The sequence below is a fragment of the Plectropomus leopardus genome, chromosome 19, assembly GCF_008729295.1.
Source record: "Plectropomus leopardus isolate mb chromosome 19, YSFRI_Pleo_2.0, whole genome shotgun sequence".
In the NCBI taxonomy this organism is placed as follows: Eukaryota; Metazoa; Chordata; class Actinopteri; order Perciformes; family Serranidae; genus Plectropomus; species Plectropomus leopardus.
The window spans coordinates 16,573,229-16,645,317 of record NC_056481.1 but is presented as its reverse complement, the minus strand read 5'-3'; the positions used below and the strand labels follow the sequence as shown (position 1 = coordinate 16,645,317).

At 42.1% G+C, this 72,089-nt stretch overlaps 1 protein-coding gene across 3 annotated transcripts; it reads right to left on the bottom strand.

The window, feature by feature from the left end:
* Positions 1 to 13,739: 13,739 nt before the first annotated feature.
* Positions 13,740 to 71,389, bottom strand: ntn2 (netrin 2). 3 transcript variants are annotated; one of them, XM_042507845.1, is made up of 7 exons: positions 71,035 to 71,389; positions 53,138 to 54,392; positions 36,033 to 36,221; positions 26,974 to 27,123; positions 24,680 to 24,733; positions 19,125 to 19,199; positions 13,740 to 18,539 (listed from the first exon to the last, which is right to left on the bottom strand). In XM_042507845.1, the coding sequence occupies exons 2-7, from the start codon at positions 54,186 to 54,188 to the stop codon at positions 18,157 to 18,159; spliced, it is 1,902 nt and encodes a 633-aa protein (XP_042363779.1). In that variant the 5' UTR covers positions 54,189 to 54,392; positions 71,035 to 71,389; the 3' UTR covers positions 13,740 to 18,156. The 3 variants fall into 3 exon arrangements, with proteins under 3 accessions (XP_042363779.1, XP_042363780.1, XP_042363778.1); XM_042507846.1 differs by lacking the exon at positions 71,035 to 71,389 and adding an exon at positions 68,774 to 68,854; XM_042507844.1 differs by lacking the exon at positions 71,035 to 71,389 and adding an exon at positions 68,178 to 68,389.
* Between the last annotated feature and the right edge of the window lie 700 nt (positions 71,390 to 72,089).

Here is a 72,089-nt window from a genome sequence, read left to right as displayed (position 1 = left end):
GCTGACAGACAAATCTACAAATTTACAATCCAATTGTGAGGTGGAGAAGTTGGCCAAACATCCTAATTTAAAGGCGTACTTCACTCCCAACATGATCACTTGTATATCACTCAGTTACCCCTTGTTACATTGAACTCATAAAGAAAACTGTTTTTCTTGCTTGCCTCCATATTGAACAAAGTTTCCTAAAATGGATACAATTCTTGATTAATTGTTGTAAAGGATGTGTGTTTAACAACAGCAAAAACTATATCAAAACATTTGATTACAAACGATCACATAACTTGTGCAGCATAATCAAAGTCTCTTTTAATAACTCATATGCCCAGTAATTCACATGCATTTCACTAAAACCTTACTATTTATAACACTTCCACTTAAACTGTCTCATGCACAAATCAGTGAATATACTTGCACATGCCAGTGTGTTTGAACACTACTCAATGAAATGCAAGAGAAGAGTTCAAACATGCACTTGCCTAGGCACATTACCTGTATGCACAAGTGATTTATATATCATCACCTTATAAATTGATATGGTAGCTTGTTAGCAATTACATCTTGGAAAGAAAAACAATACACTCTCTCTGTAGTAACTCTTTTTCTCGATTGCCTTCCTGACAGGGAACTTTACCCGCCTCATTGCGTTCAACGGACTTGCATTTGTATAGCACCTTTCTAATCTCCCAACCACTCAAAGTGCTTGTACAAGGCACCACATGCTAAACAGTTACACATACAATTACAATCACAATTCAATGACACAGCCATCAGGACTAATTTGAGGTTCAGTACTTTTCCCAGGCATACTTCAACATAAGGACTGGAGGAGCCAGGGACTGGATCACTTTGGCTTTAAAACAGTATTCCAGTTGGTGGCGATCCATTCAACATCCTGAGCCACAGCTGCCCAAAACCGACTTCCTTGGATCATAAAATTACACTGCACATATTTATTACAAGAAAAAATATCAATTCCAACGTTTGCCAAAAAAGTGTGTTTTGATCAGATAGTCTCTTGTGCTATATGACCTCTTATGGAAAGGAGGTGACACGTACTGGATTATAACTTAACATGAACAGGATCCATTTTACACATCCAGCAGTTGTAAAACAACATTATCATTTCTTTGGAGTTATATTTTTGGTCACTTGACAATATATTCACCAACGAGGTAATGATTGTGGTTCTGTGTGTTTGTCAGCATGTTTATAATGTCATATTAAAATATTTCCCTCTGCAAATATGTAGGCCTAACAATCTGTTAAATGTGCACCTCTGTAACTTCATGTAAACAAACCACTGTGCCTATCAGCTGTGCGCTCATGTAAACAAACCACATAGGTTATCAGCTGTGTGCTGGAGATCTTATGCTTATGGTATAACCCTAACCACCACAGATGGTTGATTATTTGCTCTCTTTCTGTCATTTATACTTTTTAAAACAAATTGTGAATTGTGATATGTACTGGAAATAACACACATTGGAGCCAACAGCAAGTAGGTCATTACCAGAAACTTTCACCTTTGGTTCGCAGGTCTGCTGTTAGGGTTCGGGTCATTGATTAATGCATATGTGCCTGCACTGGGTTGGGTCGGGTTTAAAAAAAACAAACTCTGAACCACGCATCACTACAGGTGAACACAGGAATTCTTTTTAATTTTCTTTAACATTGGGCATTTGGGCTTTTTTGAAGTCTGTGCTCTCTGAGTGCCCTTCAGGTTTTAACTTTGGTTTATTGAATATCTGGATCTTTTGCTACTAAATGCCTTACTCAAGCTTCACCAGCTAGTTACCACGTGTCTGCTTTTTGGTGCTGAGCAGGTAGTGAACAGCTGAGATTTTAAAGCTTTTTCACTGCTTATTTTTGCTGGTTTACCAAGGTCACATGCTTTTGTGAGGGTTTAAGCTTGGCTGACTTTAACAGCTGTAGCCTGCATATCACTTTCTTAAAATCCTTATTCATTTCGATAAATTCTCCACCGTCTAGCCACCGTTCTTCTCAGAAAGAGCTCACCTCTCAGGTATACAAGTGAGCGCTGCACACATGTGTAACTTTTCCATCTTTTGGGGGAGGTGGAGCGTTGTGGTGGGGCTATCCAGATGGCCCCTTAATTAAAACCAGATGGTGGCAGTTAAAAAAAGACTGAAAAATTAAAGGATCCATGTATTACACTGAGAAATATAAAGAAAGTCACCTGGATAATGGTATGTGATTAAACAGATCATCGTTATTTTGGGGGGACGTGTGTGCCAATAAAAGACAGGAAGAAGTCATCACAAAAATATTAAAGCATGGAGTCCACTCTTCTGGGGTGCTCCTTAATTATACTAGCAGAAGTTAAGTCTTAGAAAATAATGCATGTCATTAAACAGAATTCATAGGGAATTTTCTCTTAACTATTTTACACCATAAAATATATTTACCCTTGAAAAAGGGATTTTTTCTCTCTAAACTCACAAAATGTTTGCTTTGGCTAAACCTCACAGCAAAAACAAACATGCCTGTCAGGGAGAATTTTTCAGATGACACATGTCACAAATCTGCTTCAAATTATCTACCCACAAATAACTATTTAGGTCTATATATTTCTGAGGTAAAAAGCTAATGGCAACAAGTCGACATTAATTCACTTCTAAGCGCTTGAGTCGATCAAACTCCACAGTAGGCTGCGCTAACTGCCGCTGAAAAGTCATAACCACAGTGGTTATTGTAGGGCTGGTGTTAGCCATATTGTAGCTCAACACCTTCTAATGACCGTCAGCCATTTGCAGCTCACTTTAGATGTGTAATGTGATACCGCTGTTCACACCACAAACCAACAGGTCTTCAGGGACTTTTCAAAAGGTGTCCTGTAATTGACTCCCACTGAATGTTGCCCTTTAACTGACTGACTGAGTAGTTAGATTTGTTGAAAGATAAATAAGGAATGAAGAGGAGTTCTGGTTGGAGAGGAGAGCAGGCGAGAGCTGCCAGAAACCTATGGTGTTTCTGGCGTAAAACAAACAGATTTTGTGTAATGAAAGCAAGTTTGGCTTGTGCCGTCTGCACTTAAGTCTATTATGATTACAAGCTTGGCAATTTGTGAAGGTCAAATATGGTGTTTTTGACGAGGAAGCCATAAACAAAATCCCTCTTTCTCTTGCTTGCGTTTTCTTTATTTCTATTCCCAGTCATTTTCAAGTTTTTATTTTTGCAATCAGTCGGTTGCATTCCAGCGAGCTTACGAAGCCCTCTCACCTGGTTGTTATTATGCATGCTTTTTGTGTGGTACGGCCATCCCCTCCCTTTTCCCCCAATAACCCTCTCCTCACCTCAGCCTTGAAATAATAATCATAACTTCGTCATGGCACCCTGGCACACATATAGCCCCCTGCCTCTGACCTTGGACCCCAAAGATAACTGTCATTTGTAGGTTTCTTGCGCTGCAGCAGAGAGGATATAGCTGGGTTCAGGAGTTAAGTGCTTCTTCATGATGCTGCGTTCAGGTGCGCTGTGTTTTTTATTATGCACAAAGCTGCTTTATCTCTCTGCGAAATGGACTTGCTTGTGTCAGTAGGCTATGTAAACATTGAGCCTTCATATATGAACATCAGTGTTGACTTTTCAAAGCATGTGGCATGAGAGAAAAAATATATCTAGAACCTAAAGGTCACGTGAGAGTGCATGCAGGTTCATGAAAAAAAGCGGATTATCAAGCTTTAAAGGAACAGTGTGCAGAATTAAGTAGCATCTAGTGGTGAGGATTACAGATTGCAACCAGCAAAAAATTCTCCCATGTGCCAAGCGTGAACTCATGGTTAGAAATCCTTCAGTGTTCATTGTTAAAGCGGATTTTACTGGAAGCCAAATTATCTGCAGAGGTCTCCTCCTCGCCAAAACTTACAGATCATGTTATTAAAACTGGTTGAAACAATAAATAAAGAAGTTTCGAGTCACAAATCAGGGTTTTTTCTAGTCTGTTCAGCTTGCTGCAGATAGGCCGGTAGCCCAGCACCTGCTATTGCAGCACGTTGTCTTCCCAAATTGTCACATATTGCAGCTTTGCAGTGGATTTTGACATCTAAATATCACTATTCTGCATCTGCTCTTTACATTCTGGGATGCCACAACCATGATGTCAACAAATGCACATGGTGAGATGATGCTGCACATGATTATGTTTATGCAACCACAGTATATGGCCAAAAAAAAAAAAAAACTCAGGTAGCACATCTGGCTCAGTCACAGTCACTTCGATGGGGTTTTCCCTTCCCCCATTCCTAGCTCGGGTTTCTGGGATAGCTAGGACAGGTGCACATTCAAGTGGAGCATTACTCAAAGATCCCCTCTATTGCTCCTTATTGACAGTCCCATATCTCAGAATGCCATTGCTCTAGTATTGTATGTTAAGGTTTGTACACCTGCATTTCATCTTTTTTTCAAAGTGTCAGTCTTATTACTCCATGAACTTCAAAGCAAACCTTTTCAACTCATTCTCATCCTCCTTATAAACCCTCTAGTGAGGATAAATATTGTAAGTTTTCAAGTTGAACCTCATCAAGACAAATCTATTTGTTGCACCATATGGTAAAAGTATTCAAATATGATATTTTTTACACAGTGGAGAACATGAGGTAAACATTATCATTAACCATATTTAGTGCAGAAAGTAACTCAAACAGCTTTACCGAACATTATGATGGGAATAATTTGTGTAATGTGTTGCAGTCAGGGTTCCTGGATGCGAGGCTGAAGTCTCCTGTATTAAAAAGAGGAAAGGTTTTAGGTCTGGTTATGCAGCCAGTGGTTATGACTTTCTGGCCTATGGTGCTGCTGTGGATTGTTTTTCCAGTCACTCGTGTTTGCACAATGAGGTACCTTTTCTTCCCCTGCAATGAGCTCTCGAAAGTAACAATTTACCAACACGCCGCGCCACTCCAAAGCTCGTCAACATTCTGCCAAGCATGAGTCTCTCATTATGCCTGTCAGGAGGAAAAGGAAACAGGAACGAATAGTGCCAGGATGGTCCCTCGCCTGTGTCTGGATACCCGTCGAGCATGTCGTGTGTGTTTCTGAACGCCTGGCGGTCTCAGTCGGTGTTGGTAATGCTGGCCCTAAAGTTTGGGTGCCAAAATAAATTTTGACAGCTTTCTTATTATGTGGCCTGGTTCTACTGCGTGCAACCACTGCAGCTTGTGTTGCCGTGGCCGTAGCTTGGCTCCAGCCGTTACCGCTCAAGAAACAGGAGTAGAGGACAGGAAGTGTGGTTTCCTCTGGCTTTACAGCACCATGTCAAGCCTTGGGTCCTGCACAGCCCAGCTAGCCACTGAACTGTGACACACACTCATAGGAATTTGCTTTTATTAAAAATGACTGATTGCAGTCTCAATCACTCATTGTGTGTGTATTCTGGTGTTTTGCAACTGCTAAGGTTATAGGTGGCAGTCTCTCTATGCTATATTTGCACCCCAGAACCCTCTATTCAATTAAACAGTTTTTTGGCGTCCATTTGTGCTTCAACCAGAATCTGAATACAGACACAAATTAAGCCTCTACGGCATACAAAACCAGATCTAGTCCTTTGCTCTACCATCACCCTACCGAGGTGTTTTATTGGCCTGCGGGTGTGGCTGTCGAGTGGCATCTGTCATCAGAGCGTGCCCTCGCTCTACGCCAAGGTGAGTTTATTTGGTTTGATACGTGGTGTGCTGCCCATATTTTCACAGGTGCCTGTGTTGTTGAACCAAGAGCCTGATTCCTGCTTTCCCTGGCAGACACAAGGACCTGGTTGTCCAGAACTTCCTCTGGTGGACTGGGGGGAGAGGGGAAGGGTGCCCCTCTGCTCCCTTAGGAAACATTCCCCTTCAAAATGTCCTCTCTCAAAATCTATCTCCCTTAATCAATCAGTTGAGGTTGAGTTAATGTATCTATAAATGAACATTTTGAGAAGAATTATTTGGGATGGATTGATACCAATTCTGAAATGGTGCTCTGCAGTCATAGTGTGCTCAATTTTTCAGATAGAGCAGCACAGTTTGACACTGTTTTTTAATGGTTTCCAAGTCTATAAATGACAAGACTTTATTGGGCCAGTGACTGATTGAATGTCAAGACTGTCAAAAAGCTACAGAAAAAGCACCATGGATCAAGTCCTTTGCTCTCAGACTATTTTTTATATTACATCAACATATTTAAGTGCAAATATCCATGGCCCAATGGAAGAATAATGGTTCAGGAGTCACCATTAGCTGTGATGGGTCTCTGGGTAGAGTGTCTGTCCAGCAGAACCACGTTTTTGTTGTTCTCGTAGTCAAGTCATGCTGCAGCTGGGCTGAGGCTTTGTGGGGGGAGTCAAAAGCAGGTTGCTGGGGAGAGCTTTGCTGGCTCTTTTTAAAACCCTGTGACTCTGGTGATAGTGGGCGAAAGTCCGTCAAATGCCAGTTGATGCTGATTTGGGGTCAGATATAGATGTTCGTTTGCCAATGCAATATGAGAAGATTATGTGGTTTCTTGGGTCTACTCCATTGGGCTGACTGATTCATCTGGCATAATTTCATGAATCAGTGGTTTCTCGGTTAAAAGCAATTGATCCAATCAGCCTGGGTCCAGACATTTAAATCAGCTCACTCCACTGAGTTGACTAATTACATAGATGGCATGTCTGACGTCTGACATTGAAGTTTGTGTTGAATTTTCTCAGCTCCGCTCTTAAACGCCTGGCAAAACTGTTGCCATATCTACGTATCGGTGTGGATTTAAAAGAATGTGGTTCATGCAGATACCCTGGTCTCGAGTGGCTGATTAAGGAAAATCAAATCCCCCCAGGATTTTAGGGCGTTTCCAGGATGTTAGAGCATCTGTAGTCACATTAAGCACATTCATGGGATTTTCAGGACATTTCTAGGACTTTAGGACATTTCTAGGATTTTATGATGCATCTAGAATTTTAGGATGTTTCTGTGATTTTAGCACATTTCCAGGATTTCAGGACATTTCTTGGATTTTTGGACATTTCTAGGATTTTCTGACCTTTCTAAGATTTTAGAACATTTGTTGGACTTTAGGACATTTCTAGGATTTTAGGACATTGGGGGCTCAGCTAGGACCTCTGTTGGGGGGTGCAGGGTATCCTCCATCAATCACTTTATTTTTTATCATGAATTAGAAAATGGTTAGTGGGCACTCAATCCAGGGCCAGATTTGGCCTGTGGACTGCAAATTAAGTATCACTGCTACATACTGTATTTAATCTTGTTAGTTTAAATGGCATGACAAGAAAATGTGACCTGACAGTGTTCAGCAGCAGATCTCCACTTGTCTGACTGTCACAGTCTTCAAGACCACAGTTCCCACTGGCATGGAAAAGCCTCCAGGTCCTTTTAGGTCTTAGAATAAAAACTTGTGTTTTCACAAGGGGGGGATGTGTTGGTCTGCACACTGAAGCATAAGTCCTGGTGGAATGTGAATGACATCTCAGTCTGAACTCATTGCTGTCTTAGTTATCTCTGGAGGGAAAGGCCCTTGTCTTCACAAAAAACACCAAACCACATAGATCATTTTTACACATTTCACAAGCTGTCTCAACCACTGCCCATTCTTCCCATCTTGCCCTTATCCTGTCATGTGGTCTCTGTTCTATACACGTCATTCTCTAATCACTTTCCTTTCCTCTCTCAACCTTTTTCTCCCCTAACCCTGCTTGCCCTCTGTTGTTTTGAACCCTCCCCCTGCTCCTTCTCTCCGTCCGTCTTTACAGATAAGTAGGCATCCCTCACCTTTCACATAACATCACATGGTAGCAATCAGAGTGGGCTTTGGCAGACAAATTAGGGCAGTTAATGTAGACCGGAGATCAGTGCAGAGGCGGGGAAGCTGGTGCTAAATGCCAACAGATGGGGCCTGAAGTGGATCGGCCAAGCCTAACGCAGTGCGGTACAGTATAGCCTGAGGTGTAGAGCTGAGCGAGGGCCTGAGCTGAGAGGAAAGAGGGGCATTCTTACTAAATCTAATATTTTATTAGCAAGAAATGGAAGATTCCAGAGTATGGAAAGATGAAGAGAGAAGAGATGACACATTTAAAGCTAATTTCAGCCCAAAAAGGACTGTTTTTTGATTTGCAATTGAACCCATTATCTTATCTGAAATTTAATTCTGTCCAGAACTTTTTGGAAAATGCTTAGAGGCATATTGTCAACACCACTCCATCCTGGCTCTGTAGGTAACAAAACACACTTTTCTTTGTCCATTTACAGAGAAATTTGTATATGTATTCCAGAAAATGAGTCAGATTAATTTTAAACACAGCTTGCCCCCTAGTTCACCACTGAATTATGCATATTTAATCAAATGTTTGGCTGAGACGACCGGTGGGACTCAAAGCCAATTCGGCATGGATACTCCTCAAATGGCATATTTTCACCAATCAGTCTGTCATCACTTGTAAGAAATGAATGAATAATGCTCTCTGAAATCTATTAATTCAGAGTACATTTCTCCAATAAAATGTGGGACTCATCATACACTGCTCTGTGAGTATTTTTTCTCATTTTTATATTCCAGTTAATCTGGTTTGATGAAGTGTATGTCCCGTATAAATGATTAACTGACCATTTACAGCGGTTTTAACCAGCGAGTGTAAATTCCTGTCCATCCAGTCCAACTTTTAAATGGTCCTGTGTGTAGGATTTAGGGGGATGCATTGGCAGATGGAGAATAAAATGTAATAAATATGTTTTCTGTAGTGTATAATCACCTGAAAATAAGAATTGTTGTGTTTTGTTACTTTAGAATGAGTTGTTTATTTCTATAGGGAGAGGGTCTCACATGGAGTCCGCCATGTTGATCTACAGTTGCCCAGAATGGACATATGAAACACCGGCTCTAAATAGGGCCTTTCAATCTCCCCTTTTTTGGGTCAACCACTGTAGCTAGCAGCACCTTAGCAACAAGCTGAAGGGGATTTAAAAAAAAACATCGATTTTTAATGTGAAATTGCTTTATTCAGTATTTTACCAGTTGAAATCACACAGTCCACTTTTTTTTTTACAGAGGATACCTCTGCAGATAATTCGGTTCCCAGTGAGAACCGCCTGAACATCTGGATCCTACATTTTCAGAGCAAAATGTGAGCACACATTAGCAGGTGTTGGGCTAGCAGTCTGTCTGCGACATGCTGGTCACAATCAGAAAAACACTTTTTTGTATTACAAAATTGCTTTATTCAGTGTTTTTAGTGGTTTTAATCACCTAGTCCGTTTGTCTAACAGAGGAGACCTCTGTGGATAATTTGGCTCCCACCAAAAACCTCCTGAATAATGAACAATGAGGAATCCTAACTGTGAGTTCATGCTTGGAACATGGGAGAGTTTCAGCTGGTTGCAATTTGCAGTCCTCTCCACTAGATGCCACTAAATGCTACACACTGTTCCTTTAAATAGTGAGAGGGAGAATTATCTTTTAGACATCCCTCTGTCCTCAGTCTATGGCAAATTCAAAGCCAAGATGCTCTCCAATTTCTGTATCTAACCTTTCTCCCAAACCCAAAAAAGTGTGCCCCAGGCTTGATCCCGAAGAAGCCCACCATGATCAGATAAGGCATTCTCAGCCAAATGCAACACTGCAACATATTGAAAGTTTGTTTAAAACTTTGTTTGTGCTCACATTGAACTAAAAGTTTGATAATTACTCAGCCCTAAAGCCAGGACTGTAATTCTTGAAGTAAAGCTATTAAAAAGTGCCACAATAAGTGAGATGGCTCACAAAGGGCTTATGCAAAATGTATCGGTGTAATTTCTATTTGTCCATCTGCACACAATCCGCTTTTTGTGATCACCTTAATACATGGGCAGCGCGCGCGCGCGCACACACACACATTCCTCTTATGTTACAGGCTTTGAAGAGGCGGACTCATCCCCATTTTCAACAGTACCCAATCAAACACAAAGCTGAGGGGCGGATTAGGAGCAGGCTGGTGCTGCACAATGCTCCTATCAGGGACCACACTGGTTTTAAATTACCCCCTATTCCTCACTCATTCTCAATCACTCACTGGCCCAATAAAGTTTGTTTCTCCAATAAAAAAGACCAACAAAGGAACTGAATCTCAGTTTTGTGCGACAGCAGTCCCTTACAATCCTCAACACTGTGTGTTTGTGTCTGGAAAATTGTCCATGAGTATCACTTATGCCAATTCGTCCTAAAATATCAGATTGGTTTGAAAGTGAAAGGAAGGCATTTCTTTTGGAGGCATGAAATGTGCTTTTTTTGAGTTTAAATGTAAAAATGGAAAAGATGGTGAGATTGAAGGATGACAGATGTGCAAGCGGAGGTGTGGTCATTGTCAGGCATGTTGTCAGTTCCAGAGGGAGTGGTGTCTCTTCAGTCGACAGCTGGTTTCACTCAGAGAAAAGACATGCAGCAGAGAGAGAGAGAGAGAGATCAGACCTTCACCACTGAATATTTATGATCTTGGTCCATACAGATTTCTCGCCACATTTTTTGTGGTTTTCAGTGGGGGTTAGGACTTGGTGACCCACACACGCTCGCCGACTTGCAGACAAGCATACATGAGTGTTCACAGATACATCCAGATATTCACACATGCTTTCGCTGTGTCAGAGGGGATCGAGATGGGGGAAAAAAAAGGAAATAAAGAGGGGGAAATAAGTCATAGAGGTCATTAGAATGGAAAGTCGTGAAAGTGGCTAAAAGTAAAACATTGGGAAAAAGAAGATTTACATGCACACACACACACACACACACACACACACACACACAAACACACACACACATAGATAGACCCCATGCTGGAAAATGCCGTTGTTGAGCTTTGAAGCACAGTGGTAATGAGGCTGCATTTAAAGCCAATGAAGCCGCTTTGGCAGCTTATGAAAGCACGATTGGTAAGCCCCCCTCGTCTGCTGCTGGGTGGTGTGTGTTTGTGTGGATGTGTGTGTGTCAGTGTCAGTAGGATAGGGAGGGGGAAGAATGGACAGCATTTGGCTGGGTCCACTTTGCTCTTTTCCAGCGCTCAAAGCGGCAGCTTTCTTGCAGACCAGCCGCTCTCCAGAGCTCCAGTTTTCTCTGCAGACTCTGAAGTGGTTTGCCAAACTCATTTTAAGATATCATCATTGAGTTATCATTTTACACTGTTGTAGGAAAGTGACAATAATCAGTTTCATTCTCTCTTCATCCATGTCATTATAGCTATAACTGACAATAAACACAAGGGAGAAAATCCCTTAACTCTTCTTACATCCAGCAAAATACACATCAACCAGACCTCATCTTTCAACCTAACCCTAATTTCCATATGTGACCAGTAGCTCATAAGCAAGTGAAAAGACTTGGGCTGTGTTCCAAATTGCAACTTACATTCTATTCGCACTAACTATGACATAAAATTGAGTATGCAGTGTGTTACAGTTGCACTGGAACAAGGGCTGTACCCCAGTTGTGTGATTTATTTTAAAAACTGTGACCTCTCCTCTTTCGTCCCTCCTTGCACTATCCTAGGAAACACAAATTTGCTTGCTGGTAATTAGCCTGCTTAATTTAGTAGGCAGTATACAGTACATTGGTATGCAATTTTAAACAGAGTGTCATTGCAGTGAGTGTCAGTGTAGGTCACAACATTAGAAGGGATGATGTTAAAAAGTGTAAAAAAAAAAATCTTGTTTGATTTTGATTTTGATATACTGGTGCAGAGGCATACCCCTGACCAAAACAGTAAGCTGTCTTGTAGGGTAAAAAGGGCCTGCTAAGGGATTGAAATGTGGCCTAGTGGCTTTAGAGACCAAAGCATGGAAAGACCAGACAAGATTCAGAGGTTCACAAAAAGAAGGTCGCCACTTAGGAAAAGTGGCTACAAAGCCATGTTAAAGAGTGGTAACTTGTTACGTTCCCTGATTGAGCACAGAGGGATGAGAGGAGTAACTATCCAACTAAACTGAAGAATAAAATCAAAAAGAAGCACAACATTATCAAGTCACCACTTGAAACAAAAAGTAAGCAGATCTTTAACCAGGAAACACACCTAGCCTCTCTGCTGCTGTCTGGCACAATGGAAACTACCTGCATGCCTCTTCCTTTTAACCTGCTAGTTGCTGATGAGCAGATTAAGCACAGGTGTGCTCTGCATGGTAAGGAGGGGGGAGGGTGGCACCTGGAGAGACACGAGAGAGAGAGCACCACACAAACACAGAACACAACCTCAGAGCATGCAGTACAACTACATTTACTCTATTGATCTACGTTTCTTTACACCTGCATTGAACTGGTAACAGTGTGAAACATAATGCTGCATAGAGTGTTCACATCTCCTCTCCAATGCATCCTCCATTCTGATAACTCAAGGAACAGTTTTGCAGTTTTGCAGTTTTTACAGATATATTTGGAGAATTTTTGCCACATGATTCAGGAGAGCTCTAACAGGGGTTTGCTAACACACACTGTTTCCCCTTTTCCACCTCCATGGAACGGGTTCCACTCAGGTTCCTGCACCTAAGTTTGGACAGTTCAGAGCAGTTCAACCAAAAATAAATTAATTTGGACTGAGAAAAATTGGTTATTAGCTTGAACAACAATATAGAAAAATGAAAGACAAGCAAGCTTCTTGGAGGCCGGGATGTCCACAATGGATGTGCTTGATGCAATATGCTCTGCTGTGTGTGTGTGTGTGTGTGTGTGTGTGTGTGTGTGTGTGTGTGAGTGTGCAGATCTCAGCAGCCTCTATCCTCAAACCTTGCCGGCCATGCCTGGGGAGAGCAATGATAAATGGTCGCTTTCCTGTAATTTACCTTCAGGAGGATGGATGGAGCTGGCCTGTTTGGTTAGCGGGTGGGGAGACGAGGAGAGAGGAGACTGTAGGTGAGAGGGAGGGGGGGTGGGGGGGTGGAGGGAAAAAGAGAAAGAGAGGAAGGAGTTTCCTGCTTTAGACCTGACTTGCGAGTTGGGTTTCCTCAGAGGTGAGGTGCACATTCAAGCATGTGTTTATTTACAGAGCTTTTGCTCTGTTCATACAGGAGGGGAGCCGCTCTACTCGGTACCCTCCCCTTTTAGACCCCAGTCTAGCCCCTGTGAGTGGAAACACACCGAGCAGTGCCCACTGTATGCGAGCATACTTTCCAATGGGAAAAACACACATATCAATTTGACATTATTTCCGCAGCTCAGGCTAATGACTTTAATTAAAGAGACAGATTATCAACACAACACACAGCTCATTAACTAATAATTTATTTTTTTATCATTTAGATTAAAAAGTCAGTGGTTCATTGCCTCAGAGGAAAAATGTACAAGGAAGACTTTGATATAACAGAGAAGGACTGAACTGAGGGAAGAATCCCTTTTTTGACCAAAGTAAGGTAGGTGGACAATTTGTGTATGAGTGAGCCATTATTACCGGGATATTACTGTAACAGAAAGTGGTGGGTTGTTGTGTCAGGGTCCAATCAGCCCGCTTCACATTTGTACTCTCCTCAAAGTCATTTACAATTGGGCAGTTGTTGTCTGGAAACAACGTAAAGACCAAAAAAAAAAAAAAAAAAAAGAAAAAAAGGGATACATTCTGTGTAATATTTGAACCACATCTTCTGGTCGTGATCACAAAAGCATATGTTTCTGGTTTTCCACATCCATATAACATCATCTGGTTTGTACATCCATACACGTGAGTCATCCCAGGCCAAGTGACGCTTTTACAAAAAGACAACATGAATGGAGGCAGTTCAGTTCATATTTACAACGTTTAAAAAAAATGTGTCAAGACCTATTTAACAAGGCGAGATGGAAGCAAACCAGAAAGAAATCAGGCCAGGGGAAATGTATGATCCTTCATCATAGGCTGCTCAGACTCGTCTATGCAAACATAAAAACGGTGGCAAAACTGCTGTCAAATGAGAACTCTCTCAACTCTCTGCACCTTCACGTTAATGTGCATATCACTTGTATACTCGCGTAAGGTTAATTAGACACACACAAGCACACACACACACACACACACACACACACATACACAAACACACCTGTGAATGCTATAAATGCTGCAAAGGTAGGGGAAACAAAACAAAGCAGTTATGGCCTCAGTTCCACTGCCAAGCTGCTGGGCTTGTTAATGTAAAACAACAGGACGGCTCGCCCTATGAGGCTCACTAAATAGCTTTCACAAGATTTCCACCCCCCAAACAACATCTGGCTCACTCTTACTTCTTATCTTTATTCCAACATTCAGGGTGGGCACTTAAGAAAAGGAAAAGCCGACAGTAAGAAAAGAGGGATTTTGTGCCCAGATTCAAGGCAGTTTCTCCGGGAGTGTGTTGGGCGCTTAGGAAGTTGAGCACCAGAGAGGCCTCACAGGCACGTTATTTGACCATCAATCATAACGTGTCACTACGTACTCGCATACCAGGGTGAGGAGACTGGTGCTACTGTAACACCACCTGTCTGACGGGCCACTGCGGACAGCCAACACACAAATAATCGACTGTTTGGTTCTGCATTTTTGTGGAATTCCGATCGTGGGAATTGTGCCCTGGGTGTGGTGCTGTCAAGTTTTTTGTTTTTTTTGTCCTTTTTTGCGCTTCAGTCACACACCAGAAATCACGGTGGGTGATAACCCATTTTAGGTGGGGGTTGTTTTCATAGACTGTATTTAAAGATGGACGGCATGACAGCTTCCTAAAAGTAAATCCAAAACATCGTAGTTATAGCGGTATATGTATAGGTCACAAACCCCGCCCCCCGGGTCAAACAAAAGATGAGAGCAAATGTCAAATAATTTTTTTCCTAAAGATAGTTTCTATCATTTTAGGTAGTTCTTATTACACAGGTGTATGTTCAATTGTTAATCTTTCTGATAATCTGGTTTAAACAAGTTATTTAGTGCTTTGAAAAGAGGGTTTGAAGTCATGACTGACAGTTATGTTTGCCAATTGGTGTGCTCGCAATCATTGGCGCTGCTCCCAATTGGTTTGACGGGTGTGTGGGCTGGAACTTGATACCACAGATACACACATACCATTGTATCCTCATTCAACAGTTCATATATCCTACGAATAGGTGCCCAACAAATGACATTACAAACTTAACACACAGTTATGTGCTCGACGTAAAGTTATGAAGGTAATGTTAAGCTAAGTTAAATTAAGTATGTTAGGGTTAGGAAAAAAAACAAGGTGATGATATACCATAAAATGAAAATTTACATGGTTCCAAACAGTGGACGGGTAAGTACTGTGTTTTTTGACCCATCCACCACCCCAACCTTTTCCTTCTTTACAACTGTCAGCTCACTGATAAAGTAATTGCAGCCCTCTTAAATACGTGAATTATGCATGAATTACTGGCTCATAATAATGTGGGATTTGCTCCAATTTTTTGCAGAATTGCTTTTTGTTGGGAAATGTGCATGACAACAGCAGATATTCTTATACAATGGTTTGTATAACATCCCACAAATATGCACACACAAAAGTTCATATTCTACAAATTAAGGGCCCACAAATGACATTACATCCTTCTCGTCAAGTTACATAATTAATGTAAAGTTACTTTGGTTAGGTTAGGAAACATGGTGACAATTTTCCTTAAAAAGACTCAAAGTTTATTTAAAATTTACACTGTTCTGAACACCGATCTTCCAGTGGAAAGTCCCGGGGGCAACTCCTGTGTTTCTAGACCCATCCACTGCCCCTACCTGCCTCCCTGCCTCTGGACCACTCCAGACTGCATTCCTTCTTTATTTACATCAGCGTATTTTTTACTTGATCACAGCTTTCCAAAATGCGAATTAATCGGTCATTACTTTTCCTACAAGGTGTCCAGACATTGCATGAGAACAGCATAGCGCAAGATGGAAACGGCCATATCTGGGATATTTTGGTTTAATTTTTATACAGTGGGAGAAAATGGAGACATGCTGTCCGTCTTTATATACAGTCTATGGTTGTTTTTTGGTAATCGAATATCATAACTAGACAGACAAATAAGCATAACGATCCACAATCATGCTGAACAGTATCCTGTTCGGAGTTTAAAATAGCATCAGCTTTTATGGTGTCCACATTCTTAAGCTTGGTGACATTATTTCACAAACAATTACAATCAGACCATACACCTGCGTGTGTGTGTTCTTCACAGTTTGACATACATTCTCAGAAGATGTGAAAACACAAGCTACAGTGCAGAACAGTAAACCACTGAGGAGTTTTGGCAGCCTCGTTCTGTGCTGTCACTTATCTAAGACACTGAATACACAACATGCAAAAACGGGTTAAAAAAAGAGAGTCTGGGGAGGGTGGTGGCTGACAGAGAGAAGAGAGCAGAGGAGAGACACTTTTGGAAGAATGACAAACCAAACATACGGCTGCAGCCAGAGGAGCGTAACCACTCGCTAGCATGACATGCCTGTCGGCACACTCGCTGCTACGCTGGCTTGATGTGCCCCTCAAAACTGTGTGTTTATCTTGTACTCTATTTAAATAAATTGTAATGTGCTTTACAAAATGAAATAACAGCAAAAGGCAGATAAAAAGCTTGAGAGCAAACAGACGGGTCTCTCTGTGGTTTTCGTTGGTCCTGACTTCCATAGTCTCTTAATTGAATTTAAAAACCGACTATGCTTATTTGGCAAAGGATGACAGGGACTGTGTGAGGGGAGGCAAGTGGGGGGAAGATGACTTGGGAAGTTTTCCTTTGGATCTCAATGCTCATTTTAAGTTTAGTCCTTGCTCTGCTCACTGTACGGTTTTGATGGACCAGCAAAAACCACAAACATGCAAACATAACAAAGCACATGAGGAATGAAATATGATCCTCTCATGTCATAATACAATCAGTGAGCACTAAAAACTTTCCAGCCTCATTCATTTTGTCAAAATACACCCGAGAGAAACACGACTGCGTTGTTTATCCCACTTTGTTTTCTTTTTACTGCATGAAAAGGAACTCTCGTTTCAATCTCTTATTTCGGCAAACAAAAGCCTGCCAGTCACTGGACACATCAGGAAAATGTTCAGAGATTTAAATACAAAGAAATGACATTGGCCACACAGAAACATCTGGAAGGCCACTACCCAGCGGAAGACATTATCCATAAAGCCAAAACCAAAAAAGTCTCCTTGGAAATATTGGTATTGTTCTGAAATTCCAGCCATTTGTCCACACCGCTTAATCTGTCTTCCAGAAAAAGTGACAACCAATGAGTCATGATGGTGATGCATGATTTTATAAACCGCTCATGAGAGGGGCTGGTGGTGAGGAGGCACAGCCCCGGAGGCCTGGAATGTGACTCACACATGCTAAGGGGTTTGTTCTGCTTAAAACAAAAGGATATATCTCAAAAAAAGGATACGGCTGGGATATGGATGGATGAGATAAAATGTAACCACACAAAGAATATAACCTTATGAGCAGTGGCGTCAAATACTTGCAGATATGAGAGCAGTTTATTCTGTGAGGACTGTCTGGTGGCAGCAGCAGTGGTGGTGAGACTGAGGTTTGCTGTGGAAAACGTCCCTGCAAAGGGAGCCCTTGGTTCCTCACGGGACAAAAGTTTGGTAGTTACAGTCTGTAGAAGTTGCTGCAGAGACCTAAAACAAGTAGGCCCCATTTTTATGAACATTTTAACAGCAAATGTTGAAAGGTTGTCATGTCAGGAGGTCCAGCTCGAGCTGATCCGAGTTGTTTCAACAATGAAACGTGAGGCGGCCAAGCTGAGGATGTGCAGCTTGTCTTGTTGCTGAAATCAGTCAGTGACAAACACTGTTGGGTAAAATCCTCAGAGGAGCGTGTGAAGTGCGGCATATGTCGAAAAACAGAATGGCAGGAGACAGTCAGTCTTGATGGGAAGAGGAGGCTAAGGGTCATAGGCAGGGGACGAGTGGACATGTCCGCTGTCGTCGTTAAGGGAGGGAATGGCGTCTGCTTTTGTCTACACTTCATACCCTTTTTAATGGTCCCTTTTTAAGGCAAACCAATTGGACAAAAAAGACATAAAGACAAAACTTGAAAAATAAAAAGGAAAATAATTATACAATATACACAAAACGTGGTCCTTAAAACAGGTAGGGTACATGCAGTCTTTCTAATGTGCAGTGTTTCTGTGATGGGGTAGAGAGGGGGATGGCTAGGTAAGGGTGGGACAATGGAGGGAGAGGTAACTTCGCTTTCCCATCACGCTTTGCTGCATTTCCCCTTCTTCTCTTTGCGCTGGAACTTCCTCAGGCGTCTTGTCCAAACGTCCCTCCACTGGATCACCAGGCTGTTCTTATCAGCCACCAAGCCAACGCGCTCTGCCCCGGGACTGGTGGCTCCGCCCCCAGGCCCGACTCCTGGACCCGTTCCTGGGCCCGTCCCGTCGCTGCCACCCATCACCAAGAATCGTTTGCTCATCTGGATCTTGGGACATTTGCAGGCCAGGTCCTTCATGTGCACCCACAGGATGTTGTCGCCCCGCTTCAATGGCTCGCCACGGCTCTTGTATACCGACACCAAATTAACAGAGAACTTAGCCCAGTCCCCCACCGTCTCCATGTCAAGCACATTCACTTGCACCGCTGAGGACATATTCAGAAAAAATACAACGAGGTAAATACTCCAAACAAAGTGCATTTCTAAATTGTGATTAGCTGCTAAAGTGTTGAAGGAAGAGAAGGGATCCACCTGCTAATGCAATTTAGTAGAGAGTCATGCAAGTGTAACCCAAGTGGCAAACTCCAGGGCAGAAAAATGAAGCCAAGATGCAAACTATTGCCACAAATTGCAGTTCCTCAAAATGCCACTTGTCCCCATGGACACCAATGTTATAATGTCCAACTTTACAACGGAAACAAACATGTTTTGAAATAAATAGGGAGTGAATTTTTACCAAACTAAACCAATTACATTTTATTAAGGCTTTAAGTTACTCATATTTAAGGGTGGGGCTGCTTCAGTGGCAGGTGTTTGAAAAGTGGGCTACAGTTTTTGAGTCAGATCCACTTCTATAGGGTCACTTCTGGCTCCTAAATGCCAAGATGGCAAAGGCCAAACTAGAGGCCTCAAAACCATTAGGTGATGCAATTATTCAATTATTCTGATCCTTATTGAAATATAAGGGTCCATATAAATGCACATATTGATAATTAATCGCACTCTCTTACCATAATCCTTTTTGCAATATTTCTTCATGTTGATCTTCAGGTTGCCCTTCACTGGTTTACAATACGACTCACAATCTGCAAAAAACAAGGACAACCAACATTCACTTCTGTAATGCAGGCTGGGACTTAACAATACTCACTGACACTCAGATTACACACATAATGGGGCACTTACACACTTGAAACTTGAATCGTTGTCATAAGGTTGGATTTTAGGACACACCGTTTCATAGTGCATTATGTGGTGCTTTTAAAGCAGCACCAGCCCATCTGTAATGCTTAAGTTAGAATGACAAAACACTGTTAACTGTTATGTGCTGTGAAACAGCAGATAAACACAGCCATGAACGCAGGCCAAGGTTGTTAACCATTAATATATGAATATGCACGCATTAAAACTACTTTTTTGGATTATATTTCTACTTGTATTGTTTTATTACTTTGTGGCTTCTTTGCTCATATTCACACCTCACTATATATTTTCACTGACAGGGCCGAAGGCTCCAAGAGAAACTGAAGCAGGTTGGATAATGTTGGGTTGGTTTGGTTTTTGTGTGTTAATACAACTTTCTGACAAATCCTACACCAAACTGCTACAACAGTCAGTGTCGGAACGCAAGTTGAAACAGACCAGAGTCGTAAAAGTGTTAGGTTTGACATGTTTTCGGTGGTCTTGAGGAAAGACAGAACGGGGTGGAAGCGGGTCATGGCTGGATGGATGTGAGTAGACCTTGGCTGCCAGTGTGACGACTGGGACCACACATTGGACAGATGACCTCTACTGACCATTCATAGGTGGAGTCGCCAGTGATGGGGTGTTACAATTCCGATTGTGACAGTTAAAATGTACCTCTTGGCTATGTCTCGGATCTTCTCTTTTGCGACTGACTAAAAAACCAGCCTTGGTTTGGAGATGTTGTCATATTTATATATGAGTGTCTTTTTCAGGTTGAACCTTCTTCACACAGTCAAACAAATATGAAAACTGCCCTAAATTTCTCATTCTATTGCCATGTCTCAGTCCTCAGTCTTTCATATTTACGCTTTCTATTTTGAGTGTGCAAATGTACGGTAAAAAAGCTGCAGCGGTTTTGGTTGTTCAGTCAAGCTCGCAGATACTTTGGCAGGCGACAATTGCATTCAAATGTTGGTGGTAATGCTCCGTGCGATGGAAGAAGAAAAAGTCAAATGTGATTGTTATTTTCGCTAAGTGCACAACAGCCGTAGTCGATTTGAGACAGCAATGCAATGTCTAAAGTCACGCACTACACAAGTAGTGTACACAGTGTGCTACACAAAAATGTACAAACAAAAGTATTTGAATAAAGACACAGACTTGAAGCAACAACAGTCCTTTATCTTTTTACTTTATGTCCAAAAGTTTACCTTCAGCGTGTGTAATAAAAATAGTATAGTTGAATTTCTTTGCAAACTGATGCTGAAAAATGACTGTGTACAACACTTACTATGGGCCGAGAAAGTTGACGATAAGTTTAGTCGGATAGAGCACATGCATGCAATTATTCCTCATGGTTTGTTTCTTGCGATCTTGAAATATTTATTTTGTCATCTAGACATTAAAAGCTTTGCTTTTCTCTGATCACGAAGTACGTTTTCCTTGAGCTGAGAGCAGAGGCAATGGAGAAAGAAGACCACTGGCCAAATTTAACGAACTTAGAAAAACAGAAGAAAGTGCTCACGTTAGAAATCATTAACGAGAACCTTTGATAAAAATTTATAGCACTGCATTGTGTTTTTAAAAATTGTACTCATGGTAACTACTGCTGCTGGAGCTGTGACAAGAAAGGAGGAGACACTGTTGATCATTAGCGTGGCTCTACTGTACTTGACTTGATGCCACTGGATTTTATGAACCGTAGAATTTTGGATCCACTTATTTCAATTACAAAACTATGAGGAGGACACATCAAAACGATGGACTGAAAATGTGGAGAATGCCAAGAGGGTCATATTCCAACATGGTTCCAGTCAGCTTCAGGGAGGGGGACACGAATAGCTGACCATGCTGCTCGTTTGGAATGTCAGGGCATGAAACTGAAAAACCACATGCTGCTAACTGGACTGGTATCCGCGGTCGAGCCTTTCATTGCCTTCAAAAGGAAAATCATTCAGTCATATTGCTTCCCAAAGCAAACCAAATAAAATTGCTGGACGTTAAATACCCCAATTTAAAAAAAGAAAGAAAAAAGGCCGTGAGAGAGAGAAATTACGCTTCCTGGGGTTGCATGAGAGTAGGGGTGTTGCATCGTTCATTTTTTGGGGAAGGACGGATGGAGCAATGGAAGGAGTGCAGGAGGAGGAAGAAACAAGGGACCAAGGAGCCCATAAAAATGTCCAGGAGGCTTGGCTGTATATCAGAGCGCTGGAGATTTTATTAGCCAGAGAGTGGAGAGACAAGGAAAGAAAGGGAGAAAGAGAGAGCAGATGGCAGCTTCCAATAACCTAGAGACGGGATGACTTTAAAAACATGATGAGTGGAGGTGTAGATGTGGACGGGTGCAGAGGTGGTTGTGTGGATAGATTTGTGTGTGTGTGTGTGTATTGGACTTGTGCTTATACAGTAGATGACGTTAACTCTTTGAAACCTAAACAAATGGGCTTTATTTCCTTGCAAAACATGGAAAGAAGAGAATCAACATAACAAGAAATGACCCAAAAAAATATCCTTTTTTTTTTTAAAAGAACAAAATCAGGAAATAAACTTTAAAAGTACTAAAATAAACTAGTACTAAAATAAAAAAAATATCATAATGAAAATTACGAGAATGATTTTTTAATGTAACATAATTTAAAATATACAATTACAATCATTATATATCTTTCTTGATATTTTTCCCTCATTATTTAATCATTTTCTCATGATTTTTTCTTTCTCCCTCTTTTTTTTTTTTTTTTGTAGATGATCCAGGTCTCGAGGGGTTAAATATCATTACTTGCTTACGGTCTTTTTCATTATAAGTGGGCGTGTGGTTTCATGTGCAGATCATTATCATGTAAGTGTGCATGCAACTGTTACAGGCATGCATTAATATGAGATGTGCATGGATTTCATTAAACTTCTGCCATTGTGTGTGTGTGTGTGTGTGTGTATGTGTGTGTGTGGTATACAGTGGCTGGCCTAAAGGTATCAGTGGCTGGCTGGGAGACAGTGTGTGTTTTCCCATGAAGACTCACTTACTGCTGGCTGTTCACCTGGAAAAGCTCTCAGTGAAATCGCCCACTGACCCAGAAGACCGGCCCACTGAAAAACGCTCGCAATTGGCTCCGGGGCTCTCGATGCCCTCGTTCCCTTGAGCCCCTCTCACTGTGCCGTGACAAGGACAAATTGCACCCACCGCCCCTTACACAAAAACTTTTGGGGGGCTGAGGGTTTTCTGATGGCGGAGCTCGTTCTATGGGAGTTTAGGAAGGAGAAAGATGGAGGGGAAGTGCTCTGGTGTGTTTGGTAGAGCCTGAGGTGAATTGGCGATCAACAACTCTTGTGTTCTAAGACCCCGTAACATTTTCCCAGGGAAGTAGTAAACACAAGAAAGGACTGGACTGTGCATTTTTTGTTTTGTTTTTCAAAAAGGTTTCAAGACCCAAGTAATGAGAGGAGACAGGATAAGTCACAAAGAGGACATGCAGTAAATGCTACTAAAAAGTATTATTATTGGTTATACATATCTTTAGAAGAATATTTAGACTGATTTCTTGTGAAATTGACGAGATGATAAATACTGCTTTTATGTCTGTGTTATAAAGATACAGCTGGAGTCAGCGGCTGATTAGCTTAGCGTAGAAGCTAGCCTTGCTGTGCCCAAAGGCAACAGAATCTTTGTTTAACTGGAGAAAAAGTGTACAAAAACATGCGGTTTTACAGGGTTTGACATGGATAATTTCTTGGAGTTTTTCTGTTTTCAGTCTTTGTGCTAAGCTAATTTAACTTAGCCAATTTATAATATCTACCACACAAACATGAGAGGTATCAATCTTCTTATCTAACTCTTGGCAATAAAGCAAACGAGTGTATTTTCCAAAGTGTTACAAATAACCATTTTTATTTCAATCACTGATCCAGTCGTGTTATGTTAGATTTATGAAGAAAATTTGCTTTTCTCACATGCCTCCATAGGAAATGAGGAATCCAAAAACTGAGACTCCGTTGACAAAAATAGTGATTTTACCTCACAGAAAACAGGAGCTACTGGTCTTCTAGTTTGTTTGGATTCACAGATGTCACACAATAACAAACAAACTACCAATCAGGGCAGTGTCAGATCAACGACTCCCGACTCCCTGTTTTTGTCAGAGGAATCTGGCTTTGGAGAGAGCATTTTATAACCATTATTACTTTCCTTCAATTCTCTGTTGGAAATGCCTGTATGTTTTGGAAATATGAGCATATGTGTGGATAAAGGAGACTTGAATTATACTACACAAGTTGTAAGAGTTTGTGAATGGATGTTTTGATACAGTTTTGCTGTTATTAAACATGGACCCCTATGACTTGAATTCACCAAGAATCTTCTCAGTTTTTGGATTCTTCGTTCACCATGGAGGCATGCAAGAAAAACAATGTTTTCTTGACAAATGCAAAGTAACACAGGGTGTGTAATCAATATACAAGTTGCCATTTGGGGGGAAGAAGTATTCATTTATAAACCAGCGTATTTATTCTTTAGCATCAGATGTAATAGAAGTTTGTTTTTTGTTTTTTTTTCCAATAATTACTGCATGCAGTAGGCATGTTAAGTTAACTAAGACTAAGTTTGGCCTTCGGCTTTACTATTTTACTTTGAAGTCAATATCCGTCATTATACATCTTTAACTGTGTAACTCATGCCCTCAAAATGTATTTGAAATGTCAGAAGTCCATTAGTCAAAAGTGTAATTCGCAGAGATAAAATATATGGAATTTTTATTAGCAGAGAAAAGATATAAAATAATAAAATGATACGCTTTAAACAGTATGGTAAGAATCTGTGGCAAAAAGTGGGGTGTATTCAGCAGCCTGAGTGATGATATATGTTACAAACCCACTAATGAATCAACATTTCCAAATCAACACCACCATTCAAATCAAACAGCCGCAGAGTGAAAAATAAGGGCAGAGTAATTGACCGGAGCGTAAATTGGACAGTTAGAGGGAGAGACTGAACAAATTTCCCCCCAGACACTTGCCAACACTCTTTTCACGCCTCAAAACTCTCCCTTCCACTATATCTCCCAGCTAAAGTTTAACTAATCACCTCTGCTATGTATCTGCTGGCCTTGGCTTTAAGCTGCAGCTAGCACAGCGAGGCTCTACTAACTTGAGGTTAGTGGTTAGGGGAAACTGTGCCAAGGACATAGGTTTTTAAGACAATGGAAAAGTTCTGCAGGGTCCCAGTGTGCTCGTTCTCTCTGCTGAACTTCAAAAGAGTGGACCCCGCCCTTCATTAATATTTATTCCACACCTTAAAACTCAAGTCCAGAAATATTAAAAAATATGTTTTTGTTCCTCTCATAAAGCGGTGGTGCTTATGGGCGAGGTGCAGAGGGCGAATACTAACCTGCTGGTTCCTCTGTGCTGCTCACCACAGCTGTGGGGTTGACCACTGGGATTTCTGAAACACACACAAGAAATACAAAAGTTATTTTGCTGGGTAGATGTAAATCCATGCCTTTCAAGTAATGTTCTAAGTGATTTGGCTGGATGCCTGCAGAAAGTGCATGTGTGGTCAAAGAAATGAAGTATGTCGGAATTCATTAAAAGTAATTGCAAAAAGTGGGCACGGGAAGGTTTCGTGAATATTTTAATAAATCCACCCCCAAAAATGAGAGTAGCAGAAGAAAAAACAGGCATTTAAGAACCGAAGCCAATAAAAGAAAACACCAGGGTTGTCTTACAGTAGGTTTGGATTGTGACATACGTCAACTATGCACATAAAAACAGATGGGGCACTGCAGACAGACATGCTAGATAAACACTGACAGACTGACAGGCGTACTTATTGGCGGTGAGAGGGAGGACAGGCTCAAATAAACCATGCATTCCAAGAACTAATGTGGTGGTTTTACTGTCATTTTTAAAGAAGAGAGATCCTGAGACAGTGTGCGAGGAAGAAATAATGAATGTTAGAGGACCAAATTTGAGTTTTGAGCCAAACTCAGTGGATGCACCACACAGTAATCACCCAGTGATCCATTTCGGAGAAGTCAATCCGTTCAAAGTCGACACACTTGAGACATCTGAGACAGTTTCTTTGAGGCACACTGATTAAAATGAAAAGGTGGCTGCAGTAGATTAGTCTCGTCCTCCCCTAACAGATGCTGGGTTAACACTGCTGTGTAATCTCCATGCAAGCGATGTATAGACAGATGGACAGATGGCAAGGGGGCAATTTTGCTTGGATCGTCTTGAGACAGATGCAGCCCTCCCTTGCTTGTGCCCGCTGGCTACACTAAAAAGTGCCTTGTGGAATTCCTCCCGGACTTCTCCTCTAATCGTATGCAATTTTCCAATACAAATGCTAATGCTAACAACGGGCCCTCTGCTTTTACCGTAAACACAGTTACTGGAACGCCCGGCTTAGCATCCACCCAGAGGATCTGCTTTTGATTGGATTTGGAGGTTGAGGGTTTGAAGCAAGCGAGTGGGAGTGTGTTGGCGGGAGGCGGCAGTTGTCTCTCTAAAATTATGGACACCCTGCCAACAAAAACAAACAAGGGCACGGAGCTTTGTGAAGGCAGGCGCAGCTGCTCAAAGCCACTTTTGAGTGCATGTGCCCTCATGGCCACATCTTGTGAAGACAGACAGATGATGAAAGGATCATTCAGATGAGGGTTGCTGCCATCATACTAATTGGCTGCTTAATGGGCTTGTCTTCTGTCTCGGGGTCCGGGAGAGCCTCAGTAGGAGGTGAGATGCCCACCATGACGCCATATTGACACACACAGTTGTCTATTCGTGATGGATTCAAATGTGCGCATGTACTTAAACGCGCATACACAATTTGTCTTGTTCTCGCTGGATGGTTCAGTGGCAGTGAAATGAGTGGGGTCTGCCATCCATGACCACAGTTGTTTTCTCCCTTCTCGGCCCGTCCGCCATCTGCTCCAGAGCTGCATGTGAGAGAAACAACACAGCACCATGTGGCACAGTGTGGTGGAGCTCAGTGCGGCACTGGGCGGCACGGTTTGCTTTGGTGGAGGTTTGTCTTGTGAGTGTGTTTGCAATTTGTAACGCCTGGCACACAGTGTGGTGGAAAGTTGCCCTCTATTACACTGTGCCTGCATGTGCCGGGCCACTGGCAAATTTCATAACCCACACATGCACGTTTGTCACAGGAAATTAAAAACCTTACGTAGTCGACATGCAAACTACAGGTTATTGTTTCAAGTAGAACAACAATAACTGAGTTTTGAGCTCTCACACTACCAGCTCTCTGCTGCACTTTAACAAAGATCATGTTTCATTTTTGCCTGACTTAAAATCTGCCCCCTTGTTTGCACACATGTTTTGGGCTGTTCTCTACCAAATTATCATGGCATTTTCAGTGGCCATGCAAACCCGCAGAACACATGTACTGTATACATGGAGGGCAGAGATCGTTCTGGGTGTGCCTGTCAGAAAGCCAGAATGACTTTAGGCTATGGGGAAGTGTGCTTTCAATTATGCTCTGTAATCTCCCTGGTTTGAGTATGTGTTTACTATTATAACTATGCATTAGGCCTGTTGTTAAATTATGTTCTTCACATTGGGGTTTGTTTTGCAGATTGTTGCAGTCGCTCACTGCTAAAATGATTAAATTACCAAGCTGAGGATGCAGTGACTGGTAGCTGTGCGTGCATGCTAGTCACTCACTGATGCAGGGGGCTACGGGTGAGCGACTCTGCTGGTAGCCCTTGGCGCAGCGGTTGCAGGTGATGCCGGTGACGCCGTCCTTGCAGGGGCACTGGCCCGTGGTCTGGTTGCATGTCTTGCCTGCTGCGCCCACAGGGTGGCAGTCACAGGCTGGAGGGGTGGGGGTCGAGGACAGGTGCGATCGGGGGAGGGAAGGTTGTGATATAAGAAAGAAGAAAATGCATTAGATGTTAATTCAGTTGCCAAAGTGACACACACAAGACACCATGCTTATTCCCAGTGGTGGTATGGAATTTAGTACATTTAATCAAGTACTGCACTTAAGTTAACATTTATTATGCCACTTAACTCCACTACATTTCAGAGGGAAATATTGTACTTTTTTCTTCACTGCATTTTTTTCTAGTTACTAGTTACTTTACAAATTATGATTTCTGCATAAAACACAGTTAGAAACAATCTGAACAATTAGTCAATTGATCAATTAGCTGAGTAACAGAAAATTAATTGGCAACTATTTTATTAAACATTTACAGGTCCCATTAACCGTTTTCAGGTTCATACTTTTATTTGGGTTTTTTACCGTAACATGTTTACATGCTCTAATGTTCAAAAAACACGTTGTTTTTCTTACACTGTCTGCCTGTATTCACCCTCTGTCTGAAACACTTCGTTTTCACGCCAGTGTCTTCAAGCCCCCCTCCTGAAAAAGCTCAGTCTGCCCTGATTGGTCAGTGTTTCTGAGTCTTCCACACCTCCCCTTTTGGCATCTCTGCACCATTATTGCAGCCAGGGAAATTACTGTAACGACACTGTGACGGCACTTTCTATCTTTTTAGACAGATCTGTCTTTTCATACTGACTTCCTGTCATCTGGTGTCATTCACATACACTGCAAAGCATCTCAACAGGAAATACAAAGGACCCCATTTAGAATTTTATATTTCAAGTCTGAAACAGTCTATCTAGTATATTTGTGACATCACAGATTCACAGGAGTCTCTTCCTGGTGGCTCGTTTAACCCTTGGATCCTTGATAACCTGGATCGATTTCACTTTTCTTGTGGTGCCCCTAACCCATACAAACCCATTATCTGCTTTAAATCAAAAAATAGTATGGGATCTTTATGTCAAGGAATTGAATATTTCCTTCACCACTGCTTATTCCTTGGATACCCTGGAGTCTCTGCAGGGTACTGGGTTAAATCTGATAATCACCTATTGTTTGCCAACAGAAAACAGACATACATTAGAACTGCATGTTATGTATGAGAGTAGAAGACAGCAGGTGACAAGTTGGAGATTGGTGTGATGCATGTAGTGCATCACTGTCAGGAGACCCAGTAAGGCCCGCTGTGCCCTCCTCACTCCTGTCTGACTGTATCCGCTCTCCTGAATGCTGTGTGCCTGCCTGGTGACACATGCTCTGCTGTTTCATCACTTCCCGAAAGTTCAGTCGATGCCCGGCAAATGCCAACAGCAACAAGCAATGCTCCGGTCAAAACGCTTTGGCGCGGCTTTTATGTCTTCTGCTGGTTCTAGGCAATTTATCCAAGCCACCTTAAGCAACGTGAGGCTTTTTTTTTTAAAGAGCTGTTAAATATAGGAGTTGGCATGTTGGTCTGAAGCCTTCTGAGAGAGCTTTACAAGATGTTAGAGAGGATGACAGGGAGAGGGAGAAGCAACATTTTGAAGAGTGAGGAGGAGGATGGGAGAGAAACAGAGGGAGAGACAGTCCAAACACAGCCTCTGGTGTGCTCGACAGCATAAACAACCGTGAATCTAACCAAACTGTGGCTACTCCGGCTCCACTAAATAAACACACATTTGTTCTTTGAGTAATAAACGCATACTTAACATTTCACAGCAATCCAGCCAGACAAACACATCAGTGACATATCAAAACAAATGAGGGACTTCAACATCTTCTTGAGCAGAGGTGTGACTGATTGGTTTCACTCTGAATGTGACGTTTTATGTCAAGAATGCCAAAAAAAAAAAGCCAAAAACACAACAAACCATGAAATGCAAGGTGAACATTCTGCCTGCCCCCCTTATTTTTAATGTAATTCTTTGGAAAACAGGCTAGTGCAAAACGGAGGTGACTTGACTTGTAACACGATAGCTGTAATTGTCCAATCTTATCAAGAAAAGACAAGAAAGGCCAAAATTACACTTTGGGGAAAAACCCTGTAACCCAACAGTTTGTTCCTTGGCTTGCCAGAGAAAGGCAGCTGCTAACATGCTTTCTTCCCACCACTCGAAGGAACTGTGAATGTGTTTATTTGCGCCGTGCATTTTTTTAGCTGCTACAACAGAAGAGAGAGTCTGAGGGCCCTGCCACCTGTTGACTGGGTAAAGGGAGGGTTTAAATGGCTGAAACTGACCCAAGTGATCGTGTGTGTCTGGCGGCGGGGTTGGGAAGGGGATTAACTGCAGCTCATATCTTCAGAAACATGCTTGCCTTTTTTTTCCGGTGAGGCCGACCGGTCCACAGGTGTCAAAGTGGCTGCGCTCCGTTTGAAGCTGTGCAACAGAGACGTAAATCTGACGCTTCAGCGTCCGTGCAAAATCCCTGCCGTTTGAGTCACGCAGGCCCAGCCAGGAAAGTCAAGCTTTGAGGACATTTGGTAATAAGGCCAGCAAGGCAATTCAGTATAAAAGGACATTTAATAAGAGTTTAAAACAAAAAATATGTGAAATTATTACAAAACCATCTTAAAATCATATAATCATAACACCATAAATCATAACATTAATTATGATACATTTTTAAAGTGTTGGAGCAGTCTGACATGTAGAACGAAGAGTTTTAGAAAATCAGAGCTACTTAAAGGCTAGTATGAATGGATGTGTTTTTAGCTTTCTTTTAAAATTATTTAGTGCGCTGACTTCTGTGATATCCATAGGTAGTGTGTTCCAAAGCTTTGGGCCTGCATGACTCAAACGGTGGGGATTTTGCATGAGTGCTTCCCAGATTTTCTTTTCAGCTGTTGCTGGGAACCTCGAATAAGTTTACCAGCAGAGGATGATCACAGTGTTCATAAAGGTAAATAGCTGACACAGGAGTTAGCAATGTAGCTTTGCCCAAGTCCATTTAGAGCTTTGTATACACGGAGAAGGACTTTGAAATCAATTCTAAATGTCAAAGGAAGCCAGTGCAGAGAAACTAAAATTGACCTAGTGTGCTCTCTGTGGTTAACAGCCAAGCTGCTGAGTTTTGAATGAAGAATCCCAAACTGATCAGAAGGGAATACACATCTGCATATGGCAGGATGTCAGAGGTCAAGTCCACATAACCTATATGTTCACCTTCATACCCACCCTCATCTGTCAGAGCTCCTGCCATTGTTACCAAGTATTACAAAGTCCACAGATCTGTCATTCCTGCAGTTTGTCCCCCCCCCCCTTTACTGTGAAATGATTTGTCCAAAGCACATGTGGGATAAACCCCCCTGTTATTTGATCTGTCTGATACAAGTCTGGAGTCGGTCTGTCATGCCTGCTGAGACATGTGGCCATTGTTTCCCGGCTGATCGCTGCTCAGCACAAGCTATCAACTCAGTATGAACAAGATGTGAGTATTGTTATACATTCTCGCTTCCCTTTTAAACAATCAAAGGTTGTTAAGACATCTGAGTTTACTGTCAGAGTCCACAATGTTCAGTAAACAACCAGCAACTGCCAGATCTCAACGGGCCGTAAGAGGCAGGGATGGAGAAGGGGGGGGGCAATCTCCTCCCCCAGTGCCCCCCTCCTTGAACTGCTTTTCTGAAGTTTTATGTGCAGGGGCTCGGGCCAGTTAAGAAGCAGTAAAAACGTCCTCAGAGGTTGATGACTTTTCAAGCCTTTGCAACTGCAGACGTGACAGGCACTGCGTTGGGATTTGTAGTCCCTTTGACAGGCTCAGTTAAACTGATTCGTGTTGCCCTGTGCATGTGTGCATGTGCATATGGACTGAAGTACTTGCGAGGACTGCTCTTTGTCTACAGTTATTGGCAGTTGCCTCATTTGGAGAGGGTGGTGGTGTTATTCGTGCCCATTTGTGGTGCAAAACAGAAAAGGCATGTCAAATACTTTAAGCACTGAGGAGGGAACTTTAAATGGTTGTACTTTGTATTTATCATAAATACTCTCTGAACCCCAAAACCCACCAGCAAGTTTGAAAGGCAAGTTTTCTTTAAAAATTGCCAAAGTCACGCCATTTATTATCATTGCCACAAACTGTAAAAACTTGCATGATGATGATGCAATTTGTATGAAGGATTTGTGTTTTGCTTAAGAAATTAGCTTTGTTTTGGTTTGGTTTTGGTGATCTGAATCCCATGCAGTTTGATTGTTACATTGGCTCCAAGACAGTAACAGCGCTCGCAATAGGTGATAAACACAGATGCATAGAGCACCATCCCAAAGGGGTTGCTAAAATTACGCCTAGAAAAAAAGTTCAAGTGAGTCATCACAGTCTTGACAATGTGCAATGCAATGGGAAACGTCACAGTCATAGTGGAGTCAAGTGAACGTTGATCGAGTGTATATGGAGAGAAAGAAAAATAAAAAACCTCCACAAATTTATGTTTTAATCAGCAAGAGGAGAGACAGTTAATGTCAGCTTAGCCAGTGGCTAGAAAGGTCCAAGGAGGTTTGTACTGAGTTGTACTTTAATGCGTTCAATTTCTATTAATTAAAAATGAGTATTAAGCAAAGATAATCTATAATGTTCTCATTATTCCTTCAACCTCTATTCAGTAAAAATTAGTATTAGACGATGGTAAATTATAACATTCTCATAATGAGTTCAGTGTTTTCTTGAAAAATGTAGCTTTTGGTGAAAACCATTAATAAATACAGTTTCATGTTTTCACATCAATAAAATTGATATCGGAGGGGGAATTATGAAATATACATAAAGTTAAAATGCTTTTGAAGTTGTTTTTAAATATGTTTTTCATGTGAAAGGTTATATTAAAGGTTGTTTTATAAATGCTATCATTGAATATCATTAAATTTGTTCTCATGAAAGGAAAGTGTAATGAAGGGCTTAAATACTTAAAACAAACAAATAAAAAACAAAGTCATACCCCAGACACCCCCCTCCTCTGATAATTAAAGAACAGTCCCTAAGTGGTTTTACTCAAGAGACTGAATTAAGTAATTCATTTGCTGAAATTATTAATGAGCGTACAGCTATTTTATTTTTTTTTCTATAAGACACAATAGCATAGCATTATTACTTCAAATGCTAAAATTATGCTAAAGGTGGGAAAAGTTGAAGATATCAATAAAACACCTCAACCCTCTCAGTTACATCTGAGATTAAACCTCAAAGTCACAGGTACTGGCTAAACTTGATACTGTTATACAATTTTGCCTTCAAGGATCACATTTTTATACTACTATGGGCCAAATACAATATCACTAATCTAAAATTACCCTTAAAATCAGGTTGCATAACACTTTTTCTGTCCAGTGTTTTCTGACAGCAGAGATCCTCGTGCCCCGCTTCAGAGCGATATTTGATACTTACGGCCAATGTGGTTTATGTTGGCCGGCATTACTTCACATGGACCATGGCCTCATTTTTTAATGCCTTTTATCAATGTTCCTTGTGGTCAACGGATACCAGCTGTACGGCTTGGATTCACATAAAAACCTTGTACTCTGACGAGCTCATACACTGCAGCCAGGCCATGTGGTGATTGCCATGTTTCTTTTATTTTGCTGACTGTTTTAATGCCTGTGACACTTTAAAGGGCTCGTGGAGAGGCTGGTGCCTGGGCATTTCAGCTGGAGAGCTTTGTGATATGTGGGAGGTAAGCGACAGTGGTGATGGAGGCAGGGGAGAGGTCTCCTCATATACTCGACAAATTGTTTACAGACAGGGTTCCCACAGTCATGGAAAACCTGGAAAAGTCATGGAATTTCACATTCATGTTTCCCAGGTCTGGAAAACCTGTGGAATAATTTAAATTAATGGAAAGTTTTGGAAAAGTCGTTGAATTTTTAACCCTTTAAAACCTATGCAAACTGGATTGATTTCTTTCAAAAAATGTGAAGAAGGCAACAAACAACTTATAAGAAGAAATAACCCAAAAAATTGTAGCAAATTAGTAGAAAATAAAAGAAAATTATCTGGACATAAAGGATAAACAAGGAAATTAGCAGAATTTATCATTTAAGAAGATAATTATGTTAATTATGAATATATTTTTCTCATTTTTAATTTAATTTTCTAAATCCTGTCTTCTTCTTCTTTCAATTCGCAGGACATTTCTTGCCAAGTTGCTCATTGCCTTTTCCCTATGTTTTTGAAAGGAATCAAACCAATTTGCTCAGCATTCGAAATACCTGTGAAAGGCATCTAAACGCTGGTGTTGTAAGCCAATGTTTAGATTTCAAGGGTTAAAAATCACTGAAAGTTTAGGAAAAGTCATGGAATTTTGCTTTGTTTGATGAAATTGCTACAGATCTTGTGTGTATAACCCAATAACATAACGGAAAATTTATTTTCTGAAGCTGTCGATGTAATGTTGCTCTGATAATGTGTCAATGCGTAGCAACATTTAATTTACCGTCATATACGTTTTTCAATTTGCTCCCCACTTCCTGTTCCTCCATTTATGTGTACCAGGTAGTTGAAATTATGTTTGAAAAATGCCGGGAAAGCAGGGCGAGCCTTTTAAAAGTCATTTTGAAATTTTGTCCATGAAAATGTGTGGTAACCCTGTATAGACAGCCCAACTACGGCGCAGTTCTCATTAGAAACAGACATGGCTTGTTCGTCCTCTCAGAGCCTGCGCGGCCCCCACCCCTCCCCCATTCCTGTTTCACCTTTAGAAAACACCTGTATTTTATTGTTGTAACTCCATTTCAGACGTGACCTTGTTCAGCCATGCTGCACCTTTGACCTCTGCCTTGACCCTGACACATGGAGGAGAGTAAAAATCAGAGCTGAAAAATAAAATCAGGGATGCCTCAGTAACAGAAAAAGAGAGAAAAGAACTTGGGGGAGGTGGAGGAGATGGTGGTTATAAAAAATCATTGGAGATGGAGATGAAAAAAAAAGTGAGCGAGCGCTGAGGCAAAGGAAAATGACGGCTCCTAGAAGGCTGCGGAATTGCTCTGATCAATCACGAGGCAAGCCGCTCAGGCTTTGCCGATGTTAACTTTCATTTCCGTCACATCTGGGGCCTTTGCGAGGGAGGGAGATAACCTGTTTACCACATGATCGTACGGCTTTGATAAGGACAAATTGCAGTGTCAGTGGAGCTTATGTGTGTGAGAGCATCACACTTGCAGGTATTTCAGGAAATGGAAGATGAGGGAACAATTTGCACACAAGGACGCACATCTCAGGACTGATATCCTGCCAGGACTGAGGCAGATCTCTTTCTGTCAGTGCTTTGGTGCAGCAACAGGTCAAATGACTTCAGTTTTGAGGTATGCCGTTGCTTGCCATTATATGATGAATGACTCGGCATCTCAGCGCAACTAACATGGGCAAGTGCGGCCTGATATCGTGCCATCTCTAACCTCCCAGTGTTCGGTTACAGCTTGGGTCGGCAGCAGAAGGGAAAACTGAGCGGAAGCCAGTGGGAGATTTTCGCCATGAAATTTCAACCAAAAGATCTTCACGGCTATAAGAACTGGCAGCTCTCACTAATGCTGTTTTTTATTTTCTGGAAGTGATTCTTTACCTACATCAGGATCAACAGGAAAAAAAAAACTAACTCTCTTTACTATTGATATGAATATTTTCCCAAGCAATAAGTACAGGAAACTTGTGTTGTTTCTGCAATGAGTCCAACAAGAGGAGAGAAATGCTTCCAGCATAACACTGCATTGACAAATATTCACTGCAAATGTGAAATAATAAAAGGGGTAAAATACATTTTTCCATGAGGAATGCCTTGGTCAAGTGATAATATTATGTGGTGTGTGGTATGGGGAAACGTGTTGTGGCGGCCAGAAAAGCTTCGGGCATAGTATCAATTCATTTCTCTCTGCTATGGTACAGCAATTCAGACATGCTGATATGTTTATTAAAAAGTTACGATGACGGTATATGTTTCCAATCATAATGTTTTAAACCTTTTCAGACGTGATTACACAAGTATTAGCAGGGTTAGAACATCTCAATCAGCTTTTGTTTGAACATTTTGTAAACATTTAGCGCAGCATTTTGCCAAATAAAAAGTCAAGCCGAGCTTAAAGTAATAATCTGTGACATGTTCATATAAATAAATATTCATTTTTGCTACTCTATTGCTGATTGATGTAACACAAAAGTGATCCTTGTTAATGACAACTTTTCCATTAGTCGTAAACATAGAGCCGTTGTTAATTCTTTCCCAGAAGAATTCTTGTGTTTTCTGTTTCTGACAGCAAAAGAATTGGGTGTTTAGTGCTGCACGAGCATTGATCACCACTGCTTGAATACACAAGAAATAAGTGCTACCTAGAGAGGCTCAAACCTTATCAGCAGGGACGGATGATGAGACAATGGGCCCCTGGACACAGACGTACAAAAGGCCCCAGCACCTACATAAAACACAGATTTTGTGGTGGGTTTACCTTTTTTTTTTTGTTTTTTGTTGTCGTTAAGCATTTCTTCATAGTCATTCTGCACCTTCTTGTGGTTTTGTGTTTCTTTGTGGTTATTTGCGTTTTGTTTTATTTTTTGTCTCTTTGAAATCATTTAGTCTCTCTTTGGTAATTTTATGCCTTTTTGGTCGTTTTGTGTTTATTTGTGGGTTTTTTTTTCCTTTTTGAAATAATTTTGTGTCTCTTTACAGTCCCTTTGCATCTGTTTGTGGCCTCATTTCATTTTCAGTCTCTGCCTGGTTGATATGCATTAATTTGAGTAACAGTAGACTAATGCATTCCTTCTTATCAGAAACTGAAAACGCAAGAAATAAAAATCAATCAGAGTTGCTGCTTGATTACCAAGGGAAGTGTGGAAAACACACAGCAGTTTAGCACCACAGAAAATGTCTTGAATACAACTTTAAAAAAAACAAGCTATTACAGACAGCATCATAATGTTTGTTGTTGGAATATACCTTTGCAGGCTCGTCGGTGAGTAATCGGTCTCGCCATGTCTCTGTAAAAGCCCTCCTTGCAGTAGTGGCAGTGGCGGCCTGCGGTGTTGTGGCGGCAGTTCATGCAGACACCTCCGCTCTTCCTTCCAGACAACTTATACAACTCCATGTTAAATCGACACCGACGGGCATGGAGGTTGCAGTTGCAAGCTGCAGAGGGAAATGAAGAAGCTGTCAGTTGTGTGATTATCAGCAAAGGTGAGTAATAGTATTTCCACAAAATGTATCCTTGTAGAGTCTAAATGTAAGTTAGCTTTGATGAAATGTTCACACGGAGTTTGCATTGCAGTATAACATATGCTCACTACCACGTATATCGCAGGAGAGCTGTCAGAGATTTTCCAGTAAGGCAGTATAAAAGTGAGTGGTTTATAATCTACACTGCGGCTGTGTGCTTGGCTGCTATTCCAGAACTCATCAATCAAAAGTGATATTTGCAGAGCTCATTTTCTCCATTTCATAATTAATGAATTCGGCTTCTCTTGGCCCATTAGTTATTAATCACTGGAAAGAGAGACATTAATTTCATGAATCACTGATGAGTAAAGACTCCTAAGATCTATTAAAAGCGAGAGCGATTCAGATAAAGGAACGGGCTCGAGCTAGCTGTCTTCTAAATGAGGCGAGCCGCAATATATAGGACATACAAAGTGAGGTTATATCTCATCGCAGTCCCTCCCAGATGCCTTTATGCCTCTTTGCCTCACCATTCTTTCCACTGATTCCTCCATATTAGACCACATTCACCAGCTCTGACATTATTCCTAAACTCTGTTCCACTCTCTACATGTGGGGTTTGCATTTGAGAAGCCTTAATGAGAAACCTGCCCTTCTTGTTTGTGTAATAGAGTTTGATCCAGACCCTCTGCTGGTTAAATCAGAGTCAGACCTGGGACCTGAAGACTTGGCCATGGCTTCAAAGACGGCTGCTGCGGAGCTTAGCTCCAGTTCAAAGTTATCCGCAGATAAATTAGAAAGGGGTAAACAACAGCAGAGCTGTTTGACCAAAATGTCAACAGTTATGGCAAAAAAAAGGATTATTAGGGCATCACGGCAGAAGGTGATATTAATTATTCTGGTGGGAGTGTGACTGAGAAACGTGCATCAACAATGGATGTTTAGAATAGAATAAGACACAACAATGGGAAATAAGTAAAGACAGACTGGCTGAGGGACTGGGAGGCTTTTGTGTGTGTGGCTTTGTGTGCCTACAGTGACTAGTGAGGCAGTTACAGAAATAAGTACTTTCCTGAGTCAGAAAAGAACTGGTTCAGTATTGAGCAAGAGGCACTGCAGCCAGCAGTGGTGAAACAAGCTGCAATGTAATGTTAATAGGCAATTGTCTATCATCAAATACGTCGGATAATAGCGCTTGTTTTCGCCACCGACAGGCTCAGAATATTATCATAAGTGTCTTTCAACATCATGGAGACGATCCCTACAAAGATAGACCTTTTTTTTTTTTCAAAGAGAAAGAGCCTGTTTGTTTGAAAGAGTCCCTAAATCGCTATCGCCAAACCCACCACACTATATTTAAACCTCTGAAACTTGAGCAGATTGGTTTGAAAACAAGGTGAAAAGACGATGGACAATTTTGCAAGACATAGCTAAAAAAAATAGCAAGAAATTAACAAAAAGTAAAAAAGGAACAGAAAATTCGAAAATCTGAAAATATGTTAAAGGGAGGGGGGTATTATTTTTTTTGTTCTGTAACATATTTTCAAATATATAATTCTAATTAAAAATATTGTTTTCTGGACATTATTCCCTTTGTTATTATTATTATTATTATTATTATTATTATTATTATTATTATTTTATTTTTAATTTTCTAATAATCCTCCCCCCTTTCTAAAAACATATGTTTTTCTTGTTTTAAACAAAGAGAAAATTAAACAAATTCAAAGGATTCAAAGCATTAAGTAGTTTGTGAAAGGCAGCTGAATGCAGCACAAGTAAACTGATGTCAGTCCAGGCTTCAAATGGTTAAATAAACAGCATTTTTAACATCGTAAAACACATTTCAATCAAAGTCAACAGAAAAAAAAACAAAACTCGCTTTGTCATTTCACTGTTCCAACAATCATCAACTGTGGTTTGGTTTAATTAAACCCTTAATTCACCCAGTTGAATTTGAAAATACTCTGGCTCTATACACGCTAAAATTACTGCTTATTTAAAATGAAGTCTGGTATGTTTGGCAATCCCAATTTTGGTGCTGTTTCTGATTAAGAAAAGGGATCTTACTCTTTAACAACAAGATCCATCTCTCTAGGGATTCTTTCCATAATGTTGTCAGACACTTGTAATAACAATCTGAGCCTGTCAGTGGCAAAAACAAGCATTTTTAGTGGATGTAAACTGACAGTGCAAAATTTCGCTGCTGCCGCCTACAGAGTTCTCCTTCAATAAAGGACCAATGTTAAAAATTGTTTTTCTCATTAGTCACTTAAACACAAAATAATAGGAAAATTGGGTCCAAGTTGAATAATTCCGAAGTTACACCTTAACGGCTCTTCCCTCCTCATCACTGGCTGACACATGCATTGCTGCTGCAGCCAAGGTCGGCTCTGCAGTTACACTGAGTTTAATGATCTGTATAATGTCAGATAAGTTCTTGCAGTTGATCAAAAATGACTGTTAATGACACCCATGGCTCTGTCGCAGAGGGAGAGTGACTTGAATACATATGTCAAGTAATATGCAAGCAGTGAATGATATGCACCTCCAATTGCACTGAGGGGAAGCCTGGCACCAGATTGGGAAAGAGGCCCAGTTTTCCCTGGTCGCAGACCCTGGAAAAAGAGGGGGAGCACATTCCCAGACTGTTTCCCAATTCCATCTGGTTATTACGTGGCCCAATTTGTATGGAATTCTGCACTTAATGAAATACTTTTTCATGTATGTATCCATATCAAAGAAAGTGCTGTTTGAGTAGAAACACTTTTGGATGTTTTGGTTTACTTTTGAGTTGGTGAGCCCAAGACGAGGGTTGACCTTTGACCCTGGAGAAAAACATGGAGTGAAGCTTGCACATAACACAAAGTTTAAGTGATATTTTGCATGTTTCAACTGGAAAAATACTCCAAACTAAAGACAATCTGTGTATGCTTGTGTGTTGAGTATCTGCTGTGTGTGGATGTGAATGACTAAACAGCCTGTCCAACTGCTTCTGAGGGGAATGTGACAAAGAACACACCCGCTCCGGTGAGCGGCAGGGGCTGCTGTGAGGGGAGAACGAGGTGGGGGACTGTGATTATGATCAAGCGTCTCAAACACACACACAGCTGTGAGCACTTGTGTCCATTAACACCTTGTAGCAGAACATGAAAGCGATGGATTGCGTTTTCTCCCCGGCTAAAGTGCCAATGTTACCTCTTACGGCATCTTCTCGATTCGCTGCTGTGCAACAAGATCGGCCAACAAAGTTAGCATGAGAGGATATGTTCAAGTGTGGAGAATGTAAAGCACGCTCCAGAATTTAGCCTTTAAATGATTTAGCATGTGGGGCGGTGATGGCTTTAACCACAGCCAGACTTTTTGTGACAGACAGAGAAGTAGAGAATTAGTGTCAGGCAGATATAGGGGGCAAAAATGTGATCATAGTTTTACTCTTTGAAACCTGAGCATTTTTTTTTTATTTCTTTCAAAAACATGGGGAGAAGGCAATGAGCAACTTAACAATACATGGCCCAAAATTACCAAAAAGGGGGAAAGGAAAAGAATAAAGTTACATTTAGTTCACTTGAAAATACGCCAAAAGAATCAAGGAAAAAAAACACTAAAGTGACCTTAAAATGCTGCAAAATGCATTTATTTTAGAAATTTCATTTAGTTTTTTTTCTGTAACATATTTTTTTAAAAATAAAATAATTGTAATTGCAAATACAGTTTTAAGGACATTTTCCCCAATTTATTTCTGATAATTTTGTAATAATCCTCCCCTCTTTTTAAAAACATTTTCTTCTGTAATTTTCTTGTCACCTTTTACTTATTTCTTGATATTTGTGGGACATGTCTTGCCCAGTTGGGTCACTGCCTATATTTTCCCATGTTTTCAAAAGAAATTAAACTGATATGCTCAGGTTTCAAAGGTCAAATCGGTTGTGAGAGGTGTCTGAATGCACCACAAGAAAACTGATATCGATCTAGGTTTCGGGGGGTTAAAGAATGAGGAAAATAAGCACTCAGGTAGGTGTTTGTAACCATGTGTATGTTTTCTATGGAGTACATGCTGCGTGCAGTTAACTTTAGCTCGGAGCTGCAGCTGCCTAAAGATGCTGGAATGTTTATGGGTTTGTTTTGAAGTGCTTGTGTGCACACACACACGCTGACACCCCAACCTGCCACCCCCACCACACCAGCAACCCCCTCAACCAAATTAGGCTCAGCAGGGATAACTGAACACTGTTGAAGGCCATTTTTCAATTCATTAACACATCAAAGTCTCACTAGTGCTTTGCAAAAACATGTATTCTTATCTGTTGCGTTGTTCTGCAGGTGGTAGAAAGTGGGCGAAGGAGCTGTGATCCTCCAGTGAGCGTGGCTCCTTTATGGGTCAGTGTCCAATTCAAGGATGCATAAATGTGGTTTTTGTGTGTTGTCGTGGAAATCAAACAACAAACACAAGCTACAGGCTTGGCAAACAGAGGGATGCTGCAACAAAAATAAAGGAGGGGGTGGAGGCAGAGGAGCAAGAAACCCCTAGGAAAATATTAGAGTAGAGAATAGTTGCACCGTTTTGTCACTGAAATGAGGAGCGCCAAATGCAAATTTGGGTGGAATAACTGCTAGAGTACATTTTTATCCAATATTTTTCCCTACACAGTTTGTGATCTAGATGCTTCTTGTTTTGATTTAGCTTTTATAACAGGTGCCTCAACAAGTAATTGTGCTCTAACCAAGCTGACATGATGGCCTGTCACGTGTGTGCTGTGACAAATTGGCCCGTAAAGACTGCATTCAACAAATAAAATGCAAACGTGTTTGTGGAGTGCACCGCCTCTCTTCTTCCCTCCATATGTCAGGGATAAATCTAACCTCATTTTTCCTTCAGCTCCACCAAAGCCAAGGCGGTAAGCACAGCCAATTGATTTTGGATGCCTGTGCAAAACCCAAATCCCATGGCTAAAACTGGTCCTTGAAAACTGAAGGGCTGCTCTCCCACCACCACCACCCTATCCCCCCTGGCCTCGGACGTGGTCCAGACCTGCTGCAGCCCCCTTGGGTGCCCTCTCTGCCTGGCCAAACAGGCTCTGCTATATGGTCTCCTGCCATCATGTGTGTGTTGGTGTGTATGCTGTGTGTGTTGGGCTGAGTTCCGCCTGGCTGCTCCAGCCACCTGCTCAGGGCACAGGGGGGAACACCCGGTTAATTAGCTCCTCATTAGAGCCAAAGCAGTCTACGGTGTGGACACAACACACACACACACACACACACACACACACACACACACACACACCAGAGACACTGCTTCAAGCAGTGCTCACAAAATGACATGGATCAAGTAACAAAAGATGCAAAAAAAAAAAAAAAAAAAAAATCAGAAGTGAGACTTAAACAGATGTAAACACCGCTGGGTCTACAGACTCTAATGAGCTGTGGACAACAAGCTGAGACAAAGATTTAAGAACTCTAAGTTGAGGACTAACTGGAAACTACAATTCCTGTAGTCCTGCTGGGTGCATTACGTGGACCGTATAATGCACGCAGGAGCTTCTACCTCTTTGTAACCACTTCTCTTCCTCACATACATATCTTTCGCTTCTAGCTTTGACACCATGTGTCCGCCCTCCCCTCCTTCTGCTGGTTTCTGCGGTTAGCCTCATGCCGTGGGCTTAAGAGCCAGCTCTTGGGAGCCCTTTTTGAACTAAGAGTCCCCTTAATTCCTCTCCCCTCCCTCTCTCTCTCTCCAAGACCCCATCTCAAATACTCTCACTGCTTTCCCTCCTTGTTTCCTTCCCTGACCCTTTCTCTTGTCCATCCTTTCCTTCGTCTCCCCCTCTCTCTCTCTGGATGGCATCAGACGGGGGGGAAGATTTTAACGAGATTAGGATGGAGGGTTGCCATGTTGGGGGGCCGGGTGTCAGTGGAGAGTTGAGCTCTGTTCCCTCTCTGGTCCACTTCACTTCCCCACATCTAAACATTGTTATCTGTGTCCCGCCTTCACTCTCTGTCTGTCTCCCCTTTCCTTCCCCCCCCCCCCCCCCCCCCCCCCCCACCACCACCACAGGCAACATCCTGCAGTCTTGAGCGTAGGGGCAGAAGTAGACGACTGTTGTGCAATCAAATTATCATGGCAAATCAGTGAAAAGCGAGGTAAAAACAGATGTACGTTTGCCATGACTCTTGGCATGCACAGCCATGAGGTCCACTCTGGGGGGATGCATGCGATGCCTGGGCTGGTTTCGAAATAGAAAGTGACAGATGGAACCCACCGCCTAAATTCACCACTGCGGCCAGAGATGACAGTTGAACTGCTGAGGGAAAACTGAATGTTTTCTCAAATGCACAGAGAGAGAAGCAGTCCTGGGCTGAGGATAGGCGATCCTGAATTGAGCAGTAATATCAAAGGTCAAATGTTAACCCTTTAATACCCAAGTGAATTGGCTTGATTTCTTTTAAAAACATAGAAAGAAGGCATTGAGCAATGAAAAAAGAAATTACCCAAAACCCAAAAGAAATTGGTAAAAAGAACAAGACAATTACCCGAAAATCTGTAAAACAAACAAATAGAATTTAAAAAATAAAATTAAAAATAAATTTATATGCATGTTTAAGGCCATTTCTACATCCATTTATGGTGAACTGTGGGTGTGAAAATTACAGAAGATAACAAAAAGAATGCATGTCCACATTTCTGCCCCTGCGCATACATAGTTTTAGTCCTGAACTATGGGAACATGACCTTTGAAAGGATGATGTGCATCCCTTTAACTGAGTTTCAGGAACTTGAAGAATATATTAAAAGGAGCAGTGAGGCCGTTCTGGCAGCTCATTGTGGTTTCCGCTATTATTTTTCCTAGCTTTCTGTTGAAAAAAAAAAAGACGTAGCAGGAGCTGAGATATCCTAATTTTTACTCCCTAGTGTGGATTAAACATATACTATGCAGGATTTTTATCAAAAAAAGAAGTAAGCCCTCTCAGACATCATTCCTGACCCACTAGAAATGTGCGTTAGTGTATTTATGTGCAGAGACCCTATCCTCTGCCTGTATTTCCTCATTCTCTTCTTATTTTGCTGTGGTCAGGATGTTCTTAGGCTTCAACCTTTGGGCAGTGTATAGATCCAAACCAATAGCAGCACACAGATGAGGCTGGGACTTCATAAAAAGGTAGCAAGCAAGTAGTAGCAGCACATATCCTAGAGGAAGCTTCAAAAGTTGAGGATTCGATGCTGAAGAAATACAAAAATATCAAGGTGAAATGCCAAGTGAAAAATCTCATTCAAAAAAGTGAGTGAATCTAGTGCTGGTTTTCACTTTTACTGATGAGCACTAAAGGAGATGATGGGGAGGAGGAGCAATGCAGAGTTGACCTTTTTTTCACATTCTCACCCAGAGGTGCTCTCAGGCACCAACACTTGGCACTGATGGATTTAACAAGGTTCTGTAGTGCCTAACAAATTCAGTCAGTAGCCTTAAAAGTACCAAGTTTGGTACTCAACCCTGCTAAACAGTGTATTTTGTTAAGGCCATGACACATCAAGTCGACATCTGAGAACTAGAGGCACCGTGTCTTGTGCCAAGGAACATACCAAACCACGTTCTGTGCCTGTGTGAGAGAAAATATGCCTCCATACCAGCAGACGGCGGTGTTCTGTAATAGTCATTCAAAACAGGAAAACCAGAGGACCGCCATAATGCTAGTGCCAGTTAGCACATTAACAACAAAACCCAATAGAGTGATAAAGGGATGACGTGTTTCTGTCGGCCAACCCGGAAGTTAGCATCGTCAACTGCTGCTGTTAAGTCAACATGCTGAATCAGCTGAAAAAAGTAGACAAGGGTTGACAAGGGCCAACAGCGCAGGATGCACGGTGGCGACAAAAGATGCAGACGCTTACCGTAGCTGCCCAGCATGGACAGAACCATAGGCTTGGTGTGTAGCCAGCCTGTAAACCATGCCTGATTAATAATGCCCTTGTCTTTCAAACTTAAATCCCTCAACTTAATGTGAATGTTATAGTCTCCAAGCCCAATTTGAAATTATCCTGATGACATCATCAGGGTCTTCGTCTCAGAGCCACAGAAGCCATATACAACTGTTTTCACTGGCCGAACAGTACTCTTTCTGACAAGTAAACTGATCCTCATCTTCACCCAGATTAGGTTTTTATCTTGAATACAAACATAAAAAAACTGCTTAGTTTTCTGCTTTCATTTACAGTGGGCCTATATTCCTCCTGCTGCTGTCTGTTAACATGATCAGGGCCTTAATTATTCTATATTGACTCGTGCTGCCACTAATGACTGAGCTGCGTTAATAGACACCATTCACCTTATATGCATGAATGAATCAACACATTTTTACAAACATAGTGTGAGCAGCCATGTCAGTCACAGTCAGACAAAACCACAGTTAAAGCGAGCCAGGCGATTATCACACACTCATTGTCAAAAAACAGACATATATTTTCTCTTAACAGCCTCTGAATCTCGCTGCCACCAGCAACACCGGCTGGCAGCCAAAAAACACATATTTTCGCAGGCAACAGCGCACTGAGGCCTGCAGCAGCATAAAAAGAGGCAAACTGTTAACAAAACACAGATAATTCAATGAGAGAAGAAAAAAAAGGCTGATTTCAGCAAAACGAGAAATATATATGAAATGAAAGAGGAGGTAGTGGACAGGAAAACATCCAGGCAGAGAGAGTTCATCTTTGACAAGAGTCAGTTACACAAGAATCGAGAGGAAGAGAGCGCCGGCGGTGACGGGCACCTTAGGAGGTGATTGCTACCATCTGTGGGAGAGAGTGGATGGGGGCCTGGGAGAGCAGGGTGGGCACACTGCAGCTCCACCAGTTTGCTTTGGCACGGGGATGAAACGCTACATCGCACTACTAGATTACATGTGGCTCACAGAGATGCATATGCACACACACGCACTTGGCCCCAGGCAGCAGCAGAGCATTTCCTAAGGATCCAGTATTTTAACCCGGCTGACTTTAACGCTGTTATTTGACACGTTGCTGTCCTGAACATTTGTTTCACCATGTTCCCTGCTTGCCAGAGACTCTTTATGGGTGGCTTCTTAAAACAAAAAAAGCATCCATTCCTTGTGGCTTGGCTGAGGACCAAAGTTGCAATGCTGACAGAGGAAATAACAGCAAAGAGCAAAGCTACAGTAAAAACTGACCAAACCCTAATGTCTCAGTCAGATAAAGGTCTTGCCTCAAACACACACACACACACACAGGCACCAAAACAGGACTCACACACCTCATGTTTGTTGGCCTCGCTGTGCCGTTGCCCCTACATCTCACGCAAACCACCCCAGAGGCATCGTTTCATAGGGCTGTTGATTTTAGAACAACATTCCTCGGCTGTGTAATTATTTGAAAGCACAGGAGGTTTCTATTTTTAAATCGCTTTCTTTTGCCCCCCCTTTAACACACACACACACACACACACACATCTCCTGCTCATTTATGTGTCGCGCTATAAGTAATTGAAGTGTCGGTTCCCTGTTAGCCTCCAGCGACAGGCGGCAGAGGAGGGAGGGTCTTTATGTCAATTAGTGTAAGAGGGAAAATGGCACATACATGTTGTAATATGAATGCAGCTCTGGCTTTCTTCATCCTTACCATCTACATCTCACTGAGCTTCATTCACGTTAACCCTCTACGGACAGGCAGCAACATTTCAGCTGGCCATGGAGGACAATCTCAGGCTGCTTTCTGTTGCAGAGCTGGGTTCTAAGCGTTCAATGCAGTGGCGCCCCCAGAAATTTTTAATTGGGGTGGCTGGATGGGCCACTAAAATTCTTGAGGTGACACAGAAAAACCAGAGGCCATAACTGAATTTCAGGAATTTGCTGATGCTGTTGAATAAAGGCTAGTTGAAAACTATGTCAATATGGAGAATTGAGGAATTGCATTTACTTTCTTTCTATCTTACTTTTCAGTTAATATTACTAATATTCTGATGTGTATAGACTAATACCAGTAAAATTAACATTTTGAGTTCCACAACATTCCTGTTTTACTGTGTTGTTCTTCAAATGGGCTTGTTGTTCTTTGCTTTAGAAAGACATATATACAGCTTTATTTTGAAGGAGTACATTGATTTAATAGGAACGAGCCCTCTTAAGTTTAGGGGAGACTTGTGGGTACACATAGAACCACATTTCATTCAAATTTGGGAACACGTTCTCATTCCAACTCATCACATGTTGCTGCTTTGCAGTGGACTTCCGCATCTCCATATTGCAAGTTAAGTATCCTTGCTTGATGTATCCTCAGGTTGCCGCTGCCATGATGTCAACAAATGCACAATGTTGGGATGATACTGCATGTGCATTATGTTTAGGCAACAACAGCATATGGCAACAAATGGTGGCACGGATGGTTAGGATTAGGGGAAGGAGGCACATGCGCTCCTTATATTATGTTGTTATTGGTAGTGTTTCAACCTGACGCTATTCTGCCACATTTCATGTGCATATGATAGGTTCCAAGTGATACACATCAAGGCAGATACTGTCGGGCCCTTGGATGGCATATAATAGCACAGCGAACACTTCTGTCCGGCTGCGCTCTCTGCTGATGCCATTCAGCGGCATTCCATGCGCATGTGAAAGGTGTCTTTTGGCATAAATACGCTTCATTCTTTCAACATCAGATTGCGTTGTTTATGTGCTTGCTAGTAACATGGCGGTCTTTCAGTTTCCTGATTTGAATGATGAATACAGACAACCACCGTCTGCTGGTACAGAGGAGTGTTTCCTCTTACGCAGTCACACAACGTACCCACTGGTAGGCTGTCGGTTTGGTGTGTCCATGTGCAACTTTTTGACTGGGATACAGTGACGAAAGGCGGCACAGCATGGGGCTTTTGTCTCCGCTAGTTCTCTGATGTCGGCTTGGTGTGTCTTGCCGTGAAGACAGTAACATCCAATTATTTTCGCCAGGGAATAGGGAGGGAATGGGTGGGGGGCTAATAGTATCAGGGGGGCCATGGCCACCCTGGCCCCACCTTGGGGGCGCCGCTGGTTCAATGTGGAAATTCAATGCAATCCAGCGAGGTTAACTTTGTTCTAACTGAGACCAAACTACATTGTGTTGCAAGAACAAAAGCACACAAATCTTGCTCCACTCCATGCCACGATTGAGAAACTAAAGAAATGAAGGGTTGTTCATGTTGTCCAAGTCATGCAAACTCACATGGTTTCATGTGCGGTGTGCTTAAGGATGAGGTCATTTCTAAATGGCCGGGCCTAAAAAGTGTCTTGACGAATCTGCTCTAAGACTGGAACATGGGCCTGACCCCAGCTTGCCCCTCGCTATGTGGAATGGGGGGAAAATGGTGTGAAAGGATGTAGGGCTATTTTGAAATTCTAATCAGCATCAAAAAAACATCTGCCCCATGTCAGTGAAGGAGAGAGAACGAGAGAGAGAGAGAGAAATAAAAAAATAGAGTTTGTGCTTCTGTGGTCTTAAGAGTTTCCACAGGTCTGTACAGATCTGAGGGCTTATTCTGAGCGCTGTTCCTGAGCATGTGTTCCTGGCTGGCTTCTTCCTCTGACACACACATTCGCACACATACACACCTCTGCTGGATCCACACTACTCTCTCTGAGAAACCCATCTGTCAAATCCCCCCCTAATTCCAGCTAACAGTTTCCAAAAAAGAGGACGAGCCCACCAAAAAAACCACAAGCCCCCACAAAAGGTTTGAGCGAGGCTTGTGACGAGGCTTCACAATCTGTCTGTTCTGCTTCTCCGCTGTAAAATTCACATTTTAATGCAGCCGCTCATTCATTAGCGTGGCAGACATGATCTAATAATATCTATTATGTAACACGTAATAACTTTTTTAGCGGTAATAACTAATCTGTGGGAATTCCCCTCAGGTGATGACATGGACTGATGTATAATGAGACAGTATATTAGGCATGGGTGGGGGTTAACGCACATTGATACTGTATACCCCCGTGAAATTCCAGGAAGGTATGAAAAAAATAGATATCGCCTCAACCTACAGTGAATATTTATTTGCTTGACTGATTTCATTTCAAAGAAAAATCCCAAAACAGAATAGCATATCATTCATATATACATACATATATACACACACACACAACACACACATATATATATGTATATATATATATATATATATATATATATATATACATATATCTATCCCACTGGATTGTCAAAAGCTACTATTACGATTATTCAACACCACATCCAGACACTGCAGCAGAGCAGGAACACCCAGCTCTGCTACCAACCGCAGCTCACCTGCATTTCTGGCAAATCTGCCCAAATGGCAATTCGAAACAGCCTTCTAATTCCCACGGATGTTCAAAACCAACATTCACGACATGACCTCTGTATTTCATGCTATGAATGCACACCAGTGTGCCTGGCGCAACACTGGGAGCAGACCTGGCTTGGCTGTTGGTCCATTAGGGATGGATGGTGTCTGGCCACAGAGCAGTACTCTGGACTTCCTGCAGCCCAAAACGAGGGGAGAGAAAGGGGCTGGAGAATAGAGCAGCTTGGTTCCGCGGCGGAGCAGGGCCAAGATGGCTGCAGCCAAGAGCAGCAAGCTCCTACACCACCATAAATTATCATCTACTCGGGATGTCACAATGTCATTGACTCCATAAGAGGCCTCTCCGTCTTATACAGTGACTTTGGCAGATTCTATTACGGCCTGATATACCATCTCCCATTTTTAAGTCAACATAAAGTATTTACATTACGGCATCGACCATGCCAGCAGAAAAGCCAATACTCCATCATGACCAGTAACCAAATAGCTCTTATCCATCTGTTTCCTCATTCTGTCCTGTGGCTCAAACTGCAGGGCAGATAAATCACAGCTTTTTCCATCATGTCTCCTTCAATACAAACAGACATGCTCCTTTACGAGGCTGCCCTCTCTGACTACCAGAGCGGGGATTTGTAAACCCGTGTCTTGAGGCAGGATTCATAGTGAGGGAGGCGGCAGATGGGGCATTTGTGTGTGTGTATGGCTTGTGTCTGGAGACAGTATGTGAGCTTGCCAAAAGCACAGACAGTAATCTTGGTGCGGTGCATGTCAAACGTTTAGTAAGACTGACGAACAATCAAACCAGCCTGTTAGAGACAATGTTCTTGTCATGCAGGGGAAAGATATAAGACTGATATGAAAGAGAGCAAAACCTTTCAAGCCGTCCAAACAATAATGTTTAAAGTGGTGAAATTGGCACGCCAAGCACATCATTTCTCAATGACTGCAGTGTGAGACAACTATTGATTTGGCTCTACATCTGGCCACTCTGAATTCCCCATTACCCACAAACCATCTCCCTGTCAGCTTAACCTTGTCACCACACTGAAAAGGATCATGACCTCAGCCTGGCCCTGTCAGACCCTACTACCAACCCAAACACCCACAGGGCCTCAAAAAGGTTCTAGTGACTCCTAAGGGCCTCCTAGGCTGTGCAACCTGCCATTCTCACACACTCGCCCAGGCTAAATACCTCCACCTCGCTGTCACAGTGGCTCGCACAGAGCAGAGAAATCAACAAGAGGCGGATCCATTTTAAGAATGGGTTTTAATATACACAAGAGAGGCCTTTTTAAAGGCTCTCCTGCTACTTTGAGGAGATGTTGGAACCAGTTCCACCGGAATAAGCTGTAAAGAGGCTTTTGGAACATGCAGTCGGGGACATCTGGGACTAACTTTTTTGGCGTGTCCGGATGTGTGATCAGGTATAGCGTGCGACTCGCAATAGCTTTAACTGCCCTGTATCAACACTGGGATTAGGTCATCAGAGTTGGCCGGTGTGGCCAGGCTGTTTAGTCCAGGAATCATGGATGGAGGTGACATATCAATCCCGCTGAGAAGAGCTCTACGGGAAGCGGGTGTAACATTTCGGAAACGGCTACGGGACATTTGAAAGAGGGCGTGAGCAAAAAAGTATGAGTGAGAACACACTGAGGGATTTACAGGATATTGTTGTGGAAGGGGCTAAGGTGCGTAATGTATGTGACTGTATCTGAGTGCTAAGTAAGTGAGGGTATCAAGGTTGGATGAAGCAAAAGTAAGGTTGTGCTGGTGTGGGATTTTTCAGAGAGCACAGTGAGGGAACACTGGCCTCGATGGTCGCTCGAATGCTAAAATGGCCACACTCCTCTGGCTCTGTCACTCTCTGCCCCCTTTAAACAGATCTGGCACAGTTCGATGCTAAATATGATCTCAGGCCAGCTCACCGGGCAATTATAACATGTTAGAAAAATATACACTGTTTTTCAATGCTCTGCTCCTGTTTTTTTTTCTCTCTCCGGGTGTAATTTTATTTCATTATGGGGAGAGGTTAAAACGGGGACAGTGGTTTCTAATATGGTTTTATTTTCCTAGGCCAACAAATTTTTATGACAAGCAAAATTGACCTGAATTAAGTTCCACCTATGTCTATTTATACTAACAGAGAAACGCTGTTAAAATGACCACCAAAGAAACACATTAAAGAGTGCATTCCTGTTGAAAACTCATGGATAACATGGTGGGTGTCTAAAATCTTTCTACAGCCATGAAATTAATACATGCGCTAAATATCACATAAAAGCCTAATCCAATACAAAGGTAAACCATTTACATTAACAAAAATTGCCACAGAAATTGACATAATTTTACTTGGCCAGCTTTCAGAGCACGTCTGAATGACTTTTACGGAGCATGTCTTGAGGTAAAGGCAAACACTGCCAAATAACATTCTTGGATGACTTAGCTGTAGCGGTGTGCCAATGACTCGAGCTGTTGTCATCCACTGTTTAGACTTGCTTGTGAAAAAAGAGGGTTTTTTTCATAGACAAGTCCAGAAAACCTGATTTTGTTAAGAGTAGGCCTGTTTCCCTTTGGAGGAACAGTAAATAGAAAGGGCTGATGGGAAATGAGCCTCGTGTTTTGGGAGACGTTGCCAAAGTTGCAAGCTCAACCGCTACAGTATGTGCTACCAGAAGTCCTCACCTGTACAAATACAAACCCATCCGGTGTGCTCTGGCAACACTCTTAATTACCCGTGTGACAGTCAAACACAGGTCATCATAGTTAAATCTGTCCGTTTCTGATTCCTTCTCGCTTGCCTGGTGTATAAATTTAATTTGTTGGCCTGATTTTACATTGCTGTCATATCCTGAGAGTGGGTGGTGAAACGGTCATGACCGTATCCAGTGAAGAAATAAACAACCTGTATTTCCAAAAGTTTTTCATACACTCCTTCAACCCTGCAGCCAATCCTCTGTCCGAATCCCATTTGCTCATTAGGAATCCGGAGATGTACTGAGGAGATATAGGGCAATAAAACCTCTCTGATTCAAAGGGAGAGGAAAGGAACAGAGCAAGGAGGAGAGCTAAAGAAAGAGCAGGAGTTAACATTTGCATGCTCTCTTGTTAAAAGGGATAGTTCAGATTTTTGGGGGTTGTTTGAGGTACTTATCCATAGTCAGTGTATTACATATAGTAGATGGCTGTCAGCACACCCCCAATGTAATGATGTGGACGGGGTCAGCAACAAATCACATTTCAGCTACCCAAAAGAGACCCACCTATAAAAAAAAATCTATATCAGTTCAAGTGTAGATTATATTCAAAATATTTTCACCGCTTTACCTTAAGCTTAAACAGTGACTTCCAATGGGGAACTGAAGCTGTTATATTGCTTTCTTCAATGCCAGACCTCATTGAGAAAAATAGTGATTTACCTTTGTTGAACATTGGAACTGTTGGTGCCTCGATCAGTTGTTTTGTCTGTGTTATTGTGTGCCTTGGCATTTGAAAGGGTTAGTTTGGATTCATCAAAGTCACACAATAATCCAAACTAATAAAAGTATTTTACTGATGTAAAGAGAGTCCTCACATAAAAGTATGACGTCTCTGCAGTAGAAAGATGCAAATACTTACAACTGATGCTTCATGACAAGAGAAAAAATAAAGAAAGGATGCCAAAACCTACAGCTACCAGAATGTGTTAGGCCTTACCAGATGCTCCCGCTGGTGGGTGATGTAGTGTGAACTGGTCCAAGTGAAACAATGGTGGCCAGCGATTTTGTATGACAGTTAAATTTCTGAAAAAATTTCAGGTGAGAAGTATAGAATGTTGGTTTATATTTGATCAGCACTGCTTATTTTTACTGTTTGATTTGCGGACCTCTGTTTTCACTATGCTGGAAGCAGTGTGGTGAGCCAGCAACTCCCGTGTTCAGCAAGCCAAAAATGACTGTTTGTCTCAATGGAGTCTGCATGGTGGCTTTGATGACAGCATAGATGGGGAACTAAAGCCATTCACCGCTTCCCTGTTTGAAATGCGTATATGACAGAAAGGTACAGCAGTGATGAATTCTCATTAAAGCATACACTTTAACTGTGGAACTTTTTTTTCTAGATGGGAGATTTTAGGCGGCAAAAATACATTTTGGAGCTGCCCCATCAAAGCAGTGCATTGCTTAGCTTTCGTGGCAGTAATTCTGATGCTTCTCCAAACTGGTATTGTGCTGACCATCATCTACTATAAACACTAAGTACTTAGTATAACCCCACTTAAAAAAATCCAAAGTATCCCTATCCAGTGTACTGATTTAGTTTTCTAGTGAATTAAACTCCTAAAGAACATTTGTACAGTTATCTACAAGAATGAACTGTATTCATCTCCTCTGTTCTTATTCTTATTCTTTTTTACAACCAGTATAAGACATAAAACCATCATGCTGGGTCTCCTCTCTGTTATGTTAAATCTAAATTCACAGAAATAGGCTGTATTGTTTGCAGGCAAAGAGACATCAAGTTTCCCAGCAGACTAACTTAAACATATTAAAAGCAAATAAAGAATGACAGATAGAGGGAAAAACTTACGCAGACACTCGTTGGCCTCGCGGGCGTTGGCCCTCTGCCACGGCCGGTCATAGTGAAAGGGCTTGCAGCGGTCACATTCGGGTCCCTCGGTGTTGTGCTTGCAATCACACACCAGTTTGCCTTCCTTGTCTTTCAGACAGCGTGAGCCGTGTCCATTGCATTTACACCTCCCGCCCACCTGGAAGTCTCCCACTGCGTAGAAATAAGTTGGCAGTGCGGATGTCACCGCCATAGGGTCATCGTCCCTCCCTCCGCTGTTGCTTCCAGCCCCCAGTCCCAGCTCTCGGGGCAGCTGCGGCCGGCTGAAGACCACTCGGATGTCGGTTACAGTCACCCAGTCCTGAAGGACAGGGCTGTTGTCAAAGTCTTTGCCTGAGGGCCGTCCGTCCAGAGTGCTGAAAGCGATGAGTCCTCCAGACAGCGGGTAGAGGTCAGTGTGGCCATCTGTGCATAGAGCTTCCTGTTCGTTCTGCTTGGTGATGGTTGCTTTGTTGGGTCGGTTGTACATACGCCGGCACTGTGAGGAGTAGAACTGGTAGGGCATCCAGGTCTTGCCATAGTCCATGCTCTTATATATGGCCAGGGACTCAGGTCGTGGTGAACAGAACTGCAGGCTGACGTAGGTGATCTCAAACTTTTTACCCAGTGAAAGGGTGAGAGTCACGTTGTGCGGCGAGGTGTTCAGATTCTCTGACTGCCAGCAGGTGAGGTTGTGGGCTGAATTGAGGTCAGTGAGGTAGGACGCAGGGTGCGCACGCCGAGGGTCAGCTGCATCGCAGATTTGGCATGTGCGCACAGAAGGCCGATCGTCGCCCCGCTCCACCACGCTGCAGGAGCGGGACGGTGGCCGGCCACAGACGCTGGACACCATCACCTCCTTGCCGAAGGCTGCATTAATAAACTCAGGGATGCAGCGGCGGGCTGCGCCTGTGTCGTCGTAGCAAGGGTCTGGAGGGGTCTGCTGCCCTGCGAAGGGGTTGGTGGCACTGTGAGTGGAGGCTGAGCATGCCAGGAGGCACAGGCCCAGCAGGCACCCCCAGGGTTCCCTCATCCTGCTCAGAGGGCCTGTGAGAGAGTGTGTGTCTGCGTTTATGCACGGATGACTGTTCTTGTGTGTACCCAAAAGTCTGTGAGTATAAATGTAAATGTGTCGTTGTGCAGATGTGTCTGTGTGTGCGACTGTCCCCTATGTGTGTGATGGAAGGAGAGTGTCTGAGCTCAGTGACCCCTCACTTCAGGCTGACCAGAGCCCTTCCTGTAAGAGAGAGAAACAAACACAAAAGGTCAGTGTCAGACATATTTTTACCATAATAGGATATAAAAAGAAAGTGACGCTGATCTCATTCTATAAAATCATCTTCAAATTATATTTGCCCTTATAAAGGAAATGAAATAGTATTTTTTTTGTACTGCACAACTACAAGTGAATGTTTTCATTGACTAAAAGCCTGTCAGAGGATAAGACAGTTAGACGGGGGGCCCCAAGAGAAACGATGTGACCATTTAAAGAGAGACATTAGTGGCTGCAAGTGACTGCATCCTGAATTTTAATGCCGGCCTCTCATTCAGCACTTCCATTGAGGTCAAAACTGGCCAAGCCTTCTGGTCATGCTTGAGCAGCATGGCAGAAGTCACCCTATAATCCGTGGTGATGCTGCAGAGCAGTGGACCGTGTGTGACCCTGGTCAGCTTTAAGAGTGAAAAAAGGAAACTATTTTATATATGAGGCTCAACTTTTGAGCTGATTTTTTTTTCTGGGAATTTAACAGGAAATCAACCGTTGCAACACTATTGTCACACATTGCTGACCCTAGAGAGGACGGCATTATGTTCATTCGCTGAACCAGAAAATTCACCAAAAGTGATAGCTATTTGAGGATTATACTCCGCTTCACAAGAAGCTATGAGACTCTATTCAAGTCGTTCAAAATCTCTAGGTCAATATAGGTACCTGGATGACATCATACGCTCACAGCTAGACGAGGGGCCTCTCGATCCCAAAGAGAGAAAAATTGAGCAGAGGGGCAGAGAAAAAGCCTTGGGGCGAAGAAAAAGACAGAGAAAGAGATGTATATAGCCCATGGCTTTTCCTTCCCTAATCCCCTTTTTACTTCCCTGGGTGTCAAATCCAGAAGAGGCCCATTTTTAAAACAGACAGCTGAGGGGTTAAGAAGGCACCCCAACCCTCTTTGCGAGGTATTTATTAAATTACAATGAATCACACCCACCTCCTCCTTACCCTCACTCTCCCTCTTATACTACAGCATCCCTCTTCATCTCAGTAGAACAAAAGGCCGCCTCTGTATCCACTTCAGTCAAGCAGAGGAAGGCAGACAGACGGATTTAAGGGGAGTCGGAAAAACAAAAGTTTTGTTCTTTTCTTATGTGAAGGGTCCAAAGCTAGCAACCCGCAGAAAAAAGGGCCCAGTGGCCTGGTAAATAGGGCCACTCTTCTGTGCTCAAGTGCTTAAACTCGAGCCATTTGGCCTCTTCTCAAGAGCAGATTGGGTGTTAAAGAAAAAGAGTGTGAAGGAATTAGGAAGACAGTGAAGAAGAAAATTTCATAAAGTAAAACTGCTTATGTCCATCCTAACTGAAACTGCACAACATTTAAAATGTCCTGCCTGCTTCATTTTGAACTTGGGATAAAGCAGAGGTGGAAGAAGTATTTAGATCATTAACTTAAAAAAAGTACACACCCCACCTTGAGAAAATACTCTGTTACAAGTAAAAGTCCTGCTTTGAAAACAGTGCTTAAGCAAAAGTAATTAAGTATAATCAGGAAAATGCTTAAAGTATTAAAAATGAAAAAACCAAATGCAGAAAAATCTTAAACACACACACACACACACACACACACACAAATTAAGATGATTAAAAAAATAAAAAAAGACTTTAGTGTTCATCAAAATAGCTAGCAATTAGTCGATGGATTGATTAATGAATTAATTATTGCAGCTGTACTTCAATCTACTCTTTGGTAAATTAATTAATAACAAAACCTATTTTATAAACTCTTATAATTTTTATGGAAAAATCTCAATCTGTAAATTAACTAAAGCTGTCAGATAAATGTAGTGAAATAAAATATATAATATTTCCCTCTAAAATATGGTGGAGTAGAAGTATAAATCGGAAGTAGTAGAAGTAAATGTAACTAAATGCATTTACTTAAGTATGAATTTGAAGTACAGTATTTGAGTAAATGTATTTAGTTACATTCCACCACTGGGGTAAAAGTGATAAGTATATTGTGATGAGTATATTTCAATACTCCAAAAAAATTTGAAGACCTGTGCATGAACACGTTAAAAAAAATCCTGTGCTGTTACAATATTCAACATAGTGAAAAATGGATTGCAGGGAATGGGCCTGCTCACAAATGATCGGAGAAAAAGTGGGCCTTGCCAGCACGGATAAGGACATTGATCAATGACATGTGTCTGAGGACGATGAGGTTAAAGTGGGCACGCAGGCGGGAGTTCATCAGCCGAGGCACTCCATCAAAAGGCTGGCCGCGGTAAAGCTGGCGGGGCCCCGACACCCACTGGGGAGGGCATGGAGAGGCGGCTGATAGAATTAGCAACTCATTAGCATCCAGGCCCTGCTTCCATCAGCAGCATCCAAGAAAAGAGACAGTGGGGAGGCTTGGGGAGGGAAGGAGGGGGAAGGAGGGGAAGACATTATGACAGGTGAGGGGGAAAAAAAAGATGGAGAGAGGGGATTAATGTTTGATGGGCATGTTTTGAGGGAGTGAGAGGAAGTTAGAAAATTTAAAAAACCAGGCAGGACTCAACAGTGGCTAAAAAAAAAGACAAACAGGAACAAGGAAAGAAGAGTTTCAGTAGATAAGAAGGACACACAAGGGGGAGAGAAACAGCGAGGGGCACGACAGTGATAAAGCAGAAATGACTCGAGGGAAGGGGCGAGTCAGGACAGATATGAATGGAAGCCATAGGAGAGAGAGGGAAAGTGACAGAGATGGAGGGAGGGAGTCGAGTGAAGGACATAAAAAATGAGCGAGATGGAAGGAGAAACACAGAGCGGAGACAGATTAAGGTGGAGGACTGCATTGGTCTGTGTCTGAACTTTGGATGACTAAATATGGTGCGGTCCGCAGCGTTGCCGGGCCTGCTGGGAGATTCTTCCAGGGTCTGGTGCTGTCAGGCGCGTCTGGCAGATGAGCGTGTAGGTTAAACAGAGAGAGAACAGTGACACGGCTGTTTAATTCCACTCTGTGAGCGCTCTGAAATAGATGCTAGCCTCGCACCAAGTGTTAACACTTTTTCCAGCAACACTGTGCTCTGGTAAAAAGCTGGTCTTTATTAAAAAAAAACTTATATTATATTGCTATAAAAACTGCAAAAACGTGAGCCAGTTCCACAAAATCTTTAAGCTCTGCCAGGATGTCAGCTCAGTGGTGTAGCTGGCTGACCTTTGAAATATTAAAGAATCTGTTTCAGCAAGAAAATTCTTTGCTTTTAGCATTGAAAGTGTGTTTAACAAGCCACAATTTCCCCTCAGTGGGGGCAGACATTGTCTTTCATTAAATGTGGTTGAAGTAGCAGCAGCTGCAGGCCCATGTCTCTGTCTTTCTGAAGAAGACAATGAATACCATACAGCTGCTGGCTGCAGCTTCATGTTTAGCATACACACATGAGACTGGTATCAATCTTCGCATCTAACTCTAAGCACGAAAGTAAAATAAAGGTATTTCCCTATCGTCAAACTCTAACAACTTTAATGCATCTATTAAAAGATGTAGCAGTCAATCTAGATGTCCACTTTCAGTCTTAGTTTTAATTTTTGTATTGTCTGATTACATATTGTGACTTTTAAAGATAAGTGTCTACCTCCAGTAGTGAGGATTGTATACTGCAACTGGCTAAAACTTAACTGCCATATGCCAAGCACCAGTTCCCAGTTAGAATTCCTTTAGTGTTAATTGTTCAGGAGGTTTTACTGGGAGCCACATTACCTGCAGAGATCTCTCTCTGCAAAACAAATGGACAAGACTAAAACCAGTAAAACCACTAAGAAAAGCAAATCAGTATTTCTCTTCAACTTTCTGCAGATGGGCTGCTGACCCAGAACCTGCTAACGTGTGCTCACCTCTTTTTCTCTGATAACTTAAAATGCATACATTTAGAAAGTTTCTACCAGGAGTTAATTATCTGCAGAGTTCTCTTCCTCCAAAGAAATAAATAGACCCAGTGGTTAATTGAGTAAAAACACTGAATTAAACAGTTTCATGTTAAAAATCAGTGTTTTTCCAATAGAGTTTGGCTCATCTTGGAGGGGCTGCTTACTACAGTTGCTGATACGATAACTCAAAAGGCCTTATGTAGAGCCAGTGTTTGATTTGTCCATTCTGGGCAACTGTAAAAGCATGGCAACAATGGTGGACTTCATAGATGAGGACCTGCTCTCTAAACCGCTTACTCCAAGATAATGAAAACACAACAATTCTTATTTTCAGGTGATTATACACTAATGAAAATATACTTATTATATTCCATTTTTGCCAATATATCCCCCTAAATCCTACACACTGGACATTAAAAGTAGCACACAAATCTACCAAAATATGGTATGTTAAAAGACAAACTGTTCCTGTAGCAGCTAAGATATTTCAAATTGAATGGCTGCTTGGAAGTTCAGTGACAAATACAAACAGCACCCATCGCTGCTAAATTCCTCTGTGGATTAATGGCAAAGGAAATGTACTTGTGCCGACGTGCTGAATCCGCAGTGGCTAAGCAACTGCAGTGTTAAATAATTTGCCCATTAGTAGTACAGGCACAGTGTGTGAATAGATGAAAAAATATGTGGCTTTTAGCGTGGGGGCCCCCTGCATAAGAAGTTGTGCCTCGCCACAAAGACGACTCAGGCCATTTGGTGATTGGAACATATTCAATGGTTTTAATCAAACAGCGACAGCCGAATTAGAGTTAGATGATGGAGGGCAAAGGGAGGGGAAATTAGATTAAATTTGCCCTCCTTTAGCGGTGGGTGAGTAATAAAGCAAGTGACCGAGAGAGGCAGAAAAACAGGAACAGGAAGATGACAGGGTGGTCTGGTGGTTTTCGGCAACGTTTTTTCAGCTTCTCCCTGTCACCGGGAGATCATCCCATGTTGAGTTGTCTCTCTTTCAAGCGTGGGTGCCTCTGTCAGAGTTCACAGATTAGGAAAACAGAAGTCGCTGAGAGGCTTTATTTGGCTTGGGTGTGGAGGTAAGGAGGGGAGGGGGGGGGCAGCCGTGGGAGGTGAGGATAGGAGAGGGACAGCTGAGCCACTTTGTATCCCATGTGGGAGCCTTTCACACTGCTCTAGGGAGTTGGCGTGGTGGCCCCACTAAGACTGAGAGTGAATGGAGGTCTACAGGGTCGCTCTCTCGGATGACAGCAAGCTGGGGCCCAGACTGGTGCCCTGCTGTCCCTCCAGCCTGCTGTACAGTAATCCCTGGTGGGGTTATTAGTGGCTGCCCAGAACCATGGAGGACTTTTTAATAGGCTAACAACAGGACCACCGCCATTCTCATTATCATTATGGAAAGATGAATATAAAAGAACAGTAAGAGCAGTTAGAAAATCCAAATCCCCCTGTATGCTGACTGTACAGTTTGAGGTTGTTGTTCACATCATAAGCTAAAATAAAATTTCAGCTCATATCTGTCTTATTCAGAAATCACATCAAGGATTATTTTCATTATCGATTAATCAGGAGACCTTTAAAAAAATCTTTTCCCTCCAGATGACCATTTTTTGTCAATTTTTCCCTGAATAAAATGACTTAAAGCTACAGTAAAGACGCGTTTCCACTACATGGTACCGGCTCTACTCTACTCTACTCTACTCTACTCTACTCTACTTGCTTTTTTTGGTTTTCCATTAGGAAAAAGTACCTGATACCACCTTTTTTGGTACCTGCTCTCCTGGGGTTCCAAAAAAAGCCGACGGGTACTATGAGGTGCTAAAAGGTGACGTGGAAACACTGCAGACCACTGATTGGTCAGAAAGAATCATCACTGCATCATTGCATCATCAATACAAGGCACGCACGAAGTACCCTGAACAGCGCAAACCCATGCCATTTTTAAACAGCTAAGCTATTGCAGCGTCCGCAGTTTTGTATAATTTTTGTTTTCTTTCCAAAAATGGTAACCAGAGAGATCACCCCCGTGGTCGCTCGAGGAGGTGCAAACTTTCCTCACTTTGCTGGCCAACGAACGTATCCAGCAAGTACGAGTCTGTGCGTATGTGTGTTTCGTGTTGTCTGTATCAAGATTCTGTAAGTCTTGCTGTTGGGCAGTGCTCCTTATTTGCCTCAACCATTCACAAACTTAGGAGAAATAGGCAATGAAAACAGAATATTGATTCGTATTTGATCAGAACTGCTTGGCCACTGTTCTTAAGCAGTGACTGACATGACTGACAGCTACTCTCTTGTGATTGGCTGAAGTCTTTCATCACAAACTTTGTTTTCTAAAGCCTCAAAACAGAGCTGCGCCGAGATGCGGAAGTCTAGATTTCTCTAAAAACACTTGAATTACAATATGCTCAAAGTTTACTATGGGATATTGGGCTTTATAATGAAAAAATTAAATTGCCTACTCAAGCTCTGAAGAATAAAGCGATTATAAAAAGTTTTGAGGTTTCATTTTTCAAGTGACTAATCATTTAATTGAATATTTTTGTCAGCACCTATCACAGCCTTCCATCTGTATCCTTGCACACACACACTCACACACTAATTTAATAGGTAAATAAACCTGTCCAGATGAATCAACATGACTGACTGACCTCAGGTGACAGAGGTCAGATATTAGTGGGCTGAATTCCACTTCATGATGGCCATCTCTGCTGCGGTGACGACGATCCTGCTGTTTGTGTAAGCGTGCATGTGTGTGTGTTTTTGGAGGTGGGGGGTGGGGGGGGTGTTGGGGGTTTAGGGTGCTCGGAGTTCCTCGCTGGCATTCATTAGGGATTGAGGAGGAGAGAAGGAGGAGCAGGGAGGGCCGAGGGCAGGAGGGGGTCAACTCTCACAGCTGAGAGCGTCATTAGCCAGGGGATTACTGACAAATTTTTAAAGTCTGCTCAGAGGCTCTGTGTGAGTGTCTCTGGAAGGTTTCATCTGGAAAATGTCCATATTTCTTTTCTGTTTGCTTTAGTCTTATTCCAACCTTCAAAACTGTTCGCTCTCACCTTAAACTGCTGCACCTGAACTAGTTGCTATCTGTTCCTAATAATCTGGTAATACATCTCAGGCTTTCAAGGGCTTCTGAGGCTAATCACAAAGCAGGAGGATCCAATCATAAAACATATAAGTGAAATAATCCCCGGCCTTTCCATCTCTGCATCTGGCAGGGAGAGACACGGCATGGAGAAAGGCAGAACGCCCAGCAGAGGAATGCAGCAGCTTCTGTGGCCCAGCCCACACGGCTGGCCCCGAGTCCGACAGCGGTTCTTTAAATCAATAGAACCTGATCCAGAACCGAACAGGAGGAGAGAAGACAGACAGCGCGAGGTGGAATACGAGGTCAGGCTAATTCTCACAGATTCACAGGCAGGAAGCTGTGCTAAGCTACCCCTCTCTGTATTTATTCGCGTATACACTTTAGTACAAAAGCAAGAGGAAAAATTGCTGACACAACAAGTTGTGTATTTTTCTGTTAATGAAGTGTTCTGTGAGGTCAGTGTTTTTGGTGAGAAAATGGGAGGCATAGAGAGGGGAAAGGACATGAGCAGGCAGAAAGGTTTGGGCAACACTGACTCAGATTCAGGGTTTAAGCTGAGTTAATTTGTGCAAGGCAAACAGATATCTAGAATAACAAGAGCTCTTTGTTCCATTTTCACACAGATTTTGTTTCCCAACACATACAGTTAAGAGTAACTTGTTTATTTTCAGCGATAAAATGTCTAGAGAAAAATTAAAATTTGATGCTAACAATTCAACTTTGAAGTGACTTGAACCTCAAATGGTATCTCAAAGATCAGATTGTATTTTTTTCTATTTTTTAACACAAATACTTGGCAAAATTAAATGAGACAAATAGGGTTTTGAACTAGCAATGGATATGTTTGCATGCACAGTATGTCGCTATTATTTCAAAAATGATAATTTTCCGAATATGATACAGGTCATGTAAACAGCATATTCACTGGATATTCCAAATTACGCCTTTTTCCAAATGCAGCATTTTCCAATTAAGACATGTGGAACATGCTGGCATTATTTGGGGTTTAACATCATTTTTGGACCTGTACACAACACATTCGAAATGTACATCTCATCTCATCATTTGATTAACACGGCCTCTGGCCTGTCTCCAGTCCACTATGTTCAATGTCATGGATACATTATACACAAACCAATAGTTTGCAAGGCTGTGGTAGACATGCATGTCCAAAAGAAAAAGCTGACATTTCTGGTCGGAAGGAGAAACACACCTACTCTTAAACATTGTGGACAAACTGGATATCAACAACTTTTTGGATATGCACAAAAATCGCAAACATCTTGGTACAAGCAACAGCTGTTCTACTTTTCCATATGTTGATGTGATAACATATTAGGGCTCATCAATCAGCTACATATGAGCAGGGATATTATTGGAACATTCATTTTTATTAGTCATGTGAACAGTTAAGCAGAATTATTGTCTTTTTCAGAATAAGAGCAAAAAACAGAATTAGGGGAGTCAGCTTAACGCATTAATCATAAGGTTCATACATAACATATTATTTTGTTTTTAATCGTGTTTATCACTGACCAACATTCCTGTCTCTAAGAGGCTGTACTGGGCTGACTTTTAGGCTACAGTAATGATGCTGGTATCATATGAAAAAATAATATTTTGAAAGCCCTCAACAGAATATTTTGTGCATGTCAGCGTAGTGAACGAGCACCCAACAATCCACTTGATTTGGATCATGTCTGAGGCTTATTAATAAAACTGGGGTGTCACAAAAATTGCAGGAAGCCATCTTGTGCTACAACACAGTGGCATCCTTGCTAAAAATCAAAGCAGAGGTTTAAAAATGAGTTCCAGCAGGGCTTCATTCCCAAATAAATAGTCAAATAATAAAATATAGCTGTGAACTTGACAGTCAGGGAGGAAAACGGTGTACTCTGTCTGGAATTTTTAAGTGTCAGAGCGATGGACTTGGGAGTGAAGGGACAAGAGTTCAAAAATGTACAGCCTCCTACTGTATGTCAAACTGTGATCCGCTTTCAAATACAAAAAATATTTCCTCTCCATGTGCTGTCAAGATGCGCAGACTAAAGGATGACACAGATTCCTCCCCAGTGCTTGTCACTGGATGAAGGCCATGCAGCAAGGTTACAGAGATGATAGAGACAAAAAATGCTGAGAGGCTAAAGTGTGCCATTTGAGAGTGAGTGGGTGGACTGAGGGCTCCTTGATTTAACATTTCCCATGGACCTGAGCATAACCCTGACCGCAGCTTTGCAGCAGTGTGGTTGGACGGTGGCGGCCGGGGAGAGGCAGGTGAGGTGTTCCTGGATATGAGAGGAAGTAGCTCGTTTAGAGGGATGGAAGGATTTAAGGAGAGGAGAGGTGAGCACTCCTTCAAAGCCCTTTGAAGGCTGGCTGCGGTAGGCAGAGCCGCGGTTTTCCCAAAAAAGCCCCCCTAACAGGAAAACAGTCTCTTTTTTTTTCCATTGCACAAGAGCAACCTCTACCCCACAGCCGAAAGCAAGGACCCGCTTTGAACTCGCAGGGGGAAGAAAACCACAAATCATTTTATTAAGTGCTTGGAATACTCGCACAGTTGCGTACGTTACACTTAAACACACACGTTGTTGACGGACAAACACATGCTCTTCGCTAGTTTTTATATGTGCCCTCGCTCACACAGGAAGACACACTGCAAAGGATGCCAAAGCTTGTGACTCATCAGAAAACTCCCTTTCCCCTCTTCGCTTGTTCCTCTCCTCCCTATCTACACCTCCGCTCACTCTGTCTATATGGCAATGTTAGCACACACAGGGGGACCTTTGGCCAAAGCTCAGAGGTCAGCATTCTCCCAATGAAAAGGGGAAAGTACCTAAATGTCTGTCTTTTGGCTTGACTGATGTTAACACGACAAATCCTCCAAGTTAAACAACAAATAAGTCATTTATCCATGCCCTCTCAAATGACACACGAGCGTTTTCTGACCTGATGGCCCTATTGGCACACCATTTGTCTGTGCCATCCATTTTATGATGTGACAATGATATAACAACATAACAATATGAAGTCCCCAAGAAGTCAAGGTGGGTATTTCTTTTCTAATCTTCTTTTGTGTTTCCTCTCACACTTTAAAATCTGAGAAGGTGATTTCATTTTTTTTCTAAATCTAGGAAAACGCTTACCTTGAAAAATGTAAGTAAATATAACTATTAGTCTTAATTTATATTTACTTTATACAAAAGTGCTACTTAACATTTAGTTATTTTACTTGATCTTGATCTGTTGCAACTTAAAAATTAAGTTTATTTGAATAAATCTTATTTAGAAAGGTCATCAAACCAAGTTTACTGAGTTATATATCTGTATTCTGCTGGCTACAAACTAGTCAGTCATATTTGCATTTTCTTAAACATGTTAACAAAACACAACTCACAGATTCCCTAAGGTCATCCTTGTCAAAATCCTCTCGGTCATGATCAAATTAAGTCAGACTAAGTTGGTTTACTGGAGTTGCTAATGCTTAGAAAGAACAAGGTAATTCCACTTGTCATTTTTAAGTTGCAACAACTTCACAAAATTAAGTAAATACAGCTAAATTTTGAGTGAACTTAACAATCCTCATGAGCCATAGGAATAATTTAAGTTTTGGCACAGTTCAGTTATACTGCCAGCTTAAGGAAATATTTTGCAGAAACTACAGACACTATATCATGCATCTATTGCTCATTACTCATTTCAAAGGCTCAGCTCCAACAGTATACAGCCACTGGCAGCAGCTGCTCTGTCTGGCTGTAAGTTAGTGGGCGAAGCTGTGGCTGCGGATATAGTTTTAGCTCAGACTACAGTTGCATTTGTGGTTGAATCTATGATGCTACAGATATGGTTATGGTTATGATCTTCAACCCGCATGGGATTTGAACCCACAGTGCCTCTATCGGATATGACAGATGTGTTACCAAACACACCGCAGGAATACAGTAGCTTCAAAACAACGCTCAGCCAGCACAACCATGTCAATTTACTACACACATACAACCTCTACAAGTGTTACGCCCATTATAAACTAATGTGCCACAAGATGCACAGCCAGCTACAGCCACAATCACAACCGACAGCAATAGCCAGAGCTTTATCATCTCATTACGATAGTCTTGTGCCTTATAGTGCCTTTCTTGCACCCATTGAAGGTGGAAACACCTCTATAAGGTCACCTCAGTTCCTCTGTTGCTTCCCTGATAATTACTACGGCTGCTGGAGGTCTTCAACACTTAAGTGTGTACATTTGCAATTTTGGGAAACTTGCTGAAACAGCTGTCATTCTTCTTTGGAGGACTCTGTTAACAGGTACACATGCTACAAGTAGCAAAAGAGCTGGTCCAACTTTATGGCAGCAGTCTGCTATTTTAACAATGTGTTGCTTTGCCCTCTACGCTCACATGCTGAAAAACTGTTGATGAGTTGAACAGAAGTAAACCAGAGGCTGACACAGATGGTTTTCATAGCACTTGGAGAGCCAAAAATGCATCACACCAATTGTCACTTCAACTGTCCACAAACTTTCTGCCTGCTCTTTAGAGTAAATCCACCATCAGCTCATAACATCAGAGAATTCAGGAGTTTGCCATCAAAACAGTAGACGTCTATAGTGTGCCTACAGGTCAGATAAGAACACTGATAGCTACTGAATGGGCGCAGACACACTTGCGGACCTCACTAACACATATCTGTCTGCATCTGGAGGAAATGTGTGGCTGACACATGCAGGCCTGGCAGGGTGCAAGGAGTGGCAGGATGAAGCATTTGTGCCTGGATCCTCTTCACTCAGTGTGAGACATCTTGAGCGTCACGCTGACGAATGGAGGTATTTTAACAGGAAACGTAAGAGCGCATACACACCAAATTTGTCACTCAAAGACAAAACACACAGGACACTTAAGTCAGTAAGACAGTATTCTCACCTCTAAAGTGGAGACAATGAATCTGTGTGTAATGTGAGGACTTAATCACACAACATCCATCTCCAGGTCTAAATGTAAATTCATATCTGGGATCCAGGTGGGAAAGACCATTAAATTTACTATGTGAAATTCCACTTGGAGTCACATCACAATATTAAACTGCCATTCAAGGAAACTGTAGTTTGTTATATTCGCAGAGGAATCAGGTGCCAGAGTCTGATATGGTAGCAGAAAAGGAAGGACTGGCAGAAAAAGAGATTACTTTGCCCCATTAAAGTGTTGAAGCCAAAAGAGAAAAATATACTGGATGTGTTGACTTTACTCGCACAGGTGGACGCAGCCAAGAGTTCTGAGGGATCCTGCTTTTCAAAAGCAGAAGAAAACGATTATGTTACTGCAGCTTTCTCCATCTCAATTCATCCGCTTTTCTCTGGGGTTCATAAATACCACATACACACATACACACACTTCCAGGAGTGAATGAAATCTGCACTATGTTGCTTTGGATTAGAGTCCACATCATGTGCCCTTAGCTGCTCCTGGCTCTACCTCTCTCACTCTGTTATTGATGGAAGCATGGTGTGATGCAATTAAATAATGATGATTAATTTGCAAAAACAAGGAAGTGCAGGCCAGATGAACAGCGCCTCACTTTACCACACGCGTCAAACATTTCCCCTGGTTTACACACTTTTACATTCTCCCTGACCTCAGTGAACAGCGAGGATTCAGAGGCCTTCTCCTCTTTGTGGGACTGATTCCAGTCATTTGCGGTGAGAGTGAGAAGTAGGTCAAGTGGCTGACACTGTTTCAGTGTGCAATAGGGGCATACTTTAAGGCTATTGAAGCAGTTAAGATAAGCAATCTGGATGGGACTCTCGCTTTCACTGGCAGGCTTGTTGCTGCTTGTGAGCGGAGAGTGGATGAGCACGAGAGCTCGTCGCTATTGTGTTCTATCACACTTTGACCACAGTGGGCTTTGTGGGCCTAGGTTTGGGGGAACATATGAAACAGGGGTTTTGGGGAGTCCTCTGCTTAAAAAAAAATTTGAGCATCAAACACTTAATTTCCTGCATGCTGGTAAATGTGTGCCTTTTCTGCCTAAATTCATGGTGTATGACAAATGCACATATTCTAGATATTGAAGGGGATGATTCCTCTGCGTCCCCCCTGAAATACACACCTAAGGGTAAAATAAATCAAGCTTATCATCACTTTAATCATCTAAGAACCACAGAGAAGACAACTTAAAGCTACCTGACTTGTTCTTCTTCCTTACATTTGTTGCTGTATAGATTCTTCAATGCTGCAAAATCATGTTTTTTTTCACACTACTGTTTTTCAGGTGGCGGCGTTAAAACGAAAAGGGAAAATATTAGAAGTGACAAACGCATTGGGAGACTTGGCCAGAGCAGTGTCGAGGAAGACGGGAACCGAGAAGCGCGCTGCTTGCTTTGGCATCCGCGCTTGGCTCTGATTCCGAGTCACTATTAAAGCTCACTGGCTCCGTATACTCCACCTCTTGTACCTCGTATTAAATCCTCGGCGCGAGCTGTTTTTCTCGCTTTTTTTGCTGCGACCCACGGGCTAGCTGTAAACCGAGGAGGCTGACACCTGTCTGCGGTGTCCGCCGCTCTGATCCCGCGCGCCCCGCTGATTCAGCGACCCAAAACACCTACTTATACAGTGACGCGACCTCAGCCTATAATAAAGTAATGACAGTCATTGCCTTCATTTAAAACAAATGGCAGGTAATAGACAGCCCGTCAAAGCAAGCGCAGTGAGTCACTCACCACTTTTCTAAGAGAATAAGCGGTGCGTAAAATTGAAATCAGCTCTAAGGCTGGAGATGCACAGAAACAGAGCGCGCAAATGATAAACTTACCCCGGTGTTACTGTCTTTTAATGTAAAGGTACGTCCTCCTGAAATCCACGCCAATTAGCCTTCAGGTTCTCTTCTGTCAGAAATGGTCCTTTCCAAACGCAAAAGTGTCTCCTGATTTTCACAATCGCTTCGTTAAAATATTAAAAAGACAAGAGAAACGCGTGCAACATAGTCAAAAGTAGGGAGGACACCGAGAGGAGGAGGACTTCTGCATCCGCGCCCGAAGCTCAAACCAACTGAAAAGCGTCCAGTACATCCATAGGTTGTAAAGCGAGCCCGGGGTAGGCTACTCCCCATTAAAATCAAACCCAGATTTCCCCAACCATGTATGAGAGAGAGAAAGAGAGAGAGAGGGGGGGGGGACTAAATATTCCAAAACCCCTCTGTGTTCTGTTTTCTTAGCTCAAGTTTTTATTTTACCTGCGATTTACTAAAGCGTGTAATTTCCATGTGTAGTCAAAATAACGCGCAAACGAACACAGACACTTGACAAAAAACGACAACTTTGCGTCAAGATTTGTTTTTTCCCCTCAAACAACACAACTGGTCTCACTTTTACAACACATACCGCCGCCGCTTTACGGACTCATTCTCACCGTGCTGCCTGCTCTAAATGCCCCATGGCTCGCTGTGTTCACAGGCAGCCATATGGAGGTCGTAATGAGAACACAACGCTGAACCTGTTGAGAAAGCGGAGGGACCTAGCGGGGCTCCAGGGCGCGCACAAACAAGAGGCAGATGCAGAGTGTTCTAATTTATTAATCCTAATAATAGTCCCAGCACGTGTTGGATTTAGTAGCCTGTCAAGGAAGTGAAATGATGATGGTTTTATTAATATGTAATAACAAAAGTAGCATCAAATTAAACATGTGATAGTATTGGCTCGTGGTTGCATCATGAGAATGTTATTGTGCGTAGAGAGAGCGTAGACGTTCTTTTTGGCACAGAAAATGTGGCCCTGCGCCCTCGGCCATGACAGAAGCACATTAACTCATTAACTGCATTCGTATGGCTTTATACCCCGTGTGTGTGTGTGTGTGTGTAGGTTAAGGACTAACAGCTAAATGGTGTTTGTCATGATGACTGCAATTTTATACAGGGTATTAGGGGAGAGTGTGCGTAAAGGCGCACTGGAGAGGTAATTTCTGACGTAAAACAGCTTTTTTTCATCGAAGTCAATAGTAATTCATAACATCAATATTGACATCTATCTATCTTTTGTTTTAGGTATGAATATATATTAATTTGTTTGGCATGTCACAACTTTTAAATTGTCTCATCCAATCCCGTCTGAGTACTACAATTTATTCTTATGTAAAAGCGTATAGTGCTGTGCAAAAGTCTTAGGCCACCATGATCTGTGATTGCCTTGCTGATGCAAAAAATGTAATGTAAAATGTAAGAGACTACTGAGAAATAAATATGCATGATTATTAAAATCTTGCTAAAATAAAGTTTAAGATGGCCTAAGAATTTTGCACAGTATTGTACATGTTTCATTTGTAAAACTAGTCCAGTAGAGGCACAAGGACAGACACAATCCGCTTTGTAATTCCCGTTAATTTATAGGGAACAACCCGCGCGCTGCTCTATGTGCTATAGTGCAGGTGCAGGCAGCCCTCGAGCATCACGACCGGCTCCGCTGTAAGCTGATCAACATTCCTCCTGTATTTACTGTACCATCCTCTGGGGGGAACAGCCCGGCTCGACTCGACCCGGCTCGGCCCGGGACCGAGCTGTGCTTTGGTGCCTTTATTCCAGTAATTCATCTCCAAACAAAGCTCGTTTAAATATGTATTCAAACCGGATCATTTGGGATAAAACGCATTAACCACAATCCTGATTGTGTGTGCGCACTTGCGTGTGCGTGACCCCTATGAGAACACACCTGCAGCCAGTACTAATTAACGGTGTCAGTGAGGCAATGAGGCAGGGGGGAAAAAAGACAATTAATGGGTTCAAACACAAAATGGAAAAGTGGTGCCAGGTTCATCAAAAATAAGCTAAAATTAATTCAATTTAATCGGGATAAATGACACGTGAGCGAGCGCGAGGCCATGAGTTATTGCGCAGTGTGTGAAAGAGTTACAGCATTTATTTTGCTCGTGAAAACTTTACACGTTTTCTTCCAGGAAACTTCCAGTGTGCGCACATTTATCTGCCATCGCTCTGTATTTATTGTTATTACTCCTTTTGCTCCTCTGGCCTCCTGTACTTTATCCTCCTATTTATCTAAACCTAAATTCTAAACCCAGTTCTTCATTGGAAATGCTTCTCTTCTTCTAGGCGATTTTGTCACGTGAATCAGACCCTAAAATAACTTTCCATCAGACACGGGAGTCTAATTTAGTTTTATAATGAATCTTTATTATTCTCTTCTAATTAGTTTTTTTTTTCAGTGTTCCCTGGTCTATATTTGTATTCGTCTTTTTCTGTGAACTTTATGAAATTCGTTTAGTGTGGGAATGACGCACACTTGTATCATTTGCTTTACTGTGTTTTCAATTTAAAATGCTTGGGACATTTGGGAAAGTAGGCCAGTAAATAGATAAATTGGAATAATCACAGCGGGCTTTCAGTGATTTGGACCAATTTGGAACTGAAAAAAAATCTTTGGTTCAGTAACAAAACAACAGACTGAAACATTACATTGTCAGCTCAGCTCATCTGTTTCCATCACACACTACTCATACACAGTGACAAGTCCTCGCACTGTCCCATATAGGGCCAATTTTGACGCATTTCTTAAATAAAGAAGCCCCGCCAGCCACGCACCAATCTAGTTAGATTATCTCCAATTACACATGGGAGAGATTAGACTGTGTTAAAAGACAGAATGAAAGAAAGCAACACTTACAACAGGCAACACTTGCTGTCAGATGGGATTCAAGCGGGGAGCTCTCCTCGGTCCTTTAGAGTTGCTGCACTTGGATCACTCTGCTGATTTTTGTCTGCAAACAAGCCTCAGTGGTCTGTCTTTTCAAAGCCCCGGGGCTCTCAAACGCTGGGTTCCCTGCGGCGGACACCCTGGAGAAAATGTCAGCCTCCGGCTTTTTCCTCGCTTCATTTTTTGGCACCCCTGCTGTTGGGCGCCCCTGCTGTTGGGCGCAAGGAGAGAAGTTTACCTTGTCCAGGGGGGAAACCCCCTACCTGGTTTACAGTGGGAGGAGGTCTCCCTCTTGTGGCTGAGCTCTGACATGTTTCTGACCAGAGATCCACCCAAACATTTCAGTACATTTTACATTCTGTTAGCCCAAAAGTATCTGCGTTCTTGTCCTCTTAAAATGTAATGGCCTCTTCATAAGAGATGATTACTCAACGCCGTTTAGATTCCACGCCTCAGTGTGTTTGAGCTCTGTCAATGCAGACAGTTAGACTTGTAGGCACAGGTGTTACTAATAAAAGTAATGATGGTCCGTTCCATTTAGTTGCTCCGGTAATCTTTGCAAGTGAGCCAGTACACACACTAGAGTGCTGGCGCTTCAAACACTTAAATGGCATGCAGTCATCATCAGCTTAATTAGCTACACCTGTTTCTGACCAGTTTGCTTTGAGAAAGCTCCATAGCTTTGTAATGTAATGCAATGTAATAAAATAAAACGGTTTTTTCTTCTTCTTTTTTTCAGTCATATTCTTAGCTTTGAGAAAGGTCTGTGGCTTGTAATTTTTTTTTAAAAAGAAAAAGAAAGTAAAATAAATAAATAAATAAAAATAAAATGATGTAAAGTAACAACATAACAATAAAGTAAAAGATTTTTCTGACTTAAAACTCAGATTATTAAGTTATCAAGAGCTCATTATCATTACATGTAATTGACAATGTTTAAATATTTTCTGGATGTGTGTGAGTATGCAGATAGATAGTTGGATAGATAGATTCATGCATACATATATACATTTTGTGTTCCATAT

Bases quoted from the DNA above. Each gene is read 5' to 3' on its own strand.
- ntn2 (XM_042507845.1), bottom strand. From the start codon at position 54,188: ATGAGGGAACCCTGGGGGTGCCTGCTGGGCCTGTGCCTCCTGGCATGC. The intron at 24,734-26,973 runs GTGAGTGACTAG...TGTGTGTTTCAG, and splicing joins ACCCGTAGCCCCCTGCATCA to AAATCCCAGTGGTCAACCCC. The intron at 18,540-19,124 runs GTAAGAGAGTGC...ATATGTCCTCAG, and splicing joins ATATTGCAAAAAGGATTATG to CGGTGCAAGTGAATGTGCTT.